At 40.0% G+C, this 72,089-nt stretch overlaps 1 protein-coding gene, 1 non-coding gene and 1 pseudogene across 2 annotated transcripts; 1 reads left to right on the plus strand and 2 right to left on the minus strand.

Annotated features, from left to right (window-relative positions):
* Positions 1–7,910: 7,910 nt before the first annotated feature.
* On the minus strand, positions 7,911–8,017 carry LOC142842751 (U6 spliceosomal RNA). The gene has a single exon (XR_012909432.1). It is a non-coding gene; the product is annotated as a U6 spliceosomal RNA (small nuclear RNA).
* Positions 8,018–11,173: 3,156 nt separating this feature from the next.
* Positions 11,174–11,410, minus strand: LOC142849966 (cyclin-dependent kinases regulatory subunit 1 pseudogene; annotated as a pseudogene).
* An 11,767-nt stretch (positions 11,411–23,177) lies between these two features.
* On the plus strand, positions 23,178–50,496 carry LOC142849983 (cytochrome P450 3A11-like). Its single transcript, XM_075972959.1, has 13 exons — positions 23,178–23,432; positions 24,392–24,485; positions 26,673–26,725; positions 35,067–35,166; positions 37,515–37,628; positions 37,717–37,805; positions 38,093–38,241; positions 42,091–42,218; positions 43,129–43,198; positions 44,806–44,966; positions 45,743–45,969; positions 47,427–47,589; positions 50,318–50,496. Exons 1-13 carry the CDS (start codon positions 23,362–23,364, stop codon positions 50,411–50,413), a joined length of 1,515 nt encoding a protein of 504 aa, XP_075829074.1. The 5' UTR covers positions 23,178–23,361; the 3' UTR covers positions 50,414–50,496.
* The last annotated feature ends 21,593 nt before the right edge of the window (positions 50,497–72,089 follow it).

Here is a 72,089-nt window from a genome sequence, read left to right on the forward strand (position 1 = left end):
GGTTCTGGCTATTACAAATAATACTGCTATGAGCATAGTTGAACAAATGCTTTTGTCATATGATAGGGCATCTCTTGGGTATATTCCCAAGAGTGGTATTGCTGGGTCCAGGGGTAGGTTGATCCCGAATTCCTGAGAAACCGAAACACTGATTTCCACGGTGGTTGCACAAGATTGCATTTTCACCAGCAATGGATGAGGGTGCCCCTTCCTCCACATTCATGTCATCTGTAAATAACAAAAGTTTGACTTCTTCCTTTCCAATTCGAGTCCCCTTGATCTCCTTATATTGTCTTATTGCTATTGCTAGAAATTAAAGCACTAATTGAAGCGATATGGAGAGAGTGGACAGCCTTGTCTTGTTCCTCATTTTAGTGGAATGGCTTTGAGTTTCTCTCCATTTAATTTGATGATAGCTGTTGGCTTGCTGTATATTGCTTTTATTATATTTAGGTATGATCCTTGTATCCCTAACCTCTCCAAGATCTTTATCATAAGGTGGTGTAGAATTTTGTCAAATGCTTTTTCAGCATCTAATGAAATGATCATATGGTTTTTTCTTTCAGTTTATTTATATTATGGATTACATTGATAGATTTTCATATGTTAAACCAGCCCTGCATCTCTGGGATGAAGCCTACTTGATCATAATGGATGATTGTTTTATGTGTTCTTGGTTTAGATTTGCCAGTATTAAGAATTTTTGCATTCATGTTCATGAGTGGGATTGGACTGTAATTCTCTTTCATGGTTGAGTCTTTGTGTGGTTTTTGTATCAGGGTAACTGTAGCTTCATAAAAATAGTTTGGCAATGACTCTTTTGTTTCTATTATGTTAAACACATTAAGGAGTATAGGTATCAGCTCTTCTTGGAAGTCCTGGTAGAATTCTGCATTAAAACCATCTGGTCCTGTGAAGGGGCGTGATGGATCGGCAGTTAGAATTAACCAGACTAGCCTTAATATCAAATATTCAGCTTTAATAAAGGAAAAAAGAGGAACTTACAAAACCAGGTTTCCAGCGATTCAGGAGCACAGGAAAACGAAGAGAAAAAACAAGTGCAATCGATGTCTTTATAGGCTATTTGGGACCCCCAGAGGGACACACATTATACAGCAAACGATTGGCTAAAGTCCCCCTCAGTTCTGGGCTTTTTGTGGTTGGAAGTTTTTTTTTTTTTATTGAGAAAAGGAAAAAAAAAACAAGTTTCCACCTCCTTCCAGCCTCCCATTTCCCTCCCCCTCCTCCCACCCTTCTCTCCCTCCCCCCACTCCTCTCCCACTCCCTCTCCAGTCAAAAGAGCAGTCAGGGTTCCCTGCCCTGTGGTAAGACCCAGGTCCTCCCCCCTCTGTCCATATCTAGGAAGGTGAACATTCAAACTGGCTAGGCTCCCACAAAGCCAGCACATTACGTAGGATCAAAACCCCGTGCCATTGTCCTTGGCTTCTCATCAGCCCTCATTGTTCGCCATGTTCAGAGAGTCCGATTTTATCCCATGCTTTTTCAGTCACAGTCTAGCTGGCCTTGGTGAACTCCCAATAGATCAGCTCCACTGTCTCAGTGGGTGGGTGCACCGCTCGAGGTCCCAACTTCTTTGCTCATGTTCTCCCTCCTTCTGCTCCTCATTGGGACCTTGGGAGCTCAGTCCAGTGCTCCAGTGTCGGTCTCTGTCTCTATCTCCATCCATCACCAGATGAAGGTTCTATGATGATATGCAAGATATTCGTCAGTATTGCTATAGGCTAGGGTCATTTCAGGTTCCCTATCCTCAGCTGCCCAAGGAACTAACTGGGGACCTCAGCTTGGGCTCCTGGGAGCCACTCTAGGTTCAAGTCTCCTGCCAACCCTAAGGTGGCTCCCTTAACTAAGAATTGTGCTTCCGTGCTCCCCTATCCAACCTTCCTTTATCCCAATCTTCCTTTTTCCCCAACTTCCCCCCATCCTCCCCTTCTCCCTTTTCTCTCCCCATCTCCCCTTACCCCCATCCCACCCCACCCCCAAGATCCCAATTTTCTCCCTGGCAATTTTGTCTACTTCCCATAGCCAGAAGGATAACTTTATGTTTTTCCTTTGGTTCACCTTCTGACTTGTCTTCTTTAGGATCACCAATTGTAGACTCCGTGACCCTTATTTATGGCTAGAAACCAATTATGAGTGAGTACATCCCATATTCATCTTTTTGGATCTGGGTTACCTCACTCAGGATGGTGTTTTTTATTTCCAATCATTTGCATGCAAAATTCGAAAAGTCATTGTTTTTTTACCGCAGCGTAGTACTCTAATGTGTAGATATTCCATACTTTCTTCATCCATTCTTCCATTGAAGGGCATCTAGGTTGTTTCCAGGTTCTGGCTATTACAAATAATACTGCTATGAACATAGTTGAACAAATGCTCTTGTCATATGATAGGGCATCTCTTGGGTATATTCCCAGGAGTGGTATTGCTGGGTCCTGGGGTAGGTTGATCCCGAATTTCCTGAGAAACCGAAACACTGATTTCCATAGTGGTTGCACAAGATTGCATTCCCACCAGCAATGGATGAGGGTACCCCTTCCTCCACAGCCTCTCCAGCAAAGGCTATCATTGGAGTTTTTTATTTTAGCCATTCTGACAGGTGTAAGATGATATCCCAAAGTTGTTTTGATTTGCATTTCCCTGATCGCTAAGGAGGTTGAGCATGACCTTAAGTGTCTTTTGGCCATTTGAACTTCCTCTGCTGAGAATTCTCTGTTCAGATCAGTGCCCCATTTTTTTACTTGGATTAATTAGCATTTTAAAGTCTAGTTTCCTGAGTTCTCTATATATTGTGGAGATCAAACCTTTGTCAGTTGCGGGGTTGGTGAAGATCTTCTCCCAGTCAGTAGGTTGCCTTTTTGTCTTGGTGACAGTGTCCTTTGCTTTACAGAAGCTTCTCACTTTCAGTAGGTCCCATTTATTCAATGTTGCCCTTAATGTTTGTGCTGCTGGGGTTATACATAGGAAGCGATCGCCTGTGCCCATCTGTTGTAGGGTACTTCCCACTTTCTCTTCTATCAGGTTCAATGTGTTCTGACTGATAGTGAGGTCTTTAATCCATTTGGACTTGAGTTTTGTGCATGGTGATAGATATGGGTCTATTTTCATTCTTCTACAGGTTGACATCCAGTTATGCCAGCACCATTTGTTGAAGATGCTTTCTTTCTACCATTGTATACTTTTGGCTCCTTATCAAAAATGAGGTGTTCATAGGTTTATGGGTTAAAATTTGGATCTTCTATATGATTCCATATATATTTATCATAAAGGGATGTTGAATTTTGTCAAATGCTTTTTCAGCATCTAATGAAATGATCATATGATTTCTTTCTTTCAGTTTATTTATATGATGGATTACATTGATAGATTTTCATATGTTGAACCAGCCCTGCATCCCTGGGATAAAGCCTACTTGATCATAATGGATAATTTTTCTAATGTGTTCTTGGATTCGGTTTCCCAGTATTTTGTTGAGGATTTTTGCATCGATGTTCATGAGTGAGATTGGTCTATAATTCTCTTTCTTGGTTGAGTCTTTCTGCGGTTTCGGTATCAGAGTAACTGTAGCTTCATAAAAAGAATTTGGCAATGCCTCTTTTGCTTCTATATTGTGAAATACATTAGGAGTATAGGTATTAGGTCTTCTTGGAAGTTCTGGTAGTATTCCGCATTGAAACCATCTAGTCCTGGGCTTTTTTTGGTAGGGAGGTTTTGATAACCGCTTCTAATTCTTCGCGACTAACAGGTATATTTAGATTGTTCACCTGGTCCTGGTTTAACTTAAATATATGGTATTTATCTAAAAAAGTGTCTATTTCCTTCACTTTTCCAGTTTTGTGGCATATAGGCTTTTGTAGTAAGATCTAATGATTCTCTGAATTTTCTCTGTGTCTGTGGTTATGTCCCCCTTTTCATTTCTGATCTTATTAATTTGCAAATTCTCTCTCTGCTGTTTGATTGGTTAGGATAGGGGTTTGTCAATCTTGTTGATTTTCTCCAGGAACCAGCTTTTTGTTTCATTGATTCTTTGGATTGTTTTCTGTGTTTCTATTTTATTGATTTCAGCCCTCAGTTTGATTATTTCCAGTCTTCTACTCCTCCTAGGTGAGTCTGCTTCTTTTTTTTCTAGAGCTTTCAGGTGGGCTGTTAAGTCTCCAATATGAGCTTACTCTGTTTTCTTTAAATGGGCACATAGTGCTATGAACTTTCCTCTTAGGACTGATTTCATAGTGTCCCATGAGTTTGAGTATGTAGTTTCTTTATTTTCATTGAATTCCAGGAAGACTTTAATTTCTTTCTTTATTTCTTCCTTAATCCAGGTATGGTTCAGTAGTTGACTGTTCAGTTTCCATGAATTTGTAGGCTTTCTGGGGGTAGCATTGTTGTTGAATCTAACTTTAATCCATGGTGATCTGATAAGACACAGGTGGTTACTAATATATTTTTGTAACTGTGGATGTTTGCTTTGTAAGACCAAACTGTGGTTAATCCATGGTGATCTGATAAGACACAGGTGGTTACTAATATATTTTTGTAACTGTGGATGTTTGTAGTAAGACCAACTATGTGGTCGATTTTTGAGAAGGTTCCATGAGCTGTAGAGAAGAAGGTATATTCTTTCCTATTTGGGTGAAATGTTCTAGAGATGTCTGTTAAGCCGATTTGCTTCATTACCTCCATTAATTCTCTTATTTCTCTGTTAGGTTTCTGTCTGATTGACCTGTCCATTGGTGAGAGAGGAGTGTTGAAGTCTCCTACTATTAGTGTGTGCGGTTTGATGGCTGCCTTGAGATTTAGCAATGTTTCTTTTATGTACGTGGGTGCTTTTATATTAGGGGCATAGATGGTCAGGATTGAGACTTCATCCTGATGAACTGTTCCTATTATGAGTATAAAATGCCCCTCTTCACCTCTTCTGATTGATTTAAGTTTGAAGTCAACTTTGTTAGAGATTAGTATGGTCACACCTTCTTGTTTCTTAGGTCCATTTGCTTGATAAGCCTTTTCCCAGCCCTTTACTCTGAGTAGGTGCCTGTCTTTGTGGTTGAGGTGTGTTTCTTGTAAACAGCAGAATGTTGGATCCTGTTTTCTTATCCAATCTCTTAGCCTGTGGCTTTTTATAGGTGAGTTGAGCCCATTGAGATTAAGTGATATTAATGACCAGTGGTTGTTAACTCTGGTCACTTTTTTAGTCGTAGAGTTTGTGTGTTTCCCTTCTTTGATTTGTGTTGGTGAAGGGTCTCTAGATGTCTGAATTATTGTGGTCATTGTTGGACTCCTTGGTTAGTGATTTTCCTTCTATTACTTTCTGTAAGGCTGGATTTGTGGCTGTGTATTGTTTAAATTTGTTTTTATCCTGGAAATTTTTATTTTCTCCATTTATAGTGAACGAAAGCTTGGCTGGGTATAGTAGTCTGGGCTTGCATCCATGGTCTCTCAGTTTCTGCAGTACATCTATCCAGGACCTTCTGGCTTTCATGGTTTCCATGGAGAAGTCAGGTGTAAGTCTGATAGGTTTACCTTTATAAGTAACTTGGCCTTTTTCCTTTGCGACTCTTAATATTGTTTCCTTATTCTGTATGCTTTGTGTTTTGATAATTATATGGCGAGGGGAGGTTTTATTTTTGATCCAACCTATTCGGTGTTCTGTATGCTTCTTGAACCTTTTAGGTATATCTTTCTTTAGGTTGGGAAAGTTTTCTTCTATAATTTTATTTAATGTATTTTCTGGACCATTGAGCTGCACTTCTTCTCCTTCTTCTACTCCTATTATTCTTAGGTTTGGTCTTTTTATTGTGTTCCATATTTCCTGAATGTTTTGTGATGAGAGTTTGTTGAACTTGCTGTTTTCTTTGATCAGTGTGTTTATTTTCTCTATGGTATCTTCAGAATCTGAGATTCTTTCTTTTATCTCTTGTATTCTGTTGGTTATGCTTGTTTCTGTAGACTCTGTTTGTTTACTTAAATTTTCCATGTCCAGCCGGCCTTCTGTTTGTGTTTTCTTCTTTGCCTCCAATTCAGTTTTCAAGCCTTGAACTGATTCCATTATCTGTTTGATTGTTTTTCCTTGCTTTTCTAGGGTATCATTCACTGATTTATTCAATTCTTCAAACTTTCTGTTATATTTCTCATCCATTTCTATAAGGGCTTTTTTTACATGCTGTTTAAGGGCGTCAATCACTTTCATGAAGTCAATCTTTTCTACTTCTTCTTGATTAAGGTGTTCATGTCCTCCCGTTGTGAGGTCGCTGGTTTCTGTTGGCTTCATGTTGCTTTTCAGCTTGTTGGGCAAATTCTTGCCTTGGCATCTGCCCATCTCTTCTTCCAAATGCTCCCTTATGGATCTTCTTTTACCGCATCAGGTCTCCTTGCTCTACCCAACGCTGGCTCTTCTCAATGTTGGCTCTTCCCAACGCTGGCTCTCCTGGTGCCGAGAGATCAGGCCTCCGTGCTGGTTGGGCAACTCGCAAACAAAGCGCCTACCCTGCTTGGTGCAGGCAGGCCATAGAAACAAAGGAACTCTCGCCCGCTTGGGTGCCCCGAGGATTCGGACCCAGTGCCCAGACAGGCTGGCCTGGGTGATCGGTTGGAGGTTTTTTTATGACAGCTTCTATTTCCTCGCGACTTATAGGTCTATTTAGATTGCTCACCTGGTCTTGATTTAACTTTGGTATATGGTATTTATCTAAAAAATGTCCATTTCTCTTACATTTTCCAACTTTGTGGCATACAGGCTTTTGTAGTAAGACCTAATGATTCTCTGAATTTCCTCAGTGTCTGTTGTTATGTCCCGCTTTTCATTTCTGATCTTGTGAATTTGGGTGTTCTCTCTCTGCCTTTTGATTAGTTTGGATAGGGGCTTGTCAATCTTGTTGATTTTCTCAAAGAACCAGCTCTTTGTTTCATTGATTCTTTGGATTGTGTTCTGTGTTTCTATCTTATTGATTTCAGCCCTCAGTTTGATTATTTACAGTCTTCTACTCCTCCTGGGTGAGTTTGCTTATTTTTTTTCTAGAGATTTCAGCTGTGCTGTTAAGTCTCTAGTGTGAGATTTCTTTGTTTTTTGTTTTTTTTTTTTGATGTGGACACTTAGTTCTATGAACTTTCTGCTTAGCACTGCTTTCATAGTGTTCCATAAATTTGGGTGTGTTGTGTCTTTATTTTCATTGAATTCAAGGCAGAATTTAATTTCTTTCTTTATTTCTTCCTTGACCCAGGGGTGGTTCAGTAGATGACTGTTCACTTTCCATGAGTTTGTACTCTTTCTGGGGGTAGAATTGTTGTTAAATTCTAACTTTATTCCATGCTGATACAATAACACACAGGTGGTTACTACAATTTTTTGTATCTGTGGATATTTGTGTTGTTACCGAGTATATGATCAATTTTCAAGAAGGTTCCATGAGATGCTGAGAAGAAAGTATATTCTTTTCTATTTGGATGGAATGTTTTATAGATGTCTGTTAAGTCCATGTGATTCATTACCTCTGTTAGTTCTCTTATTTCTCTGTTAAGTTTCTGTGTGGTTGATCTGTCCATTGGTGAGAGAGGAGTGCTGAAGTCTCCTACTATTAGTGTGTGGGGTTTGATGTGTGCCTTGGGTTCTAGCAATGTTTCTTTTTCATATGTGTGTGCTTTTATATTATTGGCATAGATATTCAGGATTGAGACTTCATCCTGATGAATTGTTCCTGTTATGAGTATAAAGTGTCCTTCTCCATCTCTTATGATTGATTTTATTTTGAAGTCAATTTTGTTATATATTACTATAGCCAAACCCACTTGTTTCTTAGGTCCGTTTGATTGAAAAAACTTTTCCCAACCCTTTACTCTGAGGTAATGTCTGTCTTTGTGGCTGAGGTGTGTTTATTGTAAAAAGCAGAATGTTGGATAAAAATAGGGAACGCTTCACGAATTTGTGTGCCATCCTTGCCCAGGGGCCATGCTAATCTTCTCTGTATCGTTACAGTTTTAGGATATGTGCTTCCAAAGCGAGCACTGTATTTTCCTTTTATAATAATTCAGAGACCTCTGCCAAATGAGTTTCTAACTCTTTACTCAGTTTATGTGGTAAAAAAATTTATTCGAAGATAATGTGTTTTTTCTGCGTTAATATTCCATAAATAATATGCCTAGTGGGTAAAATAATCAGAATGTAATAAAACTCTGGATTCATATGATCCAGATGTACATCTTGTAATTTTTTTCCACCAATTTCTCTCGGCTTTGGCTGATAATTCTCTTGGAATATTTAAGTCCTGGTTCCCATCTAAGGTTTTTTTTATTTTATTTTTTTTTATTGAGAAAAGGAAAAAAAAGTTTCCCTCTCCTCCCACCCTCCCATTTCCCTCCCCCTCCTCCCATCCTTCTCCCCCTCCCCCCACTCCTCTCCCCCTCCCTCTCCAGTCCAAAGAGCAGTCAGGGTTTCCTGCCCTGTGGAAAGTCTATGTTCCTCCCCTCTCCGTCCATGTCTAGGAAGGTGAACATCCAAACCGGCTGGGCTCCCACAAAGCCAGCACATTACATAGGATCAAAACCCCGTGCCATTGTCCTTGGCTTCTCATCATCCCTCATTGTTCGCCATGTTCAGAGAGTCCAGTTTTATCCCATGCTTTTTCAGTCAGTCCAGCTGGCCTTGGTGAGCTCCCAAGATCAGCCCCACTGTGTCAATGGGTGGGTGCACCCCTCATGGTCCTGACTTCCTTGCTCATGTTCTCCCTCCTTCTGCTCCTCATTGGAATCTTGGGAGCTCAGTCCAGTGCTCCAGTGTGGGTCTCTGTCTCTATCTCCATCCATCACCAGATGAAGGTTCTATGATGATATGCAAGATATTCGTCAGTATTGCTATAGGATAGGGTCGTTTCAGGTTCCCTATCCTTATCTGCCCAAGGAACTAACTGGGTACATCCCCTTGGTCTCCTGGGAGCCACTCTAGGTTCAAGTCTCTTGCCAGCCCTAAGGTGGCTCCCTTAACTAAGAATTGTAAATTACTCAGCTCATCATTTTCACCCCAATAGTAAGCCAGATATTAAATAGTAAATTTCTACTAGCAATCTTCAAAAGTCATTAAGAGTCTGCAATTGATCTCTCCTTGTTTGCACCTTTGAGGGTCTGATTTTTTGTCAACATTTTCTATATCCTACATAATTAATAGAATCTCCTTTTCATATCTTTTAAGGTGTAATTTGTAATCTCAAACAAGGCAAAATATTCTTTACATCTATAAACAATCTTTCTAAAGTATCTATGTTTGAATCAGTTAGTAATATGTCATCCATATAATGGGAAACTATAGATTGAGGGAATAGCTTTTGCATCATTTCCAAAGGCTGCAGTACAACATATTGGCACAGGGTATGGCTATTTAACCTTCTCTGTTGGAGAATCTTCCATTGGTATCTCATAGCAAGCTGAAAACTATTATAAGGAGGTACCATGAAGGCAAATTTTTCTCTGTCTTTTTCTCATAAAGGTATAGTAAAAAATAATCTTTTAAATCAATAGCTATATGAGTCCATCCTTTCCAAAAAAGGCTCAATCATACTACAAAAGCATTTGTTTAACTATGTTCATAGCAGCATTATTTGTAATAGCCAGAACCTCAAAACAACCTAGATGCCCCTCAATGAAAGAATGGATAAAGAAAGTATAGAATATATACACATTAGAGTACTACTCTAATGCATAATTTTGTTATATTAAAAAAGTGTGGAGGTGGTGATGTGGATCAAGGGTAAAGACTAGTGCTTCCACACTTAGGGACTTGATTTGTTCCTGGGAATCACATGGTGAAAGTCAAGAAATAACTCCTCAACATTGACTTCTGACCTCCACATGCACCATGGCATGATTCTCCAATAAACAAGTAAATGTAGTTTAAAGAAAATATAACAAGTGATTGGAGTTTTCTGACTTTCTATGGTGGATAATTTCTGTTTGCTAGTTAGCAAGAGAGCCCTTGTCTCTGTTAATGGTCTAGAGCTTTAACTCATGAAGCCAATTCATCCTGGGCAAATGACCTTCTGGATATACTCATTTCCCCTGCCCCTGGCTGCCTTGGTATTAGTTGAGTTCAAGCAGAATAAGGAGGTAGAGCAAATGTTTATTTTCTTCAGTGATTTTCAAACTTTGCCTCCTGATTACTCTGGCATGACACAATGGACTTGTGAAATAAAGACAAGCTTTGACTGAAAGGTCAACTGAGAGACTTTCTGTTAAAATGATGGGTCAGTTTTGAAAAGTTTCTGGGTGGGAGAGATCCAGAGAAACAAGTTGGATGTGTTAATGGTAAAAGTGTCAAATATGCATTTGGGTCCAACTTTTTTTAAAGAATTAGTTATTTAATGTGTCTTCTGATTTGCCAGCATGTATATCTCTGTATGAGGGTGTCAGATCCCCTGGAACTGGGGTAATAGACAGTTATGAGCTGCCATGAGGGTTCTGGGAATTGAATCTGGGTCCTTTGGAAGAGCAGCCAATGCTCTTAACTGTTGAGCCATCTCTCCAGACCCTCAACAAATATTTTACAATAAGTCCAATTAAAATAGATTATAAATTTGTTATTACAACATCCAAGTAAAGTTCCTTTTTGCAAAGACCCATGTTTCACCACCCACCCAAAAGGCACAGAACCAGAATGATTCCATAGTATCACCTTGGTTGCAGTAGGGCTCAGAAGGAATAGAGGGGGCACACAATAACATGGAGACAGGATAATCTTATAACCACAGCTTTAAATTATAAAAACTTGCTTTAATCAAGGCTTGTAACATAGAAGATGTTTATCAGATAAAATGGAGGGTTTCCATAATACTGAAATATAAACCTATAAGTCACCATAAATGCAACACCCAATAGTAAAAACCACAACAGCAAATTCCCACTGTTCTGTAACTGCCATGATCTGGTTTCACATGCTTTTGAGAGTTGGCTAATATGGCCTGCTAGATACAGAGCACACTGGGGCTTTGAAGTCACATTCATCTGACAGGGTTGTGGCATTGGTGGCTCAACTCAAGAAGCAAAGCGGGCTCAGCACTTCAAACAGTATATTGAACAAGCATCCTTTAAATATCAAAGTGAGAAATAAGAAAGCAACATAATCACACCATCAGAAAGATGGTAGGAAGCAAGGACAGCTGTGTCCTTGCTAGCTTCATTTTTTTCGCTTCTTGGGTAGTGGCCACCAGAACAGTAAGATGTGAGGTTCTGGTTCATGGATCATATAATGGACCCATCCCTGACTCTGCTGAACACCAAGATTTCTCCATTCAGATTCAGACATCCAATGGGTTTTAGGGACCAGCTTGACTATGCCCTTGGGCAACATAACATGCTGGTACTCGAATGCCTCTTCTTATTTGTCTGAATAGTAAATTTGTTTGTGCAACATGACTGTTCTGCTTAGGGATGCTCAGCCCCTTTCTGCTGGCATCCAGACAACCTCCAGCAGCTCCAAGTCAGACTTTTTGACATTGTTTGACAACATAGTCATCTAAAAAATCCATGCCTTCAAACCAAAAATTGAGTTACAAGAAATAGTATTTTTCCCCAAACCCCAAACTTCAAAGTTTTGAAAAAGTTTATGATTGGGGGACTGAATTCAGAGTTACTCTGATTGTGTGTGGCTTGTGGTCTATGAGCTAGCACACCTGAAAGTGATCATCCCTAAATTGATGTACACAGGAGCAACAATAAGTTGACTTAGCAGGAAGAAGTCATGAAGGTGAGAGGGTGAGGGGTAATGGGAAGAGTTTTAGTATAATTGCTTTGAGTTCTTTCCATTTAGTTTAATGTTAGCTGTAGTAAGAGCTGCGGGCTGCGTTCCTGCCACCCAGCTCCCAGATGCCTGGCTAGCTTATGCTCTGAAATAACAACACACAAACTGTAATCTTTTAAACACTGCCTGGCCCATTTCTATTAATGTGTGTAGCACCGAGGTGCGCTTACCGGGAAGATTCTAGCCTCTGTCCATCCTGAGTCAGAGCTTCATCTCGTCTGCCCCAGAGAGGAGAGCTATCGAGTCTGAGCTCACTTCCTCTTCCTCCCAGCATTCTGTTCTGCCTACTTCACCCACCTAAGGGAATGCCTATCAAAATGGGCCGAGGCAGTTTCTTTATTAGCCAATGACTTTCCTCCATCAGTTAGCTTGCTGTATATTACTTTTATTTTGTTTGAATATGGTCCTTATATCTTCAAGACCTTTATCAGAAAGGGGTGTAGGATTTTGGCAAAGGCTTTTCAGCATCTAGTGACATGATCACAAGTTCTTTTGCTTTCAGTTTATTTACATAGTGGATTATATTGACAGATTTTCACATGTTGAACCATCCCTGCATCTGAGATGAGGCCAACTTAATCATGGTAGGTGGTTTTTAATGTGTCCTTGGATTTGGTTTGCCAATATTATATTGAGTATTTTTGCATCAATGTTCACGAGGGTGATGGTCTGTAATTTTCTTTCCTAGTTAAGTCTTTAAGTGGTTTTGGTATCAGGGTAACTGTAGCTTCATATAAAGAGTTTGGCATGTTCCTTTTATCTCTATTGTGTGGAACACATTGAGGAGTATAAGTATTAGCTCTTCTTGGACGTTCTGGTAGAATTCTGAGCTGCAATCATCTAGCCCTGGGGTTTTTATTTGTTTGTTTGATTTTTGGTTGGGAGACCTTTGATGATTGCTTCTATTACCTTAGAGGTTATAGGTCTATTTAAGTTGTTTATCTGGTCTTGATTTAGCTGTGGTATGTAGTAACTTACCAGGAAATTGTTCGTTTCTTTCAGATTATTCAATTTTGTAGAATATCGGTTTTCAAAGTATGACCTAATAATTCTTTGTATTTCCTCAGTGTCTTTTGTTATTTCTTTATTTTTTATTTTGTACATTTGGACATCCTCTCTCAGCCTTCTAGTTAGTTTGTATAAGTGCTTGCCTATCTTGTTGATTTTCTCAAAGAACCAACTCTTTGCTTCATTGATTCTTTGTATTGCTTTCTTTGTTTCTATTTTATTTATTTCAGTCCTCAATTTGATAATTTCCTGTCATCTACTCTGCTTGCATGAATATGCTTCTTTTTGTTTTTTAAACCCTTCGGTGTGCTGTTAAGTCACTAATGTGAGCTTTCTCCATTTTTTTATGTAGGCACTTAATGCTGTGAACTTTCCTCTTAACATTGCTTTCATGGTATCCCAGAGATTTGGGTTTGTTGTGCACTCTTTCTTGTTAAAATTTAGGAAGTCTTTAATTTCTTTCTTAATTTCTTCCTTGACACCAGGGTGATTCAGTTGAGCATTGTTTATTTTCCATGAGTTTGTAGGCTTTCTGCAATTAGTGTTGTTGACTCTGATGAGATACAGGGTGTTTTTCCAATTTTTTTGTATCTGTTGATGTTTGCTTTATGACCATGTGTGTGGTCAGTTTTAAGGAAGGTTCCATAAGGTACTGAGAAGAAAGTATATTCTTTTGTGTTTGAATGAAATGTTCCATAGATGTCTATTAAATCTGTTTCAGTCAAAATATTTATTCTCTTATTTCTCTGTAAAGTTGGTATCTGACAGACATGTCCATTGATGAGAGTGGGGTGTTGAAGTCTCCTACTATGAGTGTGTGGGATTTGATGTCCAATTTAGGCTTTAGTAATGCTTCTTTTACATATCTGGGTGCTTTTGTATTTAGGGCATAGATGTTTAGAATTGGATATTCATCTTGGTGAATTTTTCCTGTGATGAGTATAAAGTGTTCTTCTCTCATTTTGACTGATTTTAGTTTAAAGTCTATTTCATGAGATACTAGCATGGCTACATCAACTTGTTTCTTAGGTCCATTTGACTGGAAAATCTTTTCCCAACTCTTTACTCTGAGGTAATGTCTGCCTTTGAGTTTGAGGTGTGTTTCTTGTATGCAGCAGATAGATGGATCCTGTTTAAAAATAAAATAGTGGAGTAGAGGCACGGCTCTTCTGTTAAAACTAGGCTCAAAATAAAATATTTATTTTTACTTTATGTCCATTGATGTTTTGGCTGCATGTGTAAGTTTGTGTGAGAGGGTCAGAAGCCCTGGAACTGGAGTTACAGACCAGTGTGAACTGCCATGTGGGCGCTAGGAATTAAACCTGCATCATCTGAAAGAGCTACCAGTATTCTTAACTGCTGAGCTATCTCCTCCACCTTAACATTTTATTTTTGAACATCTATTTTTAGTACTTTTATTTTGTATATGTGCATGTGTGTGTGTGTGTGTGTGTGTCCACATGAGTGCTGATGATTATGGGGCCCAAAGGTATTGGATCCCATTGGAGTTGGAGTTACAGTTGGTTGAGTGTTATCCAGTGCGGGTGATAGGAACCAAACTCAGGTCCTCTGCAAAAACAATGTATGCTCTTAATTGTGGTCCATCTCTCCATTCCCTTTCAGTATATTAAATATGAAAAAAAAATCATAAAAATGGTAAGAAACTCCCATATATACACATCTAGACTTAAAACTTCCATTTGTTATTTCTAAATATGATGCCTTTGGGAACTGTTGTAGAGTGTTTTGTATTGTGCAGGATATTCAAATGAAGAGAGTCACTTAAGAGATTAATTTTAAGTTCTTTGGCAGCAGGGAGGACAGTTTCTGTGAACTGAACCTGGCTCCCTGTTCAGTAGCATATTTACCATTATACACAAAGGTTGTACTTGGAGTACAACAAGTTCTCATACCAAAGCCCCTTTGATCTATTTAAAATATTCTCTGTAAGAAATCATCACACCCCTACCCAGTCCTTATTGTGGACTGTTTGCATTTCCCAATAAATCCAGGCCCCCAATATGCCGGGATAGTCTTGTGACAAAAGTAATGTCAACAACGCTAGAAAACATTTAAAAAAATCACCTTTCTCTATTATATATATATTTCTTTTTGGTTTTTTGACACAGGGTTTCTATGTGGCTTTTTTGGAGCCTGTCCTCGAACTAGCTCTGTAGACCAGGCTGGTCTCGAACTCACAGAGATCCGCCACCCTCTGCCTCACGAGTACTGGGATTAAAGGCCTGCGCCACCATCTAGACACCTTGAACAAACAACTGAAACATTTGGTCATTACCCTACATACAGTGAGAAACAATTTTTCATACTCATGCTTATCTAATGCTTTCCCTAGATACAATGACTACCAGATTTCCAATACATCTCCCCCTTTTGTTTGAGCTTTTTAACTATGTTGAAGATTATGCAGTCACACAGTAAAGATAGACTTTTCTCTATCATGTTTTCTCACAATCTTATGTAGATAAATCAGAGTACATATTTTACTAGTCATCTTTTTTATTATTTTTTTTATTGAGAACTACATTTTTCTCTGTTCCCCTCCTTGCCTCTCCCATCCCTTTATACCCTCCCCCAAGGTCCTCATACACCAAATTGACTCAGGAGATCTTGTCATTTCCTACGTCCTATGTAGATTAGATCTATGTATTAATTCTCTGGCTTAGTGATTTGTGGGCTGGTTTTATTTGCTTTATGTTGAAAAACCACTTATGAGTGAGTATGTGTGATAATTATCTTTCTGTGTCTGAGTTACCTCACTCAAAATGATGATTTCTTGTTCCATCCATTTGCCTGCAAAATTCAAGATTTTGTTGTTTTTTTCTGACATTGTGTAAATGTACCACATTTTCCTTATCCATTCTTTGGTCAAGGGGCATTTCGGGTGTTTCCAGGTTCTGGCTATGACAAAGAATGCTTTTGTGAACATAGTTGAGCACATGTCCTTGTGGCACGGTTGAACATCCTTTGGATATATGCCCAAAAGTGGTATTACTAGGCCTTGAGGAAAGATTAAAGGCTTATACCGCCTTGTCTGACCTGGTGGCTCTCTTGGTGCTGGCCTTGTTCACATGTCATCGTAATGTATATCCCCACAGATGAGTCCAAGCCCAGGGCAAGTGAAGACTCAATTTGGACAAACAGAAGAGCCTCAGGTTCTAGAGAGAACCACAAGATAAGACTATAGTACTGGAACTTGATATAGGCTGGGAAGAACCACTGGAAAAGTTACTGTGGGCAGCAGGCACCATAACCACTTGTTTCCTTGGGCTTCCTGTACAGTTGAATGCAAAGTGGATGTAATTTAGGTGAGGTGACTATAGGCTATAATGCCACAACATGAGAGGCTGAGGAAGAGGACCACAAGTTTGAGAGCAGCCTTGACTACAGAGTGAGTCTTATGCTATTCTGGGTTATCATTCTGGCTTCCTTTCCATTATTGTAATAAAGCAATCTGAACAAAAGCAACTTTGGGAAGAAACAACTTTTATTTATGCTTATAGGCTACTGACCATCACTGAAGAAAGTCAGGGCAGGAACTCAAGCAGGAACTTCAGGAGAAGCCATAGAGGAATGTTGCTTGCTGGAGGGCTCAGACTCAAACTTAGTTTTCTCATACAGCACAGGATCATCTGTCTGGAGAATGATGCTTCCCAAAACTGGTTGAACTCTATTACGTTAATTAAAATGACAATCTCCCAAGACGTACCCATAGGCCGGTGTGACCTGGACAATATCTTTACTGAGAGTGCTTCCTCATTTGACTCTGGGCTTTGCCAAATTGAAACTTATAAAGCTGTGGTAGCTTCAGTGTAATTGGCCCCCATAATCTCAAAGGGAAGGGTATCAGAAGATGTGGCCTTGTTGGAGTAGGTGAGATCTTGTTGGAGGAAGTCTGTCACTGTAGAGGTGGGATTTGAAGTCTCAAATATGCTCAAGCCACACTTACTAAGACAGATACTTTCTTGGTGTCTACAAATCGAAACGGAGAAATCTTAGCTCCTTTTCCAGCACTATGATTGCCTGAACACCACCATGTGGCACCATGATGATAAGGGACTAAATCTCTGAAAATGGAAGCCACCACACTTACATGATTTTCCTTTCTAAGAGTTGCCATGCTCGTGATGTCTCTGCACAGCAATAGAAACCCCAATTTAGACAGCAATGTTATTGCATAATTATGTTGTATTTAAGAAGTGTGTAGGTGGTGATGTGGCTCAGTGGTAAAGACAATTGCTTCCAAACATAGAGACTTGATCTGTCCCTGGGGATCACATGCTCCTCAACATTGACTCCTGACCTCCACATCTATCATGGTATGACTCTCTAATAAGCAAGTAAATGTACTTTAAAGAAAATATAACAAGTGATTGGAGTTTTCTGACTTTCTATGGTGGATTATTTCTATGTGCTAATTACCAAGAGAGCCCTTGTCCTAGTTAATAGTCTAGAGCTTTAACTAAAGAACTCAATTCATCCTGGACAAATGACCTTTTGGATATACTCATTTCCCCTGTCCCTTGCTGTCTTGATATTAGTTGAGTTCAAGCAGAGTAGGGAGGTAGAACAAATGTTTGTTTTCGTTAGTGATTTTTAAACTTTGCCTCCTGGAAACTCTGGCATGACACGGTGGACTTGCGAAATGAAGCCAAACTTTGACAGCAAAAAGCCAACTGAGAGAGTTTCTGTTAAAATGATGGGTTGGTTTTGAAAGTTGCTGGTGGGAGAGGTCCAGAGAAAAAAGCTGGATATGCTAATGGTGAAAGTGTCAAATACTGCATTTGAGTTCATCTTTTTGACATTGTGTGACAACATTGTCATCTACAAAAGTCATGCCTTCAAACCAAAAATTGAGTTACAAGAAATTATATTATTTCTCAAGCCCCAAACTTACAATGCCTCGAATAAGTTTATGAATTTGGGGGCTGAATTCAGTGTTACTCTTGGCTGCGTGTGGCTTGTGGGTTGTGAGTCGACACTCCTGACAGTGATCATCCCTAAACTGATGTACACATGAGCAACACTAAGTGAACTTAGTGTCATTAAGTCATGAAGTTGAGAGGGGATGGGTAATTGGAGGACTTGGAGGGAGGAAAGAGTAAGATAAAATTGATCTCAATTCAATACTCATGTATAAAATTCACAAGAAAGTAGAAAAAGAATGTTTTCTTTATATTTTTAAAGGATACTTTGTTAGGTTGATGAGATATAACAGTTTAATTATAAACACACATGTTGTTCCCTATTAGTTTTATTTACAGAACTGCTGGGAAGACATAACTTTTTATTATTTAATGAATCATTATTAGTGTTTGAATGTGAGAGAGACACAGTGTGTGTGACTGTGTGTATTGAGTGAGCATATGTTCTGTGCACTGGGTGTGCCAGCGTGCATTAGAATGTAGGCATGACTATGAGTGTGTGAGAATGTGTGTGTTTCTGTGTGTCTGTGTGTGTGTGTAAGAGTCAGATGACCAGGAAGTCTAGTATAAGATGGTGTCTCCTGGAAATGGTAGGAAGTAACACCTGTGAAATAACAAAATATTGTTATCTTAACAAGATCTGAACACTGGCATCACTAATAGACATGCTAATACAAAGAGGGGAATCTCACAAGACCTCACCCCTAGATGATGACCTATAGGCAATTAATAACTGCTAAGAGAGGGAGAATTAGTCTTCCCTAGGCATGGGTCTCTTAATTGATTGTCCGGTACAGAGTGGTCAGCCCTGAAACCATGCAAACAAGCCACATTAAATGGACTCAGCATATTTTTTTATGCTTATATATGTGTAATCATAATAATTACAAAGAGATCATAATATTGACATGGAGTGAAGGAATGGGAAGAAAGAGAGTAAGGGTGATGATGCATTTTTTTCTTCAAAATTGCAAATAAAAAAGATGGAGACTGTGAGCTTTGCAGCCACATGATCTCTTGGATCCTTGTAGCATTAGAGATTAATTACTTAACCTGAGATGAATATTGATCATTTGGACATAGTTTGCTCACTTGTCATAGAGCAATACTCACGGGTTTGATAAATGGATGCTATCAATTAATGTGGGCAAAGTACATAGAACAGTAAATTTTAGATATCATTGTCTGATGTTAGCTTTGTTGGCATAGGGTGCACATGTGAGCATGCACTTGTGGTTGAGTGATCTTCCACACTCTCTACTGCTGTTGATAAAATAATGTAATCTTTAGACCACAAAGCCACAATGGTTGGTGAATTCTGTAAAATCCTTCCTTCTTAGTGCTCCATCCTACAATCAGGAGCTCTTGGAGCCTGATTGAGTTGGAACACCTGGGAGATCCTGAGTGATAAATAGGACCAGAGTAATGAAAAAGAACTGGGTGTCAGTAACTTCTCCAGGAAGTATGAAGCCTTAGGCCCATTTCCAGACATCTGCCCTTCTCATCACTTGGAATCCATGCCAACAGTCATCACATGGTCAGTGTGTTAGACAGGTATATAACCCATGTACATGGTTTTTCTCTACAGGGAAAATAACAGAGTACATGGTTTTGACGTTATTTTAATTTTTTATATTATTTGTTCTTTCTTCGTGTTTCTGACTGTTATGGCATGCAGGACGGGGGGGTCAGAAGACATCCTGCAGGAGTTGATTCTCTATTCCCACAGGGACAACCTCAGGTCATCAGGATTTGGCAGCAAGGATCTTTACCAGCTAAGCCGTCTCACCCACCCAAAGTTTTACCAATGCTAGCTCAACTTAGTGGATTTGGAAATTTTTTCCCCTGCTAAAGGGGATTGAATCTTGGACATCATGCATGCTACTCATATGCTCTACTGAGCTACATCCCCAGCAGCATTTGTTTGTTTACATCCACAGAATGAAATTATATAGAGAACATGTAGATAAAATAGTGCATGCTAAAATATACATGTAAATATATGTAAAAATACTGTATATACTGCATATAATACTGTATATTTAAAAATCTGGAGTCTCTCTCTACTGATTTCCTTATTAAAGGACCATGTACTTTTTTTTCAACAGGGCTGGGTTCATGGAGATCATTTGAAGAGGCTGAGGAGGGATCATATGAACAAGGGGGTCAGGAGCATGATGGGGAAAACCACAGATACAGCTGAATTAAGCTAGTGGGAGCTCACAGACTATAGACTGACTGGGGGACCTGCACAGGACTGAACTAGGTACTCTGAATGTGGGTCACAGTTATGTGACTTGATATGTTAACGGGGAGCTAGCAGTGGCACCAGGACCTATGCCAGGTGCATGAACTGGCTTTTTGGAGCCCATTCCCTTGGGTGGGATACCTTGCTCAGCCTTGAAACGGGGGAAGGGGCTTCATCCTGTCAAATCCTAGTATGCCAGACTTTATTGACTCCCCAAAAAAAGCTTTGCCCCACCTGAAGAGATGATAAATATGGGAAGGGGGAGGCTGGAAGGCAGGAGAAGGAGAAAGTGGAGTAGGTATATAAAAATAAAAAATAATTTTTTAAATCAATAATAAAGAAAAAGAACATGTTAATGTGATACTGTATATTAAAATATACACCTATTAAAAATGTTGTATATAATGTTGTATATTGAAAAACCTGGAGTCTCTGTCTACTGATGTGAGACCCTCATACCTTATTCTTAAAGGGACGAGTTGGAATTTCCTTCCAGAATGTTTTAAAATCAGAAAGTGCAAACTAACTTCTTGTTTCCAGTAAGATAATGGCCTTGGAAGTTGGAAAGCACAAGGACGCCCAGCCACGTGGCTGATAAAGATGGCCTGACTCAGGGGCAGGGTGACTTGCTCTGAAAACAAAGAACAAACTGACTAAACAGGATAGGAGAGAAAGCAAAGCCATTACACCCATGCCAACCCCACCACCACCCAGAAGGGCAGCTTGTGATTTTTGCCTTTAAAAAAGCAAACCCCAGCACTCGGGAGGCAGAGGCAGGTGGAGTTTGAGGCCAGCCTGGTCTACAAGAGCTAGTTCCAGGACAGGAACCAAAAGCTACAGAGAAACCCTGCCTTGAAAATCAAAAAAAAAAAAAAAAACCCAGGAAACCCAACAAAAAAACTCTTAACTCCTCTCTACCTCGCTGCAACTGGGAGTTGGAGATGGATTCTGAGATAACTTGCAATAAAAACCTTGCTTTTTATAGTCTGGTCTTGTGTGGTTTGTGGTGGTCTCTCTGGGGGTCCTAATCTGGGCACAACATTGATATCCTTATTGGAGGGCTCTGTGCTTTTTTTAATACAGGACCTATCACTGTAGTTCAGGTTAGCATCAGACTTGCTAAGTAGCCAAGAATGGTCTTGAACTTCTGATCTTACTGTCTCTACCTCTGGAGGGCAGGGATTAGAACCACCATCCGGGCATGTTCGGTGCTGTTCGTGATCCAGCCTAGGGCTTACTGAGTACTAGGCAAGAACCCTCTCAACTGAGCTACATCCCCAACCCAGAGTCCTGCACTTATTTTTACTTAATAAATTTTGTTGTCTGACAACCTGTATATAATGAATTCTGGATAATTTTCTCTACTCTCACTAATTTCCCTCCCAACCTTGTCAATCTTACTTCCTCCCTAAAATCTCTTTCCCATATTCATGATTTCTTCTGTGTCCTACAGGCTTTTACTAGTGCCATCTGTGTGACCATGGGTTTAGAACTGTCCATTAGAGCCTGTGGACTCACCACTCACCAGTGGGCTAACACACAAATGCATACAATGCCTCCCTCTCACCCAGGACCTGTTAGGTGTCAACAGTATTATGGATTTGTTGCGGGTCCCGGAAGCTTGCTGCAGGGTCGAGACCAGCAGCAGGCCAACAAACAAAGGTGGCTGGTCCCCTGGACATCCCCAGCGGCTGGCTAGCCATGTGGGTGGAGATGGGCAAGGGGCAGACAGATAGGCACACCATGCAGATGGGTTTCCTGAAAGCTGCTGGGGTCCCAAAAGCATCCAGTCCCAAGCAGGGATGTCACAAGAGACCACGTGGCAGGTCTCCATTTGACTGCGGCAGTTGGGCAAAAGACACAGCTAAACATACCATACAGAGTAAAGTTAGACATTTTTTAGGTGGATTATGGAGGGGAAGGAAAAAGGGGAGGGGAGAGAGAGGCTGCCTCTCCAAGAGAGGGGACAGGAAGAAGAGAAAGTGGGGCTCTGAGGCTGTAAGCAGGAAGGGAGTAGGCTTGGCTTGTCTCTTAAAGAGACAGAACAATCATTACAAACAGTTCAGCAGGAAGTGGTAAAGTCTGTCTCATCTCATAATGACCACAAGCATGGAGCAGCAGGTAATGAATTTTGGTATATTGAAGAAGTCGACGAATTTAGTTTTGTTGGTGGTTTTTGTTCCCCAAGACAGGGTCTCATGTGCCCCAGGCTGGTCTCAAACTCCTTATGTAGCTTTGAACTTCCTCTTTGAACTTGTGATCCCCTTTCCTCTACTCCCTCAGTTCTTTGATTACAGAAGTACACCACCAATTACGTGGTGCTGGGGATGGAACAAGGGCTTTGTGACTGCAGAGCTGTCACTCTCCCAGCTGATTCTGACCACTACTCCTGGATTTTCTTTTTCTCAAACAAACAAACATTGCTGGTCTCAAATAAAAATAAAACTTTTAAGAAATACATAAGATTTAAGCAATTCATCAGAATATGAATACACACATATTCGTACACTGCATGATTTATCCATTTACAGTATAATTTCCAATGCTTTACATGTGGTTCTATGTGGTTAAACGAGCTACACAGTCAGTGAGTTTTAGAACATTATCATCAATTAAAAAAGGGTCTCCTAACGTTTACTAGAAACTAATCAAAGACATTTTAACACATAATTGGAACCTGCTCAACCCAGCACCTCTCCCAACTTAAATTGACAGGTCTGAATGACCACTCTATTACATAGTGGGTGACTGCTACTCAGAATATTCTCACAATCTAGTAAAGGTGCTGTACGGGAAGACCCTCGGTGCTGGGCTGGAGGGAAGGAGATGCATGTGAAGGAAACATACCTCAGGAGAAGTGGTTTTATTTCATAGGGGCACAGGTGAGGACAGATTCAAAGAGACTATTTTTTTTGTATGTTGAGTTCTGAAAAATAATGAAATATCTTACAGGGAAGGAGAAAGACATTCTGTAAAGATCTGTACACAGATAGAACAATTTTGACTTTATTTAATGTGTTTTTGACATGAGCCATCCTTGGTGAAAGGGCATTTCACATCAATAAATTTGCTTGAATTTTTGATTAAAAAAAATAACCTTTGGTATTCCTGAAATGACAACACTGTGTATTGACTCCACACAGAATGTTAACTCACAGAAGGTCAAAATAGGATATGATGAACTTCATGATCTATCCAGGAGACCAAAGTCCCGGCCATGCACAGACCTGAACCACATCTTCCCAGAATATAAACACCCCAGGCTGGGCACACTTCAGCACCATTAGTGGAAGAGAAGCCTTGCAACGGGTAGCACACAACTAGAGGGAGAACACAGAGGGTAACATTGCTGACACCAAGCAACGATGGACCTGACTTCAATTCTCTCCCTGGAAACCTGGGTCATCCTGGTAATCAGCCTGGTGCTCCTATACCGGTGAGTCACCACCAAACTTCCTCTTCCACCGTGTCCTCGGGTTGGGGTTGTATTCATACCTGTATTCTGGTATTGAGTGCAAGGTCAAAAGTGACAAGAAAAGCAGGGGCTGGAGAGATGGCTCAGTGGTTAAGAGCACTGATTGCTCTTCTATTTGACCCAGGCTAGAATCCTGATATCCACATGTGGCTCACATCATCTGTAACTACTGTTCCAGGAGACGTAATGCCTTCCAAAGACACCAGAATACATTTAAGAAACGTGATAACAGAAGTTAAAATTAACTCTTGTAAATACTTTGAAATTGCATGTATTTTTTAATGGGAATAGAGGAAGCACATGAGACAAGTGTGTGTGTGTGTGTCTGTGTCTGTGTCTGTGTGTTTGTGTTTGTCTTACAAGAAAACTTTGAGGAGTCTTTTCTTTCCTTTTATGGGGATCCTGTGAGTCAGACTAAGGTTGTCAAACTTGGAAGTCAATCCCTTTACCTGTGCAGTCATCTTGAAGGCCTGAGATGAAATAATTGTGTTCATTTTGCATTTTTATTTATAGCAGAAAGAAGTCTCAAACCAGAGCCTATATGTGCTAGTCAAGCACTCTACCACTGTACTAAAGCCCAGTGACACTGACTATTAAAGTTCATGTTTATGTTATGCAGATCTGCTGGGCACACATACACACTTTCAACTCCCTCTTGCTGAGGTGAAGGGGGTTTCTGATAAGATTTACTCTTGGTATGACCTGAGTGACTTTCAGGTTACACCTAAAGCCACCAGAACTCAGTAGGAGCATATACAAACCATGGGCTGCCTTGCACACTGGACCCCTCACCCCTCACCTAAGCTCTGGGAACTGAAGGGACAGCCATGTTGTTGGTATGTTTCATGATTTGGCTTTGGTCATGTTTATCTCCTCTCTGCTGCATGTGTGGTCACAAGACTTTGTGTTTCTCTCTATAGATACGGGACCCGTAACCATGATGTTTTTAAGAAACAGGGAATTCCTGGACCCAAACCTCTGCCATTTTTAGGAACTCTGATGAATTACTACGAGGTAAGTGTTGATTCCTGATGGACAAAAAATGGTTTAGTTTTGTTAAATGCTCCTTGACAGGAAATGATAGTGTGATTTCAGGCCCTCATTCTGTGTATTCTCATGGTACTAGAAAATGTTCAGTGATATTATAGGGCTCTATTGCCAACTTAAAACTATCAAATGTGTGTGTGTGTTTGTGTGTGTGTGTGTGTGTGTGTGTGTGTTTATAGTGTGTATGCCTCTACTTACATGTGCATGAGTGCCCATATGTGTGCAGGTCCCTATGCATTGATATACGTGTGAATGTAGATGCCAGAGGTTGGTATTGTGTGTCATCTTGATTGCTCTTCACTTTATACTTAAGGCAGGGTCTCTCACAAACCCAGTTCCCTCTGACTTGACTAGTTTAGCTAGTCAACTTGCTCCAGTGATCCATTGTCTTGGCCTCCTGCAAGACAACTTTAACCCTGATTGGTCATTTATGCAGATATTGGGGAATTCAAACTCTGGTTTTTATGGTGTGCTCTTCCCACTGAACCATTTCCACAGCTCCCATTGTCAACTTCCCCCATACTTATTAATTTTGGGGTGAGTGTGTATGTAACAATGAATGCATTTGTAGGTCAAGGGACAATTTGTGGGAGTCAGTTTTCACTTTCCACCATCTGAGTCCTAGGGATGACTCTCAGGTTGTCAGGGTTGGTGGCTAGTGCCTTCTCATCGGAGCCATCTCACTGGCCCTGATGTCAGATTATTGAGCCTCAGGTTTGTCTTTGGTGAAATGCAAAGATCTCCAACCCATTTAATCTTGACATTCAGGAGCTCAGACTTTGTGAGCAGTAAAAGAAGTTTATTTCTTACCCAGGGCAGGTTCCAGGAAGGCACTTCTGTATTTATTTGAAGAAAATCTCGAGGGGGTTTCCAGCTTCTAGGACATCAACTGTATGAACTAAATAAAATTCTCTTTGTATCCAACTCATGGGCATCATTTTCTCCTTCTGCTGAATATTTCTGAAGCATCAGATTGTCAGAGACATAAATACACACCTTTGGGGGACAAGTCGTGTACTTGGGTTCTCTGCGTAATTATTGAACCCCTGAAACAACTTCTATAGCTCTAGTCTCACCTTTTACTCTTCACGACATGGTGGTGGTTCTTGAGTTTAGCGTATTTTGCTTTTGTCTCTTTTGTAAGATCTAGGGTCCAGGTTAGTGATTGTTTCTGTTAGAAAGAAGATTTTATATATATCCACGTGGGTTTATACACATAAGTGCAGTACATACAGAGGCCAAAAGAGGGCACAGGATTCTCTGGTGCCAGAGAAACAGATGGTTGTGAGGTGTTGGGTGTGAGTTCTTTGGACAGAACTTGTACCCTCGGGAAGGTCAGCATGTGCTCATAACTGCGACGTCACATCTCCAGCCCTAAAGACAGCTTTTCTGTACTGTTTCTGTTTTGTAGTGCTGAGAATGGGATCTAGGGATTTAGACATGCCAGCAAGTGATTTAACATGGACGTGGACCTACCTTCTCTTCCTTTAAAGGCAGCAGCCTGTGAAAGAGTGTGAGCAGCAAGTGTGTAACCTGAGACAGGATGGTGGCTGTCAGTCACCTCACATACTGGACTGCACAATGTACTTTGTATTTTCATTTAAAGATACTGAAGGCAAAACCACGGGGAAAAGGAAGATTCAACTAAACAACTGAAGTTAGAAACTTCAGTATTAAGCATGTCATGTGCCACATTTTAGTCTATGTGGATCATTTGTGATGAACCTGCTTTGACACCTGGCCTACGGTCAGTCCACAGAAGACATTCCCAAGCTCACATTCAGAGGGCGAGAGGCAAAGCTCATACTGCCGTCAGCTAAGATTTTCTTGTAGACATTCTATGTTTTGATTGCAAATTCTGCAAAACAATTTCATTATTCTTATTAAGATTATTATTATTATTATTATGTGTGTATATGCTGCTTTGCACATGTGTATAATTATGGCTGTGCATGCAGAGTCCACAGGAAGGGGTCAGGTGTCCTGCACTGTCACTCCGCCTTCTCCCACTGAATCATCTTTCTGGTGCCACTAAACATTACTGAAGAACTGTTCTCTGTCAGAAACAGTAAATTATTTCTTGGGATTTGAACCCCTACAGAAGGGTTGGTACATACAGGACAATAATAAATTTCATGCTATTTTTCATTCCAGGGTATATGGAAATTTGATGCTATGTGCTATAAAAAATATGGAAAAATGTGGGGGTGAGTATTCTGGAAAGTCCCATGGAGTTGACTCTTTTTAGGGGGATGTACTCTACTTGTGCAGGACAACGCCAGCCCAGAATTGTCGTAATGGCCCCTCTGTTGTAAAGGTGATGCCATGTGTCATGAAGTGCCATGGTTCACAGGACTAATTATCTTGAGAACATTGTATATTGTGGCTTTTTGAAAGGATTTGATGTTCCATGGACTCTGGACTTCGTGTTTTTGTTATTTTGTTTTGTTACGTTTTCGAGACAGGGTTCTCTGTGTAACAGTCCTGGCTGTCCGGGAAGTCACTCTGTAGACCAAACTGATCTCAAACTCACAGAGATCCTCCTGCCTCTGGCTCCTGAGTTCTGGAATTACAGGCATGCACCATCACCATCTGTTGCCAGACTTTTGATAGAAGTGTCTATCATTTTGTACTGTCTTGTTTAACTGACTTTGGAGATTCAATGTGTTTAAAACCCAAAATGAGCCGGGCAGTGGTGGCATATGCCTTTAATCCCAGCACTCAGGAGGCAGAGGCAGGCAGATCTCTGTGAGCTCAAGGCCAGCCTGTTCTACAAAGACAAAAAGAATTACAACTTGTCTCAAAGCATCTATTTCATTGACTTCCTTGGTATCTATTTTATTTGTCTAAGTCCAAAGTTCTGCAGCATGTTTATGCCACACTTTAATCAATTCAGTAGTCTGAATTACCTCATGAATGCCTAGTCCTGGCATTACAACAGTTACAGTCAATACAATAATTTCCATACCACAGCAACCATCAATCCAATCATTCTATGAGTTCTTCTTAATATTCTTCCAGAGAGTTTCTGGACTGGAGTCATCATAGGTGAGCTTGCAATGGTGTCAACAACTCACTGGCATCCAAACCATTGGCCTTGCTCTAAAAATAAAGACTTTCAGAAGTGGCATCTAAATGACATGTCTTTTAAAGTGTGATTAGAGCTTCCAACAATTGTTTGTCCAGGGTTATGTGCTATCCCCGTATTGTGTTTAGCTACAATGACACAAATGTTTTATTTTACTGAAAATGTAAGCAGGTGCTTATGTTTAATTTGCATTGATTTTCCCTTTATAGCCATTGTTTCTAATAAAGGAGTAATTACAGAATCAGCCCTTTCAGAACTTAGGCAGATACTCATTGAAATCCTGAGTATGTATCAATAGTATGATGTATATATTTTATTTTTTACTAATTCTGTTAAGTGAAATATCTACATTTTCCAAATTTCATTTCTTTGATTATCCTTAGGATTACTTCTTACAGGTAAAGGAATTGAACTATACCAAAAACAAGTAGGATATTTTTTTTATACTTTCTTTAGTTTATCACCAGGTAATATAAATTTTTACTTTAGAACTTTACTAGTAACATAATGTTTTATAAAATTCTGAGGATTATAAAATAATTTCCATTAATATTTTATCAATTTCTTCATTTCCTTTTGCTTATGGCCCAGTCAATACTGTATAAAACAATGGGAATGATAAAAAATGGATAATTACCATCCTGATATGCAATTGTATGAAAAACAGAGTAAATTCTGAATAATCATGAACAAGTTGAACAGTTGTTATATAAAATACAGCTAATCTTGAATATTGAAAATCAGGAATTATATTAAGAGACTGACCCATCAAACTCTAATAAAATCTTTAGAAAAGCATATGATTCTGATTTTTTGACTGAAGTATATAGACTTTGGAATACTTTACTTCTTTCGTGCTGGAGAACCAGCATCAGTATAAAATGTAAGAGCTGCAGAAGTAGATTTACTAAATGGGGAAGAATCCATTCAATTCTTTTTGTAAATTGAAGTTATTTACTTTGGGGGTATCTGTTGCTGATTTCACCTAAATAATTGCTACAGGCTCTGTCAGTCATCATGAATTACCCATCATCGTATTATTTCAACATTTGTATAACATACTGCAATCTCAGCTGGATCCGTTTCTGACAATGGATCTTATTCTTCCTTTTATATTTAATTTAGAAACCTCTTCTGTAGAGGTTTTTAAATTTTCATTCTGATTATGATATACATTCTAAAATAATATTTTCCCTTGGCATAATGAGTCCTGTAGAGGAATAAGTAGAATGTAAAATTAATAAAATACACTCAATGTGTGAGATCTAATTGATTTATGTAGATACCTTGCAATTTCTGTTCTACTTAGGCCAACTCCTTTTCTGCTTCAGTTGTTAAATATCTGGGACTGTTAAAATCTAAGTCACTTTGTAAAATTAAAGATAAACTACTTAATTCTTGAGTAGGCAATCTAATTGTAGCATACAACCAATTAATATCTCTCAATAAATTTTTCAAACTCATTAGGCGTATGTTATTAATCTCTCCAAATTTTGTTTTTGTGGCTAGTTTCTCTGTTTACTTAATTTAAACCTAAATAATTAAGAGAGCTTCCTCTTAGAACTTTTCAGGAGTAATTTCCAATGTCCATTGAGGGAAAATCTGTGGTACCTCAGTAAACACGTTTTCAAGGATATTGACATCCGAGGTAGCTATTGAGGCATTATCCGTATAATGATGCTCTTTTTAAACTAAATCTGAATCTTATAATTTTACCAATAAATACTCACAAGTCAGATTCTTTGGTGAAAACCTGCTAGCTCAAAAAGACAGAGAAGCAACCAGCTGACCATTCACCTCAGCTGCAGTCTCAGAAAGGGAACACTGCTTTCTCTGTCCCAAAACAAAGAGGGCCATCATAATTAAAGTGTCCCCCACTCTTACTATTTCCTGTGCATTTATCTGTTGGCCAGACTCACTATAACTCTGTGTGACTACTTCCTGCCAACTAGCTGTTGGCTCTGACTCTTGACCAAAGGTTGATTTTATTTAATACAATCTCGGGGTTCACACTGTGATCAATGATCCTTCAACAGAATAATAAACAATGGATTAAGGACATTGTTGATGAATTACTTCCAATGGTTTATTTTTATTTTTTTAATTTATTTATTCATTAAAGATTTCTGTCTCTTCCCCGCCACCGCGTCCCATTTCCCTCCCCCTCCCCCTATCAAATCCCCTCCCTCGTCAGCCCAAAGAGCGATCAGGGTACCCTGCCCTGTGGTTTATTTTTAAAAATGGACATAAAGTTGGACTGCTTAACATATCCTAGGGAAGTACTTACACCCTTTTTTGTTTTGTTTTGTTTTTCAAGACATGGTTTTTCTGTATCTTTGGAGCCTGTTATGGAACTAGCTCTTGCAGACCAGGCTGGCCTTAAACTCACAGAAATATGCCTGCCTCTGCCTCACCAGTGCTGGGATTAAAGGTGTGTGCCACCACCTCCCAACTCCTTTTATATCAGGCTGGGCATTATTATAAGTAGGAACTGCAAAAGCATATTTTCTCTTTATCTAGTTGCTGCAAAGGAATAGTAAAAAAAATCAGTCTTTTAAATTAACAACTATTCTAACCCAAGCTTTAGGCAATTAAGAAAATAATGGAATTCTAGACTATAAAGGACCCATAGGTTGAATTACTTGGTTTACAGCTTTTTAAATAAGCCATCACCACAATTTTTAAGGTTTATTTTATTACAAATAGAGGAGAATGACAAGTATTTGTAGGTTTTTCATGTGTTTAACATCTGACTGTTTTGTCCTAGTTGCTCAAGTGCCTGTAATTTGTTTTAATTAAGGGCCACTGCTTCACCCATGTAGGCTTATTAGTGAACGATTTTAAAGGCAGAGCAGTTGGGAATCCAGCATTGGCCCCTAATCAAAATTTGTGTAGACAGTTTCTGCCTTGTCTTGTTTCTGTACAATCTAAATAGCCTATGTTTTTATTGACATTTTTTTCAATATGAATTTTAGAAATTTATCTCATGTCTAGCATCATTCATGAGTGGGTGCTGAAATTGTAGGAATATTAATTTGGGCTGTATAACTCAGAGTGGGTACAATCATTTTGAGGAATATGTGTAACTTGTATATGAACATATTCTTTGTCCTTTTTACAAAGTCATGTATAAAAGCATTTTTAAAAATTCTCTATCTGATTTTAAGAGTTAACTTAATGCAATAACCATGGAGTATTTTTTTATAAATCTTAAAAAGATGATCCTTTTTGTAGATCCCAAGAAACATGTTAAATTGGACTGCCAATTATTAACAGGGTAGGACAATTTACCTGCATTTTATGTAGTGAAAAAATAGTTTTTGTAGGCTCTTTTTCAGTAAGATATTATTTTCATGAGCTTCACCTCCACAGCCATATTAGTTAAGAAATTAAAAAGCTGCTCTGCTTCAGGTACTACATTTTATAGAATTTAACCAAGAGTATCTTGAACGCAATGTAAAGAGCTGAATCAAATAACCACTAGTGATAACTAGACAAGATTATACCCAATAAAATAGCTCAAAATTATAAATTTTTCTTTAAGTCATTTACTATAAAAATTGAACATTCATTTAAGCATTAATCAGATGATCAAGAGAAGAGAACAGCCTCTATATAGTGAATGATTAATACATCTGGAAATTTAAACAGCATTGGCTTAGTACTTCATACCATGATTACAACTGTTTTCTGTACTACAAGTTAAGCTGGTTCAATTGTTTTCTCCCATGAATGGATACTTGATAATGAGTTATTTCCATTATCAGAAGAAAAAACATTTCCCATGAAGGAACATTTCATATTGAGTTATTCCCTCTCCGAGGAAAAAGCAAAAAAAAATTAAACTAAAATTAAACAAGAAAATTCTAAGTTCTGAGCCAACTGTGCTAGCGCAGGCTGCAGCAGCAGAGCCCACCCATCATTCTCTGGAATTCAGATGTTGTCTCTCCGCACTTCCTGGCCCTTGCAGCAAGCACTGACAGGCATCACCCAGCCAGAGAGCTCTGGGTTCCAGCAGATCTGAATTCTTTTTTCTATTGGATATGGCCTTTGCCCTTCCTCTATCCACAGGAAAGAGGATTTTCTCTCCCTTCATTATTCATCTCTTAAGCCTTCTTGTTTGTAGGCCTTGATTATATACTTTCCCTTCTTCTATAGGGAAAAGCCTTTTAATTAAACACTACCCTTATTTACTGGGAAAATTTCTTTTCAAGTTTCTTCTCTTTTCCTTTTTTCTCATGGGAAGTTTTCTCCTTTAATTTCTCTTATTCTTTGTCTCTGGAGTTGGTCTATTTGCATCTTTAATTTTTGCATCTGTGCACCTAGTGTTTCAATCTTTTGAATCTCTAAGATTGTTTTATCTAAAGAAGAAAGAAAATAGGAATCTCCGTTATTTCTATTTTTTCTTTTCTCTTTATAATTTAATTTTTAAAAAAATCATTTTACACTCCAACCCCAGTTCCCTATCAATTTCCTTCTCCCACCTCCCAAGATCCCCCCATCTGAGCCTCCATTCACCCCTCAGAGGAGATAAGACTTCCCTTAGAGAGTCAACAAAATCTGGGATACCAAGTTGAGACAGGACCAAGTCCCTCGCCCCTGAGTCTTCCTGGGAAAGATAATCCACCATTGGTAATGGGATCTAAAAACCAGATCATAAACACAGGATAAGTTCTGGTCCCACTGCTAGGGTAACCCCAAACAGAGCAAGCCACATAACTGTCACCCACTTTCAGATGGCCTAGTTTGGTCCCATGAAGGTTCCCCAAATGTCAGTCGAGAGTCAGTGAACTACTGCTAGCACAAGTTGGCTGTCTCCGTGGTTTTCCTCATGATGATCTTGACCATTCTTGCTCATATGATCTCTCCTCCCTCTTTCAACTGAACTCCAGGAACTCAGCCCAGTGCTTAGCTGTGAATCATTGCATCTTCTTCCATCAGTTACTGGATGTAGATTTTATGAGGGGTCTTAGGGAGATCACTCATCTTACAGGGCTAGGCCAGTTCAGGCATCCTCTCCACTATTGCTAGGAGTCTTAGCTGGGGTCATCCTTGTGTATTCCTAGGAGTTTCCCTAGCAACAGGCTTTTCTCTAAACCCATATTGACTCCCTCTATCACAGTACTCTTTTATTGCTCTCCTTCTCTGTCCCTCCCCCAACTTGGCTATCTCGATCCCTCATGTTCCTATCCTCGATCCCTCCCTCATATCCCCTCTCAGTTCACCAATTAGATCTTCACTATTTTTCCTTCCTGGTGTCCTACACGTGTGTCCCTCTTAGAATCCTCCTTTTAACCTAGCTTCTCTGGGCTGAGGAAAGGAACTCATTTATTCTTATTTTATGTCTAATATCCCCTTCTAAGTGACTACATATCAGGTTTCTCTTTCTGTGTCTGTGTTAACTAACTCAGGACACTTTTTTCTAGTTCATCTATATGTCTGCAAATTTCAAAATGCCATTGTTTTTTACTGCTGAGTAGTTCTTCACTGTGTAAATGTACCACATTTTCTTTATCCACTCTTCAGTTGAGGGGCCTCTAGGATGTTTCCAGGTTCTGGCTATTATAAATAATGCTGCTATGAACATAGTGGAGCAAATACCCTTATGGTATGATTGTGCATCCACTGGGTATATGACTAAGGGTGGTATGGTAAGGTCTTGAGGTAGGTTGATTCTGAATTTTCTGAGAAACTGCCATACTGATTTCAAAAGTGGCTGCATGAGTTTGCATTTCCACCAGCAATGGAGGAGTTTCCACTTACATCCTCTCCAGTATAAGCTGTCAACCGTATTTATGATCTTAGCTATTCTGACAGGGGTAAGATGGTATCTCAGAGTTGTTTTGATTTGCGTTTGTGATAACTAAGAATGTTAAAAATAATCTTTAAGTATCTTTCAGTGATTTTAGATTCTTCTGTTGGGAATACTATCTTTAGATCCACACACCAGTTTGCAATTAGATTACTTAGTATTTTGATATCTAGTTTCTTGAGTTCTTTATGAATTTTGGAAATCAGTCCTCTGTCCAATGTGGGGTTGGTGAAGATCTTTCCCCATTTTATAGGCTACCATTTTGTCTTTTTGGCCATGTCCTTTGCCTTACAGAAGCTTCTCAGTTTCAAAAGGTCCCATTTATTAATTGTTACTTTCAGTGTCTCATCTCCGTAACCTTGACCCTCCTCACTTTCTTCTTTCTCTGAAACAACATTTCTGTCTTCCTGTGAGGAAACATTCTCTTCTGCTGACTGACAATTGTTAGCCTGGATGTTTTCCTTTTTACTTTTCTGTTCAAATTCAAATGGACCTTTCTGTGATTCCTCACTCTGCAGTGGATGCAAAGCATTTGAGATCAAATTACATAAAGAACAAATCTTGACTCTTCTCTGGGATGTATAGGCACCTCTTTCACATGAGCTAATTAGGTTCTCAACACTGGCTTCCATACCCCAAGTTTTCATTGAAGGGAGTTGCATGAATCCAATAACAATGTCTGGTAATTATTACCAACAGTTCTGTAAGCTGTTTTTCTCTCACATTCACTCCATTTCCTTTTAACAAACACTAAGTGACCAGCATATTGCTGCTCCTGAGATGGTGAAATCCCCAAGTCCTGATCTTATCCTGAAGAACCGCATGCTCTGAGCATCCTCTATCACCAGTCCTGGAGTATCAAGACCTCTCTCATCTCTGAACCCATGACACTGGGCACCAAATGTCTGGTGTTTCCTGTTGTGTGGGATGTTCAGAGGAAAGAAATTCCAGAATTTAATTTTAGGCTCACTCGCAACAGGGAAGAACAGTTTTTGTGAACTAAACCTCAAATCTAAGTTCAGAAATGTATTTATTGATTCTACACAAAGTTGTGTTTGGGGTACAACAAGTTCCTCATGCCAAAGCTGCTTTGATCTATTCTATATTTTCTCTGAAAGAAATAATCACACCCCTGCGATTCCAGTCCCTATTGTGCATTGTTGCAGTAGCCAATAATTCAAGCCCTCCAAGCGTGCCTGGATAGTACTGTGACAAAAGACATGCAATTGATGGAAATCCCATAGAGAAAACAACTATAAGTCAAAGAAAACAATCACTGTTTCTGACTATGATTTCCTCAAGGTCTTGGATCCTTGAACAAGAAACTAATATATTCTGTCATTATCATACATACAATGAGAAACAACTTTTTCATCGTAATGTTTACCCAAGATACAATGACTCTACGAGATTCCCACTACAAACTGTTTTGTCTTTAAGTGACTCGTTGTGTCTTCAATGACATCACCTGTCACTTTACAAAGACTCCATGGATCTGTGGTCAGACTCCCTAAGCTGGACTTGGAATTAGTATGACAACTTGTTGTTTAACCATAGTGAAGGTCATGTAACATTGGAATCAAAATGAGGATTTGGGACTCCCACTTAAGAACCTGGTTTGAGTTAATCAGCTGTGTTCTTTGCACAGGTTACATGATGGTCAAACACCTGTATTAGCTATCACGGACACAGAGATGATCAAAAATGTACTAGTGAAGGACTGCTATTCTGTGTTTACAAACCGACGGGTAGGTAACTTTTTTAAGTTAAAAAATTTAAAGACTTGTTTTTGCTATTTTTATTTATATGTATATATGTATGTCTGTTGACAGAGGTTCTATCGTGTTGCTCCTGCAGCAGCACAGTGCCAAAGAAACACACAGAGGTTTACATTAATTATAAACTGGTTGACATATTATCTCAGGCTTCCTTGTTAACTAATTCTTACACTTTACAGTAATCCATAATTCTTGTCTGTGCTAGTCACATGGCTTGGTACCTTCTATTAGTGAGGCAGTCTCATCCTGATTCCTCTGTGTCTGGGTGAGGAATGCAGACTGAGTCTTTCCTCTTCCCAGAATTCACCTCTTCTCATCACCCCGCCTCTACTTACTGGCTGGTTGCTTCAACTATACTTTCTGCCTGACTACTGACCAATCAGCATTTTATTAAACCAGTACAACTGACAACTTTTAAAGAGTACAAGACCATTGTCCCACTGCATGTGTCTATAAAAGTAAATGCCATACATGTGTAGGTTCCTGTGGAGGCCAAAAAAGGGGGTTGAGATCCACTAGACTAGTGTTCCAAGCAGTTGAAGGGGCCTGGCATGGGTGCTGGGACCTGGCTCTTCCAGAAGATCAGCAAGCACCCTTAACTGTTGAACCATCACCCAGGACTCCCCTTTTAAGAATACAAACCTTTATTTTTACCTATTGAAATTATTTTGTTTGTTTTCTTTGGTTATTTTAGAGACAGTGTATCTCTGTGTAGCTCTGACTAATCTGGAACTTACTCTGTAGGCCAGGCTGTCTTAAACTCATAGAGATCTGCCTGTCTCTGCCTCCTGATTGCTGAGTATAAGAGCATGCACTGCTACCTCTTTGACTACTTAGTGAATTTTAAAAAAGAAATAAATGTTGATTCACAGTGGTTTCCACAATAATATACAAGCAGGGTCGGGGTATTCATTTTACTAGTGAGGAAGTATAAATATACTATATTATTGTATCTACTTGTAGATGTACACTGTTGTCATCTAGATTGTGTTTACATATCCTATTTCATGGGTCCTTTCTTATATCTGTGTGGTATGGTGCAGTTTTTCACAGATCTATATTCGTGCAGTGGCAAACATACATAATAGAGCGCGGTTCCTTGCCCTCCATATACAGCCTGCCCTCTTCTCTCAATTTGTATCAATTTTCCTTCTCAGTGTATTGTGTGGACAGTGTCAAGTTGATGACTAGTCACCTGGCCCTTTTGTGTGGGTTTTCTTGTGTAAAAAATATCCTTTTGATCCAGTCTTTGCTGTGACTGACTCTCTGGGTGTAACTCTTCAGTGTAGAAGCAGGAACCGTCCAGTCCTGATGAAACACCTCAGCACTGAATCATAGATGCCTGGTAGTCCAATGACCCATGGACAAAAGGGAGAACTTGGGGGGCAGGGCAGGGATGAGTAGAACACAGGACACCCTGCCGCAAAAGCTGAAGGTGTGCGTGCTCCCTTTCGGGGGGGGGGGTACATACATTCATACACACATGAATACATACGTATACACGATACTAAAATAAATCTAGAAAAAAAAAACCCAAAGATCAAATCCTTTAAGTATCTCAGGCTAGGGAAATAACTCTGTTGGTAAAGGACCTGAGTATAGATCACCAACATAAAGCCTGGACAGAGCAGCACGTATATGTTATTTCTGAGCAGTATTTGGAAATAGGTGAGTCCTAGGAACTTGCTGAATGGCTACTCTAGCCAAACCAGAACATTCTATATTCATTGAGACACCCTGCCTAAAAAAAGACAGTAGAGGTATAGAGGAAGATGTCAGACCTCTGTTCTCCAAATGAAAATGCACACCAGTGTTCCACTCTAGACACACACACATACAGACACAGACAAACATACATGAGCATGCATATGCACACACGATCACAAACCATAACAAAGCATCAATTTTCACATTGCCTATGCTGTAAACATAGAGCTGGAGAACTTGTGTGATACAAAGTTCACTTTCTATTTGTCCCCAAGCCATTTGCCATCTACATTACTCTGGAGAATCTACTATGTTTGTTCCTGTCTTCTCTAACCCCTCCCCAACCCTGGAACTAATTTTTAAACCACAGGGAGATTTAAATTCACAAGGATCATGGAATAAAAATGTTTAAAAGTTCAACAGGCAGCCCAGTGAGCACCCAATGTCTTAAAGATTGTGAGGAAATTCTGACCATTTTTGCATGTAGGTGAGGCTTGATCTATAATAAACAGTCACAAACAAATTGTTATAAACCAATATCCCCCTAGCACTTTGCAACCATAGTAAGGTCTGGACTTACAGAGAACAATATTTATATTTTTTGACTCTAGAGTTTTGGCCCAGTGGGGATAATGAGTAAAGCCCTCTCATCAGCTAAGGATGAGGAGTGGAAGAGAATTCGAGCTTTGCTGTCTCCCACCTTCACCAGTGGAAAACTCAAAGAGGTGACTAAAAGGACTATTAATTGAAATGTTTGTGTGACTTGAGTCTCCACACCTAACAACCATGGGTGCCTTTGTGTTTTGTGCCTAGATGTTCCCCATCATTGAACACTACGGAGATATTTTGGTAAAATACTTGAGAAGAGAGGCAGAGAAAGGCAAGCCTCTTACCTTGAAAGAGTGAGTAGTGGTACATCCACTGTGGTTCTGGGAGAGGAAGGGCAGCAGGGGCAGAAGGGTCATCCTGTGTGTCTCACATGTCCAGCTGCTCCTTCTTCCCTTTTAGACACAGGGTGACAAATGTACAGTTGAGAAAGAAATGTGACAGTATCAAGGTCGCAAGGGTAAAGGGTGGATAGTAGAAGGTGCTTGGCCAACTGAGGTGGTTTCAACAGTCTTGCCCAAAATATAAATTATTTCAAGCTTCTTTCTGAATGTGGTAAAGTCCCACATCTTTATCTCCTCAGAGTGTTAGGGGCCTACAGCTTGGATGTCATTACGAGCACGGCATTTGGTGTGAACGTCGATTCCCTCAACAACCCAAATGATCCTTTTATGGAAAAGACCAAGAAGCTAATAACATTTGATTTTTTTAGTCCATTACTTATGTCAATAGGTATGTATGGTGGTTCTTCTTCCTTTTGACCAAGTGCACTTGAATGTGGCCATGCCTTTCTCTTCCACACTTAACAAAGCTAACAGCTCTATTGGTGTATAATTCACCTGACATGTAATTCACAAACTTATCATGTTGTATATAAAGGCACAATCAAATATTTAAGGCACAAAGACATGTACTGCCTTTCTTTTGTTTCTGAACTTAATTTTCTTTTAGAGAAAGTCTCACTGGGTAGCTCAACTTGCCTGAAAGTTGCCGTGTAGACCAGGCTGGCCTTGAACTCACAGTAATCCCATTACCTCAACCTCCTGGAATTAAAGGCTTAAGACACTGTTCTCTTTATTTTAGAATTCTATTATTTATCCTTTGACAACATCATAAAGGTATACAATCTATCTTGATTATACCCTCCTCTAATTCTCACCCCCACTTCTCTCAGATACACCAACACATCTTTCAATTTAATGTCCCATCCCTTGTTTTGGCCAAACAGTAAGTCCAGCAATCTCTGCCTCCTAGGATGTTGACCAGTGTTATTGGTGTGATCTCATGTAGGTGATCAGATCGAGAGTGGGCCAGGCCATGTCCAGGATATGGTATTTCACACTGTAAACAGAGACTACTTGTTGGTTTCCTGACCACACAGATTCAAGTAATGACACAGAAACCATATTAATTACATTACATACTGGCCTATTAGCTCTGGCTTCTTATTAGTTTGCTCTTACATCTTAAATTAACCCATTTCTATTATTCTGTATTCCACTACAAGGCTGTGGCTTACCAGGTAAAGTTCCAGGGTCTGTCTCATTTGGCACATACATGGCGTCTCCCTGACTCCGCCTACCCTCTCTGTATATCTCTGTTCAGATTTCCCATCTGGCTATATTCTGCCCTGCCATAGGCCCAAAGAAGCTTCTTTATTAACTGATGGTAATAAAACATTCATAGCACACAGAACAGAATCCCACATCATCACACCACCTGTCCCAGCTCTTACTTTACCCCCATATCTGTTGTCATGATGTTCCTTCAGCCTGGAGTGGTGGAGGTGTTGATATAGATGCTCCATGTAGGACTCAGCACTCAACAGTCACTTACTCTATGTACTTTGATCACTCAGGGGTCTGCACTGACTGATGATCCACATGGTCTGATACCAATGTCAACTGCAGAGGACTCTGTTCTAGCCATGCTGCACATTTGAACAATCATCCCTCAAGCAGCCTTGACCCGAGCAACCACCAATTTACTTTCCCTATATTTACATATTCTGAGTATTTCACATCATGGGATCATAGACTGCACAGTCTCTGTGACAGGCCTCTGTAATTTAGAACACTATTAAGTGACACTACTGTAACTGTCTCCTATGTCTATGAATGAGTAATATTCTATATTAGTTTATAGACATTGAAGTTAGTTTTATATGTTTGCCATGAATTTTGCTGCCATGAGCATTTCAATACAAGGTTACGTTTAAATATTTGTTTTGGGATATATTCAGAATTGTGGTTCTTGCATTACAAAGTAACTCTACTTTAACATATTAAACAACTAAACATATGTTTTCCACAGTAGATGCAGCTTTTTCTATGTCTTCTGGAAATGCAGGAGAGTTCCAAGTTCCCCTTGTCCCACCCAAAACTTGGCTCTCCTATGACTTTGATCATTGCTGCTTAGTGGATATGCTGCAGGCTGGACCTGTGGTTTTGATTAGAATTTCCTTAATCCTAATGCAATTAAAAACCTAAGCTAGATATATTAATGTCTGCTTTTAGAACATCTCTCTCACATAGCTGAATTGTTTTAACATTTTTTAATGATTTATTTATTTTTATTTTATGTGATTGGATGTTTTACCTACACATATGTGTACCATATGAATTAAGGGCCTGCCTAGACCATAAAAGGGAATTAAATTTCCTGGAATTGGAGTTATGCATGGTTAAGGGCAGCCACATGGGTGTTGGGAATCAAATCTTGGTCCTCTGCAAGTGCAGTCAGTTCTAACTGTTGATCAATCTCTATAGGCCCTGTAGTGATTTTTTGGTGTGTGTATGTGCTCGGTACAGTTGGCAGTGGTGCTTCTTTGGGAGTTTTAATATTTTCTCTGTCAATTACTTTTCCATACACAGCTCTTGTGTCCTTTTCCCTACATTCCATCCTCAACACCAAGTACCATCCTCTCCTTGTCTCCTTTGAGCATTATCCCATATCCACACTTATACCTTTCACATATTTGCATTTTTCACTATAGGCTAGACTCTGGAACTGAGGGAGATCATGTGATTTTTTTTTATCTGTGATGGTCACCTGTCTTTGACTTTGGCTTTACAGAGGTGCTGGGTATCAAACTCAGATCAGGTGCTTGCACAGCAAGTATTTTACCAATGAGTCATCTCTCCTGCCCTGGAGTTAGTTGTTTTAAAATTTTATTTTACACTGTAAAGTCTGATATTTGAGATTTAAAAAATTAAGGCTGTTGGGCTAGGGAGATGGCTTAGAGGTTAAGAGCACTGATTGTTCTTCCAGAGGCCCTGAATTCAATTCCCAGCAACCACATGGTGGCTTACAACCATCTGTAATGAAATCTAGTGCCCTCTTCTGGCCTGCAAGCACACATGCAGACAGACTACTGTAAACAAAATAAATAAATAAATCGTTTTAAAAGATTAAGGTTGTAAGCCTTTCCCTAGATTTTTTCTCTTTATATATTTATTTATTTTTAGTCTTACCATTCAAATATTTACATTCCTTCCCTCCTCCCAATCCTCTCCCGCTCCCCCACACCCGTTCTTTCCTCTCTCACCCTGCTTGAGAGAGTCAGGAAACCCTGCCCTATAGGAAGTCCAAGGCCCTCGCCCCTACATCCAGGCCTAGGGAACTGTGCATCCATATAGACTAGGGTCCCAAAAAGCCAGAACATGGCGTAAAAACAAGTCCCAGTGCCTTTATCAAGAGCTTCTCAGTCAGTCCCCATTGTCAGCCACAATCAGAGTCTGGTTTGATCACATGCTCATTCACACCCAGTCCAGCTGGGTTTGGTGAGTTCCCATTAGAACAGGGCCACTGCTTAATTCGTGGAGCAACTCCTCGCGGTCCTGATTCTTTGCTCATCTTCTCCTTTCTTCTGCCTTCAACTGAACCTTGGGAGCTCAGTCGTTCCTCTGATGAGGGTCTCTGTCTCTATCTCCATCCATCCCTGGAAAAAGATTCTATGGTGATATTCGAGATAATCATCAGCGTGCTAGTGGGGCAAGGACCATTCAAGTACCCTCTCCTCTGCTGTCCAAGGACCTAGCTGGGAGCATCCCCATGGATTTTATTTGGATGGCCAGAAGACAAATAAAGACATGGAGAATTCTTATTAATTATGAAAGCTTGGCCTTAGTTTAGACTTGATTCCCACTAGCTCTTATAACTTAAATTAATCCATTTCTATTAAACCACCTTCTACCACATGGTTCATTACCTATGCTCCATATGTACATCCCTACCAAAAAAATACCCAGGACCAGGTGGTTTCAATGCGGAATTCTACCAGAACTTCCAAGAAGACCTAATACCTATACTCCTGTTAGCTCTTGAACCATGTCAATGGACCTGTCTATATTTTGGATCCACACAAACTACAGGAGCAGAGTTAAATCCAAGAGTCAGAATTGTTCCTTTCACTACTACTCAATGCAGAAGGAGCATTATGGTGGTGACCCAGTGTGAGCAACGTCACAGAGAGAATGGTTTCGTTGAGACACTGATGACTTATTCTTTAGATTGTTTCATGATTTCACTACATAAAACCTGTATTTCCACTAAAATTTATTATTTGTCTATCCTTTCCAGAACTCTTTCCATTTCTTACACCAATATATGAGATGTTAAATATCTCCAGATACCCAAAGGATTCGATAGCATTCTTCAAAAAATTTGTGGATAGAATGAAGGAAAACCGGCTGAACGCTGATGAGAAGGTAAAAAGTGATGGTCTCCTGAGAGGTACAGGGTTTATAATATGTTGAGCTGTGAACATGTGAGCTGTGTGTTTCACTTCATCTATCAATAAAAGTAGATAGAAAAAGGTTAGATTTATAGAGAGAAAAGGGATATTTTTATTTCTGGGAGAGGAAAATTTGGAATTTTGAAACACTGGTTGAGAATAAGTCAGGAATTAATCCTTAGCAAAACAAATAAAATGAAGAGTGCCCTTTGAAAGGATTAAAACTAAGAAAAAATGGCAAGGCACAGGACCAGCACAAGCTAACACCACCAAATCTCCAACATAGATGAGGAAGAACCTCTCCAAATGCTGTACCTCCGTGGGAACTCTTGGCACTTAATGGCTGCAGAGAGAGGGTATAACCACCAATAGGTTTCTCGTCCACCAGTGAATGACGGCACATACAGGGACATATGGGCAGCACTTGGACTCAGTGGGTTATTAAAAAAAGGGGTCATGAAGTTTGGGAGAAGAAATGTTACAAGGGATCTAGAAGATTCAAATGGAGGAAATGATGGCGTGGGTATGACTATATCTCATTGTATACATCTATGACAATCTCTAAGAATAGATAAAACTGATTAAAACAAGGGAAATACTATTTTCATCTCCTACAAAAAAAAGGTTCAAAAAATCAATGCTATTGTTTAAAATTATATCTATTGTAATTTATTGTAAAGTGTTTATAAATAGCTGGATTGCTTCCGGGTTCAGCTACAGTTCCTTCTGTTCTTTAAGAAATCAAGCAAGACTAACCACATGTGAATTTAAGGGAGCTATATTCTCAGAAAGAAGTGTGAGCTCCTGCACTCCTGATCTACCTCTGACCTCTGACCTTATTTACCATTGACCTTCTATTTTTGCAACTTCTCTTTTGCTTCCAGCACAGAGTGGATTTTCTTCAGCTGATGATGAACACTCAAAATAATTCCAAAGACAAAGAATCTCATAAAGGTAACCAAGGACTCCTTGGTCTATGGACGAGGAAGTTCTCAGTGAGTGGTCATCGCTGGGAAAATGAGTGTGAAAATTTTCTTTTTTATTATATTTTTTTAATTACTTATTAAAAATTTAAACCTCCTCCACTCCTCTCATTTCCCTCCCACTCCCGTTAACCACCCTCCCCCTCCCTTTCCAGTCTTAAGAGAAGGCAGGTTGTCCTGCCCTATGGGAAGTTCAAGGCCCTCCCACCTCCATCCAGGTCTAGGAGGTGTGTATCCAAACAGACTAGGTTCCCAAAAGCAAGCACATGCAGTAGAATCAAAATCCGGTGCCATTATAATTGGCTTCTCAGTCAGCCCTCATTGTCAGCCACATTCATAGAGTATGGTTTGATCACATTCTTGTTCAGTCCCAGTCCAGCTGGCCTTGGTGAGCTCCCATTAGATCAGTCACACCATCTCCATGGGTGAACGCACCCCTCGTGGTCCTGAATTTCTTGTTCATGTTCTCCCTCCTTCTGCTCATCATCTCGACCTTGGAAGCTGAGCCCAGTGCTTCAATGAGGGTCTCTGTCTCTATCTCGATCCATCACCAGATGAAGGTTCTATGGTGATATGCAAGATATTCATCAGTGTGGCTATGGAAGAAGGCCAGTTCAGGCACCCTCTCCACTGCTGCCCAAGGACCTAACTGGGGACATCTCCTTGGACACTGGGGAACCCCTCTAGAGCCAAGCCTCTTGCCAACCCTACAATGGCTCCCTTAATTAAGATATCTTCGTCCCTTCTTCCATATCCACCCTTCCTCCATATCAACCATCCCATTCCCCTAAGCTCTCCCCAATCCTCCCCTTCTCCCTTCTCTTTCCCCATCTCTTTTTCCCCCAACCCGCCTCCACCCCTGTGTTCCCAACTTCTGCCCAGCGATCCTGTCTACTTCCAATATCCAGGAAGATAAATATATGTTTTTCTTTGGGTTCACCTTCTTATTTAGCTTCTCTAGGATCATGAATTATAGGCTCAATGTCCTTTGTTTATGGCCTGAATCCACTTATGAGTGAGTACATACCATATTCATCTTTTGGGTTATCTCACTCAGTAAAGTGTTTTCTATTTCCATCCATTTGCATGCAAAATTCAAGATGTCATTGCTTTTTACCTCTGATTAGAACTCTAAAGTGTATATGTGCCACACATTCTTTATCCATTCTTCCATTGAAGGGCACCTAGGTTGTTTCCAGGTTCTGGCTATCACAAATAGTGCTGCTATGAACATAGTTTAACAAGTGCTTTTGTAGTATGATTGGGCACCTCTTGGGTATAATCCCAAGAGTGGAATTGCTGGATCCTGAGATAGGTTGATTCCCAGTTTCCTGAGAAACTGCCACACTGATTTCTAAAGTGGTTGCACAAGTTTGCATTCCCACCAGCAAGGGATGAGTGTTCCCCTTACTCCACATCCTCTCCAGCATTGGCTATCATTGGTGTTTTTGATTTTAGCGATTCTGACAGGTGTAAGATAGTATCTAGCAAAACAGGAGCCTCGTTTGATTATCTTCTTATCTCTTCTGTGTTGGTACACCCTGACCTGACTTTCCTGAAATGTTTTCTTACTTTCAGCTCTGTCTGATGTAGAGATCATGGCCCAGTCAGTTACCTTTATTTTTGCTGGCTACGAAACCACCAGCAGCACCCTTGCCTTTGTCCTGTATTTACTGGCTACTCACCCTGATATCCAGAAGAAACTGCGGGAGGAGATCGATGTGGCTCTGCCCAATAAGGTGAATGGATGGTGCTTGGAATAGAAGAGAAGAAGACATACCTTCTTTTCACAAAAAATGCTGTGTGTGTGTGTGTGTGTGTGTGTGTGTGTGTGTGTGTGTGTGTGTGATGTGTGTATGCATAGATCATAGACCTGTACTGGGTATTTTTCTAAATCACTCTCCACCATGGTTTTTGACACAGGTATTCTCACCGAATCTGGAGATCATCAAATTGGTTAGGCAGTCTGGAAAAGGATCACCAGGCATGCCCTGTCTCTGTCCCTTCCCCCACCCTGCTGGGATTATAGATGTTAGCCACTATGTCTGGCTTTATGAATGATATGTATCTGAACTCAGGATTGCATACTAGACAATTCATAAATTGAGATATCTTTAAAGCCCAAGTGATAGTTATTCTAACCATTCTGTAAGAGACTGGATAGATAGCTCAATGGTTAAGAGCGTTGGCTGCTCTTTCAGAAAATCCATCCAGGTTTGATTCCCAGTACCCAAGAGTCAACCCTCGACTATATGTAATGTCAGTCACAAGGGATGTGATGCCCTCTCCTGACTTCTGTGGACATTGTGCTTATGTGGCACACATACACATATGTAGGTAAACAGCTACACTCATAAAATAAAACAATTTTAAAATCTTTTAAAATGTATTATAAGTGCCTATGACCTTGGCAGTGCTCAGCTCAACTTTGGACTACTGAGAACTCAACAGTACAATACAGATCAATTGAAAGGTAATCTAAAATCTCAGAACAAACCTTTTTCTTTCTTCCCAGGCACCTCCCAGCTATGACAAAGTGATGGAGATGGAGTACCTTGACATGGTGCTGAGTGAAACCCTCAGATTATACTCAGTTGCTGACAGAATTCAGAGAGTCTGTAAACAAGATATGGAAATGGGTGGTGTGTTTATTCCCAAGGGGTCAATAGTGATAATACCAATTTTTTCTCTTCACCGTGACCCACAGTACTGGCAAGAGCCTGAAGAATTCCGCCCTGAAAGGTACTAGAATTCCAGTAGTTGGAACCCACTTTGAACTATGCTGGGCTGTGTATATTATAGTGTCTCTTATGAAAAGATTGTCTAAATGGGATTTAATATCCATTTGCATTCTGTGAAGAGAATGACAGAAAGGGGAAAAGGGACAGGGGAAGAGAGATGGGAAGAAAAAATGAGAATTTAAATACAGTGTTTTAATCCTCCTTCATCAAGTAACAAATGACCAACTTAAGTGTGAGGCAGGAACATGCTTTCCTTCAGTCTAACTGACACATGCTTTTGAGAGATGGAACCCAGCATTATATTGAAGAGACTTTAGGAGTTTAGACATGTATTCCCCCATTTGCTTTTATTCTTTGACAATGGCATGTATGTAAAGAGTATTTTGGTTATTTTTTATTCTTTGACAATTGCATGTACATATAAGAAATTTTTGTCATTTTCGCCTCCTACCACTTCTCCCTTGCACACTTGTTGAAGCCCTGCTTGTTCCCATCAAGTCTTCCTCCTCTATTCATGTCGTCCTGTTGTCTTGTGACTCCTGATTTTAATTATGGTTGCTTGCATAAGTGCAGGTCTAGGAGTTCTTTACTGCAGAATGGACAACTCACCAAGAGCTACACCATTAAAAAGAATATCCCCCCACCCCAAGAACCATTGCTTGTCAATAGTTCCTCACAGAGGTGATGTTTCACAAACTCCCTCCCCAATCCTTGATGGAGTGTATCAACATGGTCTAGCCTTGTGTAGGCAACCACAGTTGCTGTGAATTCATAAGTACAATGGCTGTGTCAGGTCCAGAAGATAGTGTTTCACAGCACCCCTTTCATTCCCTGGGTCTTATGTCATTCTGCTCCCTCTTCTGAGATGTTCCATGAGCCTTGGAGGGGATGATACAGATGTCCCATTAAGCACTGAGCACTCCACCATCACTCATTCTCAGCATTTTGAGCAGTTATGAGTCTCTGTGTTAACTGTCTCCACTGCAATCAGAAGCTTCTCTGACCAAGACTAATAGCAGCACTAGTTTTTGTGTATAAACATGAATATTCAGAAGACAGTTTGATACCATGTCCACTTAGCAAAACAACAGTAGTACATTCAACGCTAGTGCATATAACCTCCAGATTTACAGTATCAGGCATTAAATACCACTGTAAATTGGAACTCTGATCCAATCAGACAGTGGTTCATTATCCCTACCACATAACACTAGTGGGCACATAGGATATATTTTCTGTCTAAAGCATTTGTCTTATCTCAGATATGGAAACTTTTTTAGGCCAAGGGGGACAAAAAGGACTTTTAGTGTACAATCCTCAGAGTCAAACACCAGGAATCAGTTCAGTGAACCTTTACTATTCTCCCTGTATGTCTGGTTAGATGTCTGAAGGTAAATTCATGGATGTAGATCTTATGCTTCTATCCTTTTCTAACTTGTTATTACTCTGTGTCTCCAGGTTCAGCAAGGAGAACAAGGGCAGCATCAATCCTTATGTGTACATGCCCTTTGGGTATGGACCCAGGAACTGCATTGGCATGAGGTTTGCTCTCATGAACATGAAACTCGCTCTCACTAAACTCTTGCAGAATTTCTCCTTCCAGCCCTGTAAGGAAACACAGGTGAGGGAAAAAAATGTCTCTGTAAATAGTATTTTATGGGAGACATTTTTCAACTGAAGGTTCTGTGTATAAAATTGAATCTGCTTGTTTGAGGTTTGCTAACTTGTTTTATGGCCTAATGAGTTATTTGTATCCAGGGAAGAATTGAGGGGCCTCTGGTGCTGAATCAGTATAGAGTACAACTGTAGCATTATGAAGAGTTAGTGCAGGCAGTATGACAGGATTCTGTGCGTTCTCTTTGTAGTTCCAGTCATGTCCTCAGAAAACTGTTATGCCATGTGCTATAAAGTGGCTCAGTGATCATGGCTTCATGTTTGTTGGGTGGTGCACTATTCTTCCAGAACTCACAGAAGCCCTCCTCTGACAGTCCTGTCAACTACTGGCTGTATATTAGAATCACTGAGGAACTTTACAACTCATATATATTTCTCAAAAGGCAAAGTGCTTACCTGGCATGCACAAAGACCTGGTTCCCATCCCCAGAAATGCATGAAGCAGCTCTGAGGAAGCATACCTGCAATCCCTGTACTCAAAAGGACAAGGCCCGATGATCAGAAATTCAAGTAATCCTTGGCTGCATAGTGAATTTGAAGCCAGCAGGAGCTACAGAATACCCCATATCAGAAGCAAAAACAGAAATTCATGATTCCTGGAGATAATGTCTGAAATCCTAAAATAATTTACCAGAGCATGGCTTTAAAAGCCCATATCTGGCTTTCAATGTGATGCTAAATTGAGAATCATTATTGTAAAACATAAATGTTAGGACTCAAGTGATGGCTCAGTGGTTAAGAGTACTAGCTGCTCTTACAAAGTACCTGAGTTCATTTCCCAGTACACAAAAGTTGGCTAACAACCATTTGTAAATCCACTTCCAGGGCTGCTTGTGTTCTTTTCTGGCTTCCATTGAGACTGCACATATGTGGTATACAAACACATGTGCAGGTAAAACATTCCTACACATACAATAAAAAATAAATCTTAACAAAGTTGCTGGTTATGGATGATTTTCAACCTTATGAGACATATTGCTGGTTCTGCCTCACTTCTCAGGACCTCTGCACCAGAAACAAATATCTGTCATGTTTCCATAAACAGTGTATTCTTTTTTCCTCCATATTCTTCTCTCATATTCAAGTTCTTGTTAATTCTGCAAATGAATCTTCTTCTTGGATGTATTTCCTCATGTGCTTTATATTCTACTTTTGGTTTTGCAGGCTGTATTTATCACCTGTGCTAATACTTTGTCATTAAAGCCTCCAGTTTGGTTGTGCTTTTTCTCTCAGTATTGAAGGATATTTTGTATCTTTCCTATACCACCTCATATCATTCCTTCCACCAACTCCAATGATCCTTTGTGGAGAATTTGTGCATTGAAAGCCTTGGGTAAATGTTTTGAAGTAGAGCTTACAATTTTAATATTCTTTCATAAAAACATCAAAACTAATTTTAAAATAACAGATAACACTTGTGTATAAATTTTATGCACATCTCTTTTTTATGCCTCATGGAAAACAAATGTATACTACTTAATATTTTAAAAGAATATGATAGGACATTTAGAGAAAGCATTTGCATTTTCCTGAACAATTTGTTCCTGTTTCATGCAAAGGTATGGCTAAAACTTAAGAGATTTGTGTGTTTAAAATGTGCCTTCTCTTTGTCAATTAGTTTTATTGAATGAAGAGAGGGATGGAAATATTTGTTCTGTGATTTGTGGTTTAAGGAAGTTATGTAGATTTGTCAACCCACAACCTCACTTATTTTACTACTTTCTCCCTAAAGCATTTAAGTCATAAGCATGTACAGAGATATAGACAGACAAAGCAAAGTTCAAGTTTTGAGAGCCAATGGAACATCTTTCAAAGGCAGATGCTCTGGCAAGCTCCAATCCTCTTAAATTTGACTCATCTCTGTCTCCATGACAACTTTGTTATCCTCCCTTCTCTTGTGAACAAAAGATTATTCCACTGCTCCCCTCTGTCTCTGACTAGCATAGGACTAAAGCACCACTGAAAACACAGGAGGACTCAGAATTCTTCATTTATCCCATCTTTCAAAGTCATAATAGATGCTAGGAAAGCAAGCAAATATCTGTCCTCCTAAAGACTTATCTGAATGGACACACTGTACTAGTGACATATGATCTAGGCTGTGAGGACTGTTCATAGAGTGGAAATGTATCCTCTCAGGTTAACTTGCAAATGTCAACAAACAAAAAATAACTTTTCAAGACTTACAAAAAAACAATATGACATAGTAACTAAGGCTCAAATATGTAAAATTGGCCAGGCTTAGTGGCTCATGTATTTAATACCAGCACTCACGGGCAGAACTCATCTCTGTGACTTCAAGGCCTGCTTGGTCTACATAATGAGATGTAGGGCAGACTCAGGTACAGAATGACACCCTGTTTTGAAAAAATTAAAACAAAACAAAAATTAAAGTTTAAAAATTTTAACAGGTTTGCTCTAAAGTAGTATAGAACTGAAATAACATAAATAAGCATGGCTTCATCTCAGTCCCTGTCTACTATAGAGTCTCAATAAATATACTGCCTTATGCATATTTGGAAGCATGTTTTCACCATCTAATGGACCAAGTATATGACCTCAAATGCAGCTTAGATGTACCTTCAAAACATCATTCTGAATGGTTTTTACCTTTCAATATGGGTTGTTGTTGGCTCACTCATTGATTCTCAATATTTTTTCTTCCATGGTTGCAGATTCCCTTGAAATTACACAGAAAACCACTTCTTAAACCAGAAAAACCCATTGTTCTAAAGGTTGTTCCACGGGATGTGCTCATAACTGGAGCATGACTTTCCCTCAAGGACTCTGCAGTGTTCCTCTTCAGGTGGTGTCCAAGAACATTGGAATCTTTAATTTACTTCATGAATAAAACACAGATGAAGATAAGGATTAATCAACTGGACTTGGTGCATGGTTAAGGATTCAGTACATCCATTGAGCTTTCTCATTGTCAAAATAAAGGAGAATGTAACAAAACAATCCCACACCAGTTTGGAATTATGATTAATAAAAGGGTTATTTATTTAAAGGGGAAAACTTACAGATTACCGTCCTGGACAACAGCCTCCTGCATGACCAGGAAAAAGAGTCTGGTTGTCAGAAGCCGAGTCTGAAGCAAGAGAGGGAGCACATGGCTACCACTGCTTTTGCAAGCCAAAGAAACCACGCCCAAGTGGCTGGTATCTTTTTTTTAATTGAGAAAAGGAAGAAAAAAAAACAAGTTTCCACCTCCTCCCAGCCTCCCATTTCCCTACCCCTCCTCCCACCCTTCTCCCCCTCCTCGCACTCCTCTCCCCCTCCCTCTCCAGTCCAAAGAGCAGTCAGGGTTCCCTGCCCTGTGGTAAGTCCTAGGTCCTCCCCCCTCTGTCCATATCTAGGAAGGTGAACATCCAAACTGGCTAGGCTCCCACAAAGCCAGCACATTGCATAGGATCAAAACCCCGTGCCATTGTCCTTGGCTTCTCATCAGGTGGGCTGGTATCTTAAAGGCTATTGGCTAAAGGAGCAGAAGGAGCTCCTGCAGCACCTCCCTCTTTTGTTTAAGTAAGAGAGTTCCAAATCTACTACAAAATTATATACAATAAGAGCAAATATCCTATTCTAACTAACTTAAGTCTTGTATAATAAATAACTTGGACAAGTCATGAGTGAAAAGTAACTACATTTATATAGTTTTCTACCCTATCAAAGATCTGAGAAGGGAAACAATGTTATTTGAGTAATTAGGAAGTGCAATCAAACAACTTCCAAAACATGCAACGAATCACAGAGACAACTGGCTACCTGGGCAATCACCCAAAGTTACATTTGCAACGTTGAGGCAAACAACTTTAGCTAAGGCCTAGAATAACTGACAGATTATTTTTAAAGGCAAGAAAATTTTCAAAACCATATTGCCCTGTCTTAGCAAGATTTGACAGTTCTGCTTATGTATTTCCAGATACTATGTATTTTGTCAGTAGTTGAAGTATGGGCAGTTCCTTGCCCAGAGGCTGGTTTTGCCAAGAAGAAGACAAGCTCCAAGTGGAGTGTCTTGAGTGCTCAACAGTGTCTCAGGAATAGATCGGTGTTGCCAGGAGCGATTGTGTCTCACTACCACATAACTCTAAGTTAGATTAAATGTCATTTTCTACAGCCCTTTGAAGAAGTTGAAGATTATCTATTTATATGGAATATAATATTTATGTATCTAAAAAGACCCAATTAGTATAACTATAAATATGACAAACATAGATGACTATTGCTCTATAATTCTTAATACCTATCTAACTTAAAGATTAAGACAGTAAACAACTATGCAATAAATGAGGACAATGACTCCAAATGTAAACAATGTACAAGTATCTTGATCAGACTTAGAAATGTACACTGCAAGATGGTAAATACATACATATATATATATATATATAAATGTTTTAAACAGAGGTAGAAGCATGCGTGCATACAATATTCAATATAATTTAACTTTGTATTCATATACAAGAATCTATGCCAATGTAATTGTCTATTAATAATAACTCACAAATACCAATCTATTATGGCATTATCCAATTTTCCCTCTCTTTTTTCAAAAATATCCCTGAGCTTATAAAATTCCTCCCCCAACTCTCAACCATATATCAATTATAATCAACCCCTAAATGATGTCCCTAAACCTGAGGACAAACTTTGCTGGGAGAAGAGACATCGTCCTCTAAAATTACTTCCAGCAGTGGGAGCTGGAGAAATGGCTCAGTGGTTAAGAGCACTGCCTGTTCTTCCAAATGTCCTGAGTTCAATTCCCAGCAACCACATGGTGGCTCACAACCATCCGTAAGGAGATCTGGTGCCCTCTTCTGGCCTGCAGGCACACATGCAGACAGAATACTGACAATACTGTATACATAATAAATAAATAAATCTTAAAAAAAATTACTTCCAGCTGTCATGGGGGCAACGTTCTTTCTAGGGGATCCTGTGAAAGTAAAATGAATGTTAAATTTCAAGAATAATGTCTGGTAAGACTGCAAATAGTCTTGGAGTATTTTGTGGAGGTCTGGCCAGAATGTTGTAAAAGATGTACACCATTTCACCTAACCAAGTAGGAACTGTCTTGTGCAGCTGGTACCCAAAACAGATCTTGTAGCAGCACTATCAGTATCATGACATCATATCTTCCAGGTGGAGTTGTTGTTATGGGTCCCCATTTCTTCCTGGAAACTTCAAAGATTACTGCAGGAAAATTCATTGTTCATTGTGGAAAACTTTAACATTAATTATATAGACATAAACAGGCATATATATTCAATGAAAGGCATGATAGATATGAAGAAAAGCAAAGATGTTTTCTAAATTCTTTTTGCCTTCTGTCCCACATCATGGCTCTTGATATGAGACAGAAACTCTGGGTTTTTCTCTTAACAACAGGCTTGGAATTAAAGAGGACTGAGCCAGATTTCCAACTCCAAAACCAGCTCTATATACTTATGAATATAAGTAAAAAAGATTGTGTGGTATACATGTAAAATGCTTAATATTTAAGAAAAAAACCACTTCATTTTCCTAGAGACATAAGCTGGACCATTATTTGTTTTAATTTGTGCAGGTATACCCATGATGGCCATAACTTCTAATAAATCTATGATTACTGAATCAGCTTTTTCTGAGCTTAAAACAGTTGCCCAATGAAAGCCTGAATAAGTGTCAGTGGTATGATGTACATATTTTAATTTTCCAAATTCTGCAAAGTGGAAAACATCCATCTGCCAAATTTCATTTCTTTGAGTACCCTTTAGGTTAGTCCCTGCATGTAGTGGTGTTTGGTTATATAAAGAGCAAGCAGAACATCTCTTTATAATCTCCTTAGCTTGTTGCCATGTAATACAAAACTCTTTCTTTAAAACTTTGCTAATGATGTGATTTTTTATGAAATTCTGAGGCCTGCAACATGCTTCCTATCAACAATCAATTTCTGCATTACCTTGTGCTAGAGGACCTGGCATACCCGTATGGGATGGAATGTGTGTTATGTACATCAGACAAAGCCTATTTCTGATTATGTCTTGTGCCTGAATAAACAATTAATTCAATTCTGTATCATCTTGTATAAATTCAGTGGTTTCAATATGCAAGATAACTCTTTCTGCATATTGTGAATCAGTAACTGTATTAAGAGGTTCTTTAAAATTAACTCTTTTATTTCACCAGTAGTGAAAGGCACTATAATTTCTGCTGGATCTATACTTGCTAGTTGATGAAGCCTCAGTTTAACTTTTATAGTTAATTCAGAGACATTTTCCACATAAGATTTTAATTTTTTACTTGGTTTGTGTGGTAAAAAGGTCCATCTAAAATATCTTCCCTCTGCATTAAAATTCCTGTAGGAGAAATTCTGGAAGGCAATATGACTAGAATACAACTAAGATTTGGATTCACCCTATCCACATGTGCCTCCTGTAATTTTTCCTCAACCATTGTCACTTCTTTTTCTGTTCAGCTGTTAATTCTCTGGGACAATTCAAATCTTTATCACCGTCTAAGGTTTTGTTTAATTATTAAACAATTATTGAATTATTAAATCAGGTGTTATCCCAACAGACGGTCATAGACTGGAAATGACTCCTAACAATCTTTGAAAGTCATTAAGAGTCTGTAATCAGTCTCTCCTTCTGTGTTCTAATTTTCCGTAAACCTATTCTGTAACCTAGGTAATTAACAGAATTTCCCATTTGAATCTTTTCAAGAGCAATTTGCCCATTTAGGCAAAACTATATTTATTTCCTCAAACATTCTTGCTAAAGTATCTATGCTTGAATCCAATAGCAAAATGTCATCCATGTAATGGTAAATTATAGACATAGGGAATTGCCTACGTATTATTTCCAACAGCTGACTCAAAGTATTGACACAGGGTTGGGCTATTGAGCATCTCCTGTGGGAGGACAGTCCACTGGTATCTCCTAGTAGGCTGAGCGTTATTGTAAGTAGGCACTGTGAAGGCAAATTTTTCTCTACCCTTTTCTTGTAAAGATAGAGTGAAGAAGCAATCCTTTAACTCAATAAATATAAGAGACCATCCTTTTGGTAACAGAGAAGGCAGAGGAATTCTAAACTGTAGAGGGCCAATCGGTTGAGTTACCTTGTTGACAGCCCTTAGATCTGTCATCATTTCCCATTTACCAGATTTCTTTTTACAACAAACACAGGAGAATTCTGAGGCCTAGTTGACTCCTCAATATGTCGAGCATCTAATTGCTCCTGTACCAATTGTTCTAAAGCCTGATATTTCTTTATTAGCCAATGACCTTCCTCCATCATTTCCCCTTTTTCTGTTTAAATAAAAAGGAAAGGCTTTCACTTTAACATAGCAAAATTACATATAACAAAACAGTTATAAAGCAAGAATGACAGTTACAATATTTACATCTACTTTATCTTTTATCATAACTAAGGAAAAATATATCTATCTATTCTTCAACTCCATCAAAAACTCCAGAAGGATATAATATTACCTAAGTAAATGAGAAGTAAGCATCTTACAAAACTCTAGAAATCACAGAGACGTCTCGCTGCCTGGACAGTCACCCAAATTTCCTCTGTACCATTAGGGCATCCATCTTCAGCCTACAGGCCCGTGGTTTCCAGCAGACATTTCAATGAAGCAGAAAATTTCAAAGGCAGTTCAGTCACTATCTGCTGTGTCCTGCAGAATGTCTCGGACACTCTTTCATGTATCAGGAATCCCAAAAGGTCATCTCACCTTTAGGCAAGTTCAGCAGTCCTCTCTCTGAGGGTTTTCTGTGTCCAGTTTATGCAACAGTCCAGGCAAGAGCAGTTTCTTGCCCAAATGGCTATCAAACTCCATAACGAGCCTCTTCGATGCCCATCTTCCTTTTGAAGTAGCTGGTGCTGCCAGGAGCAGACGAGTCTCATTGTCATGAAAAGCTCTAAGTTATTAGAACATTTAAAATGCCATATTCAAAGACATAAATGTAGTCTTTGAAAGATATGAAGAATGTCTATCTAACTGAAATATATCAATGCACATCTAGAAAATCTAACTAACATGACTACAAACAACTATTATTGATGATTATCCATTAACAACCTATATACATTACATTTTTATATAAACTACACAATCATAATACCTTAGTCAAGGTCAGAAATACATATACATATAGCAAGATTGACCTTAAATTTATATCAATAAAGTCAAATCTAAATCCACACCAATGCAAATAATTCATATCTGTATCATCTCCCCCTTTAAATATAAAAGAACATTTATAAACAATATATGGGAACATGGGTGCAGTTATTTCTCTTCAAACTGCTTCCTGCTGAATGGGGGCGCTGTTAATCAGGTCTTTTATGGTATAACCTGTGTGCTAGATTCATCTCAGTCAGCAGTTGAGTGAAGTAATTTTTTGAAGGTGTTCACAGCAACCCTTCAGGAGGGCGTGGTCCATCATACCATATTGGGATAGAAGCAATCCACAGGGTCTCATCCTCTGTGAAAACAAAAGAAGAAACTCTTTTCCAAAGTATCGTATCCTTAGATCCAAATTCTGAAGTCAAGGTATTTTCAAAATATCTATGATGGATTACTTCAGCAGCATTTATAAACAAATATCTTTGAGCAGCTGTTGCTCCTTCCTCAGCATTCAAACAATGCAAAGAAAGCATAATAGCATACAGTATCAAAAATTCTCTGTGTATTTTCCATCTTTGTGTGCTTTGTTTTAACCTCTATTTTGTTTATTTTTACTTTTATTTTTTGCGTTTTGAGACAGATTCTCTGTATATCTTTGTCCTGGAATAACTCTGTAGACCAGGCTGTCCTTGAACATTCAGAGATCCTTCTGGCTCTGCCTCCTCAATGCTGGGATTAAAGATGTATGCTACCACACCTTGAACTCACAGAGATCTGTCTGTCTCTGCCTCCAAGGCATTGGGATTAAAGGCGTGTGCTACCACACCTTGAAGACACAGAGGTCAATCTCCCTCTGCCTCCCAAGTGTTGGGGATCAAAGGTGTGTACTACCACACCCAACTACTCTCTTTCTACCTTTTTTTTGTTTTTTACTTTAAGAACTTTAACTTTTAGCCTGCATATATTTTTAACATATTGTAAATCATTTAAAGGTTTTTTTCTTTTAATCTCTCTCTTTTTCTAACCACACGAGACTTTAAATTACTGAGCAATATCGGTAGGATTAAAACCGTGGCTTTGACAGCTAGATCCACTTTATTCCTTAGCTTTCCAGCCTCATGGCAGAGGTACCGTCTGTAGCCATTTTTATTGCCACAACTCTATGGCATTTCAAGGTCCCTGCAAGAAAGCAAGCTTCAGAAACATGTGCTTGCAAACCACATGAACCGCCTGCGTGAAAGAGTCAGAGTCTGCCCTGGCAGGACAGCCCAGAAAGCCGACATTTTCAAACAGCACAACTTTTTTCCTGCTATGGCTGAAATCAAACAAGCATTCAGTCAGCTTTTATCAACACCATTTAAGTGTTTCATGGCCGGACCTCTTAAAAGAGGTGCAAGGTTTTGCAGCTAAAGCTGAGTCAGGAAGCCTCTCTTAGACGAGAGCACTTGCCTGCCTCTAGCAAGCAGAGCATGTAGTAATAAGGGCGGCGGGGCTGCGTCCCCAGCACCCCGGCTGCCTGGCTAGCTTATGCCTGAAATAACAACACACAAACTGTATTCATTTAATCACTGCTTGGCCCATTTCTATCTAGCCTCTTCTAGGCTAATTCTCACATATTAATTTAGCCCATTTCTAATAATCTGTGTAGCGCCCCTAGGTGCGCTTACCGGGAAGATTCTAGCCTATGTCCTTCGTGGGTCAGAGCTTCATCGCATGCATCTGCCTGGGAGCTGGGAGCATGGCGTCTCTCTGAGGCGTCTGCTCCCGAGAGGAGAGCTGTGGAGTCTGAGCTCACTTCCTCTTCCTCCCAGCGTTCTGTTCTGTTTACTCCGCCCACCTAAAGGCTGGCCTATCAAATGGGCCAAGGCAGTTTCTTTATTAGCCAATGAACTTCCTCCATCAGGGTGGTGGTAGAACAAGCCTTTAATCCCAGCACTTGGGAGACATAGGCAGGTGGGCCTCTGAGTTAAAGACCAGTCTTGTCAACAGAGTGAATTCTAGAACAGTGAAGGCTATACAAACATTCATACATATCAAATAAAATTTTTAAATATTAAAAATGTTTTTTAAATTTTATTAATTTCTTTACTTCTCTCTGTGAATACGCATGAATACCATGCTGTGTCTGTGGAGGTCAGAGGACAACCTGTGGGCATTGGTTCTATCTTTCCTCTATGTGGTTTATCAGGGATTAAGCTCAGGTCCTGAGACTCAGCAGCAAGCACCCACTGGGCCATCTCTCTGGCCCATAAACTAGATTATTTCAGATACAAGAAGGATCTATTTTCCTATAGACAGAAATATTCCACCCTGAGTTTCTGTGTCAGGTGTTCCCTTTGCACTAAAGCATCCACATAGCAGGATTAGGGAATAGCAGAAACATGGAGAAAGCTGCCAGATGCAAAATTTTGTTCCTTCTCAGATGTCTCATGCCCTGAACACTTTCCTGCCTCCCTTTCTTTGTTTTGCTCATATCATCCATGAGTCACCATACCATTTATCTGACCTATGGTTGCTCTACCCCCTCCTCATATTTCCACCTTAACCTCTGTGTTCACAACATTGGCTTCTTTTGAGCAGAAAAGCCATGGTCTCCAAAGCCCTCATTACCTTACAACTTAAACATAGCAGGAAGTTCAGCAGGCCACCTAGGGAAATAGAAGCTGTTTGTCCTCCCAATCCTTTCCCTTCACAGTGCAGTTGATATTCTAAAGCTGGCACTACAAATTACATCAAATAGCATAAACTTGGACTGGAGAGAAGGCTCATGGGTTAACAGTGCTTATACCCACTGCTAAATGTAGCTTTCTCCCCTCATCAAAAACAGCTTCATTTGCAGCAGATGGGCACTGCTACAGAGATGCACAACATGTTAAAATGCAGAGTAAGTGACCGTAGGGTGCCCATCCCGAGTTGGTTTTATATTTTATACTTATATTACATTTATTGCAACTTCTACATCTGGGGTCCAAGAAGCATCACAGTAAAAGAGGCATGTAGGGATAAGTCCAGCCCCTTAGGGGCCATGTTCGCCTCGGGCTAATGTTTACCTACAAATCTGGCGAGCGTGCTCCCAGCTGTCTCTTCTGCTTTCCTGGTCTCTGCGGAAACGGTGGTTCTGTAAGTCTATTTCCCCATTAAAGCTGTATATATTTTTACAATCTGTCTGCATTCATTTATGCTGTTACATTTTGGCGTCCAACATTGGACTATTTTGCCCCCACCCCAGCACGGAGGGCGCAAGCTCGATCTTTCATAGCCTTTGCAAGCAAGATTAGCTACCGGAGCTGAGGAAATGCGATTGGACTCAAGCACGTAGCCGACTAGCTAATACAGCACACTCCCGGGTGCCGTTTTTCAGTTCGTGACTCAGGCCCCAGTGCTGAGTCCGAGATACACTTGGCCACACACACCCATTCTGCCCTGCCTGCTTGCCAGAGCAATTAACCCCTCCCAGCCTGCCTTGGGTAAGTTTGCAGTGGAACCCCGCTGCCTGAATTAGCAGAAGCTCAAGTACCTGCAGTTTTGCAACAAAAGCCGCCACAGTGGAAGCTTTTGTCTGATACAAAGTGACTTCGCCGGGCCAGGTGGCGCATGTGTCTAATCACAGCACTCGGGAGCCAGGCAATGGTGGCACATGTCATTGATCACAGCACTCAGGAGCCGGGAGGTGGTGGCACATGCCTTTAATCCCAGCACTTGGGAGGCAGAGGCAGGCGGAAATCTGTGAGTTCGAGGCTAGCCTGGTCTACAAGAGCTAGTTCCAGGACAGGCTCCAAAGCCACAGAGAAACCCCGCGACCACTCTAACTTCTCAGGCAGAACAATAACTTTCGGTTTTGAGTTGTTTCAGACTGGCTCTGGCCTCGGCCACGTGGACTCAAGTGCATTTCTTTTGCCACCACTGGTGGGAACTGGTCTTTGCAGGTAAAAAAAATTTCTTTTATAAAAAAAAAATGTCTGAACATGTTACCATTCAAGACTTTCACAGTTTTTTTGATTGTACCATGCGGGAGATTTTACAAGAGGTGTCTATCACCCCACATCTATGGATCCTTCTGGGATTCGTAGTTTTCCTTGGCACTATATGGTTTAATAATAGAAATATGATAAAGTCTTTAGGAGACAAATCCAGGATTCTTAAGGCAGAGGTTGAATGCTTGAAAGCAATTGAGAATGACAACAATCTTCTCAAGAATCAGTTTGACGTTCTCCAGGAAGAGAACAGATCTTTGTTTAACATGACTCAATCAACTGAGCAAAATTTTAAAAAGGTACAGGCTGATGTTAAGGAGAAATTCGTTACTATGGAAGAGGGAACAGCTGATTTGGATCATAAGCTTCAGTCCCTTTCTGTAGGAAATGAAACATTAGTGGCTGATATTAAGGAGAAATTCATTACTATGGAAGAGGGAACAGCTGATATGGATCGTAAGCTTCAGTCTCTTTCTGTAGGAACTGAAACATTAACTGAGAGAATCAAAACTGCTGAATGTGACAATCAGATTTTGTCTAAAGCTTACGACAGATTGGTGGAAAGATTGTCAATACAGGAAGGCATGGTTTATGCCATAAAAATTATGTCCAGATGAGATCAGGCATGTTCAGGGTGGTATGGCGTTAAACAGCATGTAAAGAATGCCCTTATAGAAATGGATGAAAAATATAACAGAAAGTTTAAAGAATTGAATAAATCAGTGAATGATACCCTAGAAAACCAAGGAAAAACAATTAAACAGATAATGGAAACAGTTCAAGACTTGAAAACTGAATTGGAAGCAAAGAAGAAAACACAAACAGAGGGCCGGCTGGACTTGGAAAATTTAAGAAAACAGACAGAGTCTACAGAAACAAGCATAACCAACAGAATACAAGAGTTAGAAGATAGAATCTAAGATTCTGAAGATACCATAGAGAAAATAAACACACTGATCAAAGAAAACAGCAAGTCCAATAAACTCTCATCACAAAACATACAGGAAATATGGGACACAATAAAAAGACCAAACCTAAGAATAATTAGAATAGAAGAAGGAGAAGAAGGGCTGCTCAATGATCCAGAAAACATATTTAACAAAATTATAGAAGAAAACTTTCCCAACCTAAAGAAAGATATACCTATGAAGGCTCAAGAAGCATACAGAACACCGAATAGGCTGGATCAAAAAAAAAAATCCCCTTGCCATATAATAATCAAAACACAAAGCATACAGAATAAGGAAAAAATTTAAAGAGCCGCAAAGGAAAAAAGCCAAGTCACTTATAAAAGTAAACCTATCAAACTTACACCTGACTTCTCCATGGAAACCATGAAAGCCAGAAGGTCCTGGATAGATGTACTGCAGAAACTAAGAGACCATGGATGCAAGCCCAGACTACTATACCCAGCCAAGCTTTCGTTCACTATAAATGTAGAAAATAAAAATTTCCAAGATAAAAACAAATTTAAACAATACGCAGCCAAAAATCCAGCCTTACAAAAAGTAATAGAAGGAAAATCACTAACCAAGGAGTCCAACAATGACCACAATAACTCAGACATCTAGAGACCCTTCACCAACACAAATCAAAGAAGGGAAACACACAAACTCCACGACTAAAAAAGTGACCAGAGTTAACAACCACTGGTCATTAATATCACTTAATGTCAATGGACTCAACTCACCTATAAAAACCCACAGGCTAAGAGATTGGATAAGAAAACAGGATCCAACATTCTGCTGTTTACAAGAAACACACCTCAACCACAAAGACAGGCACCTACTCAGAGTAAAGGGCTGGGAAAAGGCTTATCAAGCAAATGGACCTAAGAAACAAGAAGGTGTGGCCATACTAATCTCTAACAAGTTGACTTCAAACTTAAATCAATAAGAAGAGGTGGAGAGGGGCATTTTATACTCATAATAGGAACAGTTCATCAGGATGAAGTCTCAATCCTGAACATCTATGCCCCTAATATAAAAGCACCCACGTACATAAAAGAAACATTGATAAATCTCAAGGCAGCCATCAAACCGCACACACTAATAGTAGGAGACTTCAACACTCCTCTCTCACCAATGGACAGGTCAATCAGACAGAAACCTAACAGAGAAATAAGAGAATTAATGGAGGAAATGAAGCAAATCAGCTTAACAGACATCTATAGAACATTTTGCCCAATAGGAAAGAATATATCTTCTATCTGAAGCTCATGGAACCTTCCCGAAAATTGACCACATAGTCGGTAACAAAGCAAACATCAACAGTTACAAAAAAATATTAGTAACCACCTGTGTCTAATCAGATCACCATGGATTAAAGTTAGAATTCAACAACAATGCTACCCCCAGAAAGCCTACAAGTTCATAAAAACTGAACAGCCAACTACTGAACCATACCTGGATTAAGGAAGAAATAAAGAAAGAAATTAAAGTCTTCCTGGAATTCAATGAAAATAAAGAAACAACATACTCGAACTTATGGGACACTATGAAAGTAGTCTAAGAGGAAAGTTCATAGCACTAAGTGCCCATTTAAAGAAAACAGAGAAGGCTCATTTTGGAGACTTAACAGCCCACCTGAAAGCTCTAGAAAAAAAGAAGCAGACTCACCTAGGAGGAGTAGAAGACTGGAAATAATCAAACTGAGGGCTGAAATCAACAGAATAGAAACACAGAAAACAATACAAAGAATCAATGAAACAAAAAGCTGGTTCCTGGAGAAAATCAACAAGATTGACAAACTCCTAGCCAAACTAATCAAACGGCAGAGAGAGAATTTGCAAATTAATAAGATCAGAAATGAAAAGGGGGACATAACCACAGACACAGAGAAAATTCAGAGAATCATTAGATCTTACTATAAAAGCCTATATGCCACAAAACTGGAAAATGTAAAGGAAATGGACACTTTTTTGGATAAATACCATATACCAAAGTTAAGCCAGGAACAGGTGAACAATCTAAATAGACCTGTTAGTCGCGAAGAATTAGAAGCGGTTATCAAATACCTCCCTACCAAAAAAAGCCCAGGACCATATGGTTTCAATGCGGAATTCTACCAGAACTTCCAAGAAGAGCTAATACCTATACTCCTTAATGTATTTCACAATATAGAAACAGAAGAGGCATTGCCAAATTCTTTTTATGAAGCTACAGTTACTCTGATACCAAAACTGCACAAAGTCTCAACCATGAAAGAGAATTACAGTCCAATCTCACTCATGAACATCGATGCAAAAATCCTCAACAAAATACTGGCAAACGGAATCCAAGAACACATTAGAAAAATTATCCATTATGATCAAGTAGGCTTCATCCCAGAGATGCAGGGCTGGTTCAACATACAAAAATCTATCAATGTAATCCATCATATAAATAAACTGAAAGAAAAAAACCATATGATCATTTCATTAGATGCTGAAAAAGCATTTGACAAAATTCAACATCCCTTTATGATAAAAGTCTTGGAGAGATTAGGGATACAAGGGTCATACCTAAATATAATAAAAGCTATATACAGCAAGCCGACAGATAACATCAAATTTGTGTAATAGCCAGAACCTGGAAACAACCTAGATGCCCTTCAATGTAAGAATGGATGAAGAAAGTATGGAATACATACATATTAGAGTATTACTCAGCAGTAAAAAACAAGGACTTCTTGAATTTTGCATACAAATGGATGGAAATAGAAAACACTATCCTGAGTGAGGTAAGCCAGACCCAAAAAGAGGAACATGGGATGTACTCACTCATATTTGGTTTCTAACCATAAATAAAGGACATTGAGCTTATAATTCATGTTCCAAGAGAAGCTAAATAGAGGGTGAATCCAAAGACAAAAACATAGGCATCCTCCTGAGTATTAACCTTCATCAGGCGATGAAAGGAGACAATAACAGAGACCCACATTGGAGCACCGGACAGAAATCTCAAGGTCTAAATCAGGAGCAGAAGGAGACGAAGCACGAGCAAGGAACTCAGGACCGCGAGGGGTGCACCCACACACTGAGACAATGGGGATGTTCTATTGGGAACCCACTAAGGCCAGCTGGCCGGGGTCTGAAAAAGCATGGGATAAATTTGAACTAGCTGAACATAGCGGACAATGAGGAAGAATGGGAACTCAAGAACAGTCGCAGTGGGTTTTTGATCCTACTGCACGTACTGGCTTTGGGGGAGCCTAGGCAGTTTGGATGCTCACCTTACAAGACCTGAATGGAGGTGGGTGGTCCTTGGACTTCCCACAGGGCAGGGAACCCTGATTGCTCTTCGAGCAGATGAGGGAGGGAGATTTGATCGGGGGAGGGGGAGGGAAATGGGAGGCGGTGGCAGGGAGGAGGCAGAAATCCTTAATAAATAAATAAATTAAAGCTGGTGGATCAAGAAGTTGGGGTTCACAATACATGTATAATAATAATAATGATCTCAATAAGAATAATGAAATTGTTTTGCAGAATTTGCAATCAAAACATAGAACGTCTACAAGAAAATCTGAGCTGATGGCAGTGTGAGCTTTGCCACTTGCCCTCTAAACGTGAGCTTGGGAATGTCTGCTGTGGACTGACCATAGGCCAGGTGTCAAAGCAGGTTCATCACAAATGATCCGCATAGACTTAAATGTGGCACATGACATGCTTATTACTGAAGTTTCTAACTTCAGTTGTTTTGTTGAATCTTCCTTTTCCCAGTGGTTTTGCCTTTAATATCTTTAAATGAAAATACAAAGTACATTGTGCAGTCCAGTATGTGAGGTGACTGACAGCCACCATCCTGTCTCAGGTTACACACTTGCTGCTCACACTCTTTCACAGGCTGCTGCCTTTAAAGGAAGAGAAGATAGGTCCACGTCCATGTTAAATCACTTGCTGGCATGTCTAAATCTCATTCTCAGCACCACAAAAGCGAGACAGAAGAGAAAGCCTGTCTTTAGGGCTCGAGACGTGACGCCACAGTTATGAGCACTTGCTGATCTTCCCGAGGGTACAAGTTCTGTCCACAAAACTCACACCCAACACCTCACAACCATCTGTTTCTCTGGCACCAGGGAATGCAATGCCCTCTTTTGGCTTCTGCACTTATGTGCATAAACGCCATGGATATGTATAAAATCTTCTTTCTAACAGAAACAATCACTAACCTGGACCCTAGTTCTTACAAAAGAGACAAAAGCAAAATACGCTAAACTCAAGAACCACCACCATGTCGTGAAGAGTAAATGGTGAGACTAGAGCTATAGAAGTTGTTTCAGGGGTTCAATAATTATGCAGAGAACCCAAGTACACGACTTGTCCCCCAAAGGTGTATATTTGTGTTTCTGATAACCTGATGCTTCAGAAATATTCAGCAAAAGGAGAAAATGATGCCCATGAGTTGGATACAAAGAGAAATTTATTTAGTTCATACAGTTGATGTCCTAGAAGCTGGAAACCCCCTCGAGATTTTCTTCAAATAAATACAGAAGTGCCTTCCTGGAACCTGCCCTGGGTAAGAAATAAACTTCTTTTACTGCTCACAAAGTCTGAGCTCCTGAATGTCAAGATTAAATGGGTTGGAGATCTTTGCATTTCACCAAAGACAAACCTGAGGCTCAATAATCTGACATCAGGGCCAATGAGATGGCTCCGATGAGAAGGCACTAGCCACCAACCCTGACAACCTGAGATTCATCCCTAGGACTCAGATGGTGGAAAGAGAAAACTGACTCCCACAAATTGTCCCTTGACCTACAAATGCATGCATTGTTACATACACACTCACCCCAAAATTATTAAATATGGGGGAAGTTGACAATGGGGGCTGTGGAAATGGTTCAGTGGGAAGAGCACACCATAAAAACCAGAGTTTGAATCCCCAATATCTGCATAAATGACAACCAGGGTTAAAGTCCTCCAGTATCCCCACTTGCAGGAGGCCAAGACAAGGGATCCCTGGAGCAACCTGGACACCTAAACTAGTCAAGTCAGAGAGAACTGGGTTTGTGAGAGACCCTGCCTTAAAGTATAAAGTGAAGAGCAATCAAGAAGACATCCAGTACCAACCTCTGGCCTCTACATGCACACGTATATCCATGCATAGGGACCTGCACACATATGGGCCCTTATGCACATGTAAGTACAGGCATACACACTATAAACACACACACAAACATTTGATAGTCTTAAGTTGGCAATAGAGCCCTAAAGAATCACTGAACATTTTCTAGTATCATGAGAATACACAGTATGAGGGCCTGAAATCACACTATCATTTCCTATCAAGGAGCATTTAACAAAACTAAACCATTTTTGTCCATCAAGAATCAACAATTACCTCATAGTAATTCATCAGAGTTCCTAAAAATGGCAGAGGTTTGGGTCCAGGAATTCCCTGTTTCTTAAAAACATCATGGTTACGGGTCCCGTATCTATAGAGAGAAACAGAAAGTCTTGTGACCACATGCAGCAGAGAAGAGATAAACACGACCAAAGCCAAATCATGAAACATACCAACAACATGGCTGTCCCTTCAGTTCCCAGAGCTTAGGGGCAGGGTGAGGGGTCCAGTGTGCAAGGCAGCCCATGGTTTGTATACATTCCAACTGAGTTCTGGTGGCTCCAGGTGTAACCTGAAAGTCACTCAGGTCATACCAAGAGTAAATCTTATCAGAAAGCCCCTTCACCTCAGCAAGAGGGAGTTGAAAGTGTGTATGTGTGCCCAGCAGATCTGCATAACATAAACATGAACTTTAATAGTCAGTGTCACTGGGGCTTTAGTACAGTGGTAGAGTGCTTGACTAACACATATAGGCTCTGGTTTGAGACTTCTTTCTGCCATAAAGAGAAATGCAAAATGAACACAATTATTTCATCTCAGGCCTTCAAGATGACTGCACAGGTAAAGGCACTGGCTGCCGAAGTTGACAACCTTACTTTGACCCTCAGGATCCACATAATAGGAAAGAAAAGACTCCTCAAAGTTTTCTTGTAACACAGACACACAGACACACAGACACACACACACACACGTCTCATGTGCTGCCTCTATTCACAATAATTAAAAGCATGTGATTTCAAAGTATTTTTTACAAGAGTTAATTTTAACTTCTATTATGTTTTATAATTGTATTCTGGTGCTTGTGGAAGGCATTAGGTCCCCTGGGACTGTAGTTACAGATGATGTGAGCCATGTGGATAGCAGGATTCTAACCTGGGTCAAATAGAAGAGCAATCAGTGCCCCTAACCACTGAGCCATCTCTCCAGTCCCTGCTTTCCTTGTCACATTTGACCTTGCACTCAATACCAGAATACAGGTCTGAATACAGCCCCAACCCGAGGACACGGTGGAAGAGGAACTTTGGTGGTTACTCACCGGTATAGGAGCACCAGGCTGATTACCAGGATGACCCAGGTTTCCAGGGAGAGAATTGAAGTCAGGTCCATCGTTGCTTGATGTCAGCAATGTTACCCTCTGTGTTCTCCCTCCAGCTGTGTGCTACCCTTTGCAAGGCTTCTCTTCCACTAATGGTGCTGAAGTGTGCCCAGCCTGGGGTGTTTATATTCTGGGAAGATGCGGTCCAGGTCTGTGCATGGCCGGGACTTTGGTCTCCTGGATAGATCATGAAGTTCATCACAGCCTATGTTGATCTTCTGTGAGTTAACATTCTGTGTGTAGTCAATACACAGTGTTGTCATTTCAGGAAGATCAAAGATTATTTTTTTAATCAAAAATTCAAGCAAATTTATTGACATGAAATCCCCTTTCACCAAGGATGGCTTATGTCAAAAACACATGAAATAAAGTCAAAATTGTTCTATCCGTGTACAGATGTTTACAGAATGTCTTTCTCCTTCCCTGTAAGATACTTCATTATTTTTCAGAACTCAACTTAGAAAAAAAGATAGTCTCTTTTAATCTGTCCTCACCTGTGCCCCTAAGAAATAAAACCACTTCTCCTGAGGTATGTCTCCTTCACATGCATCTCCTTCCCTCCAGCCCAGCACCGAGGGTCTTCCCGTACAACACCTTTACTAGATTGTGAGAATCTTCTGAGTAGCAGTCACCCAATATGTAATAGAGTGGTCATTCAGACCTGTCAACTTAAGTTGGGAGAGGTGCTGGGTTGAGCAGGTTCCAATTATGTGTTAAAATGTCTTTGATTAGATTCTAGTAAATGTTAGGGGACATTTTTTTTGAGTGATGAGAATGTTCTATAACTCACTGACTGTGTAGCTTGTTTAACCACATAGAACCACATGTAAAGCATTGGAAATTACCCTGTGAATGGATAAATCATGCAGTGTATGAATATGCATATATTCACATTCTCATGAATTGCTTAAAGCTGATGTATTGCTTAAAATTTTTATTTTTATTTGAGACCACTGATGTTTGCTTGTTTGAGAAAAAGAAAATCCAGGAGTCGTGGTAAGAATCATTTGAGAGAGTGACAGCTCACCAGTCACAAAGCCCTGGCTCCATCCCCAGCACCCTGTAATTGGTGATGCACTTCTGTAATCCCAGACTCAGGGAGTAGAGGCAGGGGGATCACAAGTTCAAAGATGAAATTCAAAGCTACATAAGGAGTTTGATACTAGCCTGGGGGGCATGAGACCCTGTCTTGGGGAACAAAAACCACCAACAAAACCAAATTCTTTGACTCCATCAATATACCAAAATTCATTACCTGCTGCTCCATGCTAGTGGTTATTATGAGATGAGACAGACTTTACCACTTCCTGCTGAACTGTTTGTAATGATTGTTCTGTCTTTTTAAGAGACAAGCCAAGCCCACTCCCTTCCTGCTTGTAGCCTCAGAGCCCCACTTTCTCTTCTTCCTGTCCCCTCTCTTGGAAAGGCAGCCTCTCTCTCTCTCTCTCTCTTTCTCTCTCTCTCCTCCCGTTTTTCCTTCCCCTCCATAATCCACCTAATAAATGTCTAACTTTACTCTGTATGGTATGTTTATCTGTCTCTCTCGCCCAACTGCCACAACACATGGAGACCTGCCACGTGGTCTCTTGTGCCATCCCTGCTTGGGACTGGCCGCTTTTGGGACCCCAGCAGCTTTCAGGAAACCCATCTGCATGGTGTGCCTATCTGTCTGCCCCTTGCCGACCTGCCACTCACATGGCTAGCCAGCCGCTGGGGATGTCCAGGGGACCAGCAACATTTGTTTGTTGGCCTGCCGCTGGTCTCGACCCAGCAGCAAGCTGCCGGGACCCGCAGCAAATCCATAATACTGTTGACACCTAACAGGTCCTGGGTGAGAGAGAGGCATTGTATGCATTTGTGTGTTAACCCACTGGTGAGTGGTGAGTCCACAGGCTCTAATGGACAGTTCTAAACCCATGGTCACACAGATGGCACTAGTCAAAGCCTGTAGGACACAGAAGAAATCATGAATATGGGAAAGAGATTTGCAGGGAGAAAGTAAGATTGACCAGCATCCCTATCAACATCTATCTACCATTTTTGGCTCCCTTTGGACTTTAGAAGTTGATGCTTTGTCAGAGTAAATTACGGGGTATGTCACTAAAATCCTGGGTAGACCAGTTCTGACAGCTGGTGGTGACGGTGTACCCTGCCCTTGTGTCTTCTCACCCTAATCATCAGCTCCAATAATTTCCTCAATAATTTCAAATCTCTTAATCATAATCTCTCATAAAGCCTGAATCTCCTGCCCTGCAAATGTTTCTAGTGATTTCCCTAGGGTATCAATTTTATGGTCCTTATTCTGCACCTGTGATTCAAAGGTCTTAATGTTTCCTTTCAAAGATCACATCTCCTCCTTGAAATACTCCTAAATATCATGTAAATTGCCATTCTGGAGGTATAGTCTGTCGGTTACCTTATCAAAACTCTGTGATAACAACAGCCTGGACTCTCTCAGGTAAGTTCCTAGTACCCATAGATATGGAGTCAATTTTGCCTATCATGATATTAATCCTATCAATTAATGCCATATACTTCCATAATGATATAATATGAAGAAGAAAACTGAAACCTAATAACCAGTAAATTGAGGTGTCTCCATAGGCATGTAGGCCTCTTGTGATTTCTTCCATAGTGGCAGCAAAAACCATGGCAAAAGTCCCATTAGAAACAAAACCTGCCATTTTACCTGTTAACAAGCAGATGGCGCTGTTTCTTGTCCAGTTGGGAAATCAGGGCAGATTTTAAAACAGGATTTGTCGTGAAACTGTTGCATTGGTTCCTGTCCTGATCAATGGCACTGGGTTTTGATCCTACTGCACGTACTGGCTTTGTGGGAGCCTAGGCAGTTTGGATGCTCACCTTACTAGACCTGGATGGAGGTGGGTGGTCCTTGGACTTCCCACAGGGCAGGGAACCCTGATTGCTCTTTGGGCTGAGGAGGAAGGAGGACTTGATTGGGGAGGGGGAGGGAAATGGGAGGCGGTGGCAGGGAAGAGACAGAAATCTTTAATAAATGAATGAATTAACTAATTTTAAAAAAGGAAAAAGAAATAATACGCAGACAGTGGGCTGTGAGTAAAGGTGCTTGCTGCAAAGCCTACCAACTTCAGTTCAGTCCCTTAAACTCACAAAGTGGAAGGGAAGAACTGACTACAGTAATTTCTCTGACCTCCACATGCTAATAAATAAACAATAAAAAGAAAAAAGATACAAAGAAAAAAAACAAAAAAAAATCTGCCCTGATATTTATTTAAAAACTGGGGAAAAATGAGTCACTTGAGAGGTTAGATTTAGTAGACAGAGGGAGAAAACCCAGAATCCAGGCACAGGGCACAAAAACCCAGGGAGCTTCTAGTGGCTGATAAACAGCACAGCCTGCCCTGGGAACACACGGGAACACACGCTGCTGCTCCACACTGGGTTGTGACACAGCCTCTGCAAGAGCGGACTACTGCGCACCCAGCGTCCTAGGCTGGGACAGAAGGTCAAGCTGGAAATGTCACTGTGGCAGCGCTCCACACAGTTGCGGTGAGGATTTCAAACAGTGTATCTATTTGTGCAGAAACTTTACAGGGAGTTTTTGCCCCCAAGGGGTTAGCAGCAGTCAGCAAATGCTTATGCTTGCACTCTGACTTGCTCTGCCTAAGTGTGACGCTGCAAGGAAGGATTAAAAACAGCTCAGACATACTGTCCTTTTATGGATGCACACCTTCCTAGGCCTGGATGTAGTGGGGAGGGTCTTGGACTTCCCACAGGGCAGGGTTCCCTGCCATTTCTCAAGCAGTGAGGGAGAGGGAAGAGCAGTATGGGGGAGGGGGAGGGGATTAGGAGGAGGGGAGAAAGTGTAAATATTTGAATGGAAAAATAAAAATAAAAATCTCAGAAAAAATCAAACCAAAAAAAAAAAAGAAAGAAAAAATCAAACCAAGCAGGCAGAGAGAGTCCGGGCCCATGGATTCCAGGAGGTGTGGAGTTTAAATCCACGTTGGAAGGCAAATGATAGGGTATGTGGGGACTTGAAGCCAATCTGAGGAGAGTAAAGAATTGAGGCATGACTTTAAGTGTCCCTTGGCCATTTGAAATTCTTCTGTTGAGAATTCTCTGTTCAGTTCACTTCCCCCTTTTTAATTGGGTTAATTAGAATTTTAAAGTCCAATTTCTTAAGTTATTTATATATTTTGGAGATCAGGCTTTTGTCTGATGCAGGATTGGTGAAGATCTCCACCCATTCAGTAGGATGCCTTTATATCTTAATGACAATGTCCTTCGCTTTACAGAAGCTTCTTAGGGTCAGGAGGTCCCATTTATTCATTGTTGCCCTTATTGTCTGTGCTACTGGGGTTATATGTAGGAAGTGGTCTCCTGTGCCCATGTGGTGCAGTCTACTTCCCACTTCCTCTTCTATCAGGTTCAGTGTGGTCAGATTTATATTAAGGTCTTTAATCCATTTGGACTTGCATTTTGTACATGGTGATAGATATGGATCTATTTTCATTCTTCTACAGGTTGACATCCAGTTATACCAGCACCATTTGTTGAAGATGCTTGCTTTCTTCCATTGTATACTTTTAGCTCCTTTGTCAAAAATCAGGTGTTCATGGGTTTGTTGGTTAATAACCAGGTCTCTATATAATTCCACTGGTCGACTTCTCTGTTTTTATGACAAGCTGTTTTCATTACTGTAGATCTGTAATAGAGTTTGAAGTCAAGGATGGTAATGCCTCCGGAAGTTTCTTTATTGTATAGCATTGTTTTGGCTATCCTAGGTTTTTTTCGCTTTTTCCATATAAAGTTGATTATTGTTCTCTCAAGGTCTGTGAAGAATTTTGATGGGATTTTGATGGAAATTGCGTTGAATTTATAGATTGCCTTTGGTAGAATTGCTATTTTTAATATGTTGATCCTACCCATCCAAGAGCATAGAAGGTCCCTCCA

The sequence above is a fragment of the Microtus pennsylvanicus genome, chromosome 1 (genome assembly GCF_037038515.1).
Source record: "Microtus pennsylvanicus isolate mMicPen1 chromosome 1, mMicPen1.hap1, whole genome shotgun sequence".
In the NCBI taxonomy this organism is placed as follows: Eukaryota; Metazoa; Chordata; class Mammalia; order Rodentia; family Cricetidae; genus Microtus; species Microtus pennsylvanicus.

Excerpts from the sequence above, each read along its gene's own strand:
- LOC142849983 (XM_075972959.1), top strand. The coding sequence starts at position 23,362 with ATGGACCTGACTTCAATTCTCTCCCTGGAAACCTGGGTCATCCTGGTA. Across the intron at positions 23,433-24,391 it reads AGCCTGGTGCTCCTATACCG|ATACGGGACCCGTAACCATG; the intron begins GTGAGTCACCAC and ends TTCTCTCTATAG. Across the intron at positions 47,590-50,317 it reads AGCCCTGTAAGGAAACACAG|ATTCCCTTGAAATTACACAG; the intron begins GTGAGGGAAAAA and ends CCATGGTTGCAG.